The sequence below is a fragment of the Thalia democratica genome, chromosome 3, assembly GCF_965202585.1.
Source record: "Thalia democratica chromosome 3, ktThaDemo2.hap1.1, whole genome shotgun sequence".
In the NCBI taxonomy this organism is placed as follows: domain Eukaryota; kingdom Metazoa; phylum Chordata; class Thaliacea; order Salpida; family Salpidae; genus Thalia; species Thalia democratica.
The window spans coordinates 53,640,595-53,712,683 of record NC_139167.1 but is presented as its reverse complement, the minus strand read 5'-3'; the positions used below and the strand labels follow the sequence as shown (position 1 = coordinate 53,712,683).

Sequence of the window (72,089 nt, the reverse complement as noted above, 5' to 3'; positions counted from 1 at the left end):
AAGTATTCTACAACAGGTTTGAATAATAAATGTTAATTACGGTAGACTTCCTCTTGAGTTCGCACTTTTTACCCAAAAAAAAATTGCAAATTTATATTTTCTTAAATTTAATTTAAATAAAGTCTTTTACTAACTAAGTATTGATAAAACAAAAAATACATAATATTTGATATCTTATATAGATTTTTTTTTTTTAATGAATGTTCTTTTTAGGTTTTAGTTGATTTCATGTTTATTCATAAAGCTTTTGCATATAACATATTTAATTTTATCATTTTGTAAATAAAAATGTTAATAATTTTTGAGTTTGCACTTTTTTATTTTGTTCAAAGTTCGATTTCAAGCGGAAGTCTACTGTATTTATTAAACGGAATATGTTTTAAATTTGTTAATAGTTTTATTTTGACCTGGTTAATTTTGTAGTTTATATTTGTCGTTTTATATTACACTAAAAGGTTTTATAGCGTAGTGATAAAAGTATTTGTTTGAAAGAAATTTATTTGACATATTTTTGTTATCACTTGTTTAATCTGTACAAATAAAAAAATCTTCATAATCATTAAATTTTTATTTCAATTTTTTTTTTTTTAGTTTAAAAGAGTATAGATTTGAAGTATCTATTTGAAATGACTTCAAATTTTTCATTTAAAAGATTCTTAAACAAACTCAATTTTATTTTCTAACTTGATTTATTATTGTTAAAAAATCAATATATTAAGGAATTTTAAACTGTTAATAAAACTGTTTTTTGTTTTATCTTAATTTTTAATATATTAAAAATTAGAATGTGTTGTTTATTTTAATAGTTCAACACTAGCTTTTGGTTTTTCACTACTTCTGGTAAATTATTATAGGCTAATAACTAACGGCTTAATTAAGTTACTTATAATTAACTTTCAAATGTCCGAAATTCTTTATATGAAAATTTCAGGTTTCAGTTAAGATTTCAGATCGGTAACGTACGGTTAAGATCAAGTCAAATTTCGTACCGCTAAATAACTTGAAAACTACTTGTGCAAAAAAAAAAAATTTTTGATACTTAATATTTTGAAACTTTTCAACTTGGTTTTCAGATCATTATAGTATTTCCTAGATCACAATAGTACTAAATCATTTTATTACAATTTTGATCGAATTTTTTGATTTTCTTATATGTTATTTTATTAAATTATTCAGCCCGCAATAACATTTTCTTAACGAGTTGAAACTAGAAAAGATTTTTAAGTAAATATGAATTGCTGTTTACAAAAGTTGTCCACCACTACCCTAAAAGTTTAATTAGTTTCAAAACAATTCATATTTAATTAGGATTGATTACAGATAACACAAGGCTTTTTAATAATCAAGTATTTTAATACACTTTACTATGCGTATAAGAAAACAACTGTAACTTATTTTCTCAAGCCCTGTAAACTACTTTGAAAACAGCCACAAAAATTCTTGTATAAGAAATACTAGACTGAATTACATTTCAAACACAACTTTTTTGGCTCAAAAGTTTGTACTCAAGAGAAAAACTACTTTGTAAAATCGTGGGGTTGGGGGGCGATTATTTTTCAAATTTCTGAAAAGGGGGCGATTTAGTAAATGAGTTTGGGAAACCTTGCTTTAGAACTTTGTTTTGTCTATAATTTTCTTTAACAAAAACTGTTGACTGACTTTAAGATTATAACGGTTATTTCAATTTAATAACAGTTTTTTAAAGTGACAAACACAGATAAAAACAGAAAAAAAGCACGGCTTATTGAAATTAATTATAAGTGAGATAAAACAAAAAAAAGTATTTATTTGAAACGTCTTAATTTGTTTTTCTTTTTTGATTCTCAAAATTTTTTCTATGTGCTTTATATTGTTCTGATGAAACGTGTTAAACGTTGAAACTTAGTAAACAATACAAACATGAGTTTTTTTCGTATTATAAATACATTTATTTTTAGATAGTAAAGTTCAACATTGGTCAATTAAATTAAAAGTAGATTGAGTTAAAAATGAATTTTTAGGTACGAGGTTGAAATAAAGACAAAGTTCGTTTTTTCGAAACTAATGAAACTAACTTTTTGGGGCGTGCACGATTTTATTGTAGTAATGTCGGGGAACATATTCTTTCTACCCTATGGTTTTTTCATGTTTCCCCATTTCTCATCTTTACTGCTTTGGTTGTGGTGGGGTGTGTTCCTTCCTTCGCCTATACTACCGGATATGATCAGGTGATGATTTTTTTATTTAGTTGTAATTACTGCTACTACCTACTACTATTTTACTCTCAGTAAACAATTTTTTTTTTTTTGTTGTATATTCGTTGAAAAACTAAGATTATTTTAATAGCACTGCATGTTACTAATTTTTCAGACAAAAATGGAAGTCGGCCCATGTTGTTAAAATAAACTTTCTTGAACCAAGTGATGAAAGCACTGAAAAAGTGGAAAAAATATCTGTTTATAACGAAGTGCAGACTCGAACTTGTTACTAATATTTTTATTTGAAAAATATTAATAAATTTCATTTAAAACATTTACTTGTGATTTTTAACAGTTTTAAATAATTAAACTGCAGACTAAAGACCAGGGTTACCAGATTTTAATGAGTATCTGGTTAAAAAATTACTCGATCAAAACATTTTAGTTCAAACAAACAAAGGTTTTTTTTAATTATTCAGTATTAATTGGCGTAGCATTCTATCAACTCTGTTTAGAACTACAGCTAACAAATTGAACAAAATGTTGTATAGTAATTGTAATTTTTATGCTTATAGTTTCAAAACATCCGTCATTTTTATCATTATAATATTCCGTTATAAGTATTTACAATAACATACTAACATATCAACTATTAATGAAAGGAAATTTTTTTTTTAAACGCAAGTGTACACAACCTTTACTCGTCTATCAATTTTAAACAAACAATCTTTTTAAATCTTAGTTAGGGTGTTTACTAAAGTTTTATTCAATTTGATATTTTTTTTTGTTTTTTGAACATGTGTTAAACTAACTCAAATTCGTATAAACGTTTTTAATTTTGCTGTCCTATCACTAAATTGATTAAATTAACGGGCGTAGTTTTTTATATTCAAATTAAATGTTAATCTGTTTAGAAGAGTATTATAATTGTTAGTTGATTATGATGTTACAGTAGAAGGTTATACAAAAGCAAACTGTTTCAAACCAAAAACAGGAACTAACATAAATCAACAAGTTATTAATAAAGCTATCTTTCCACTTGATGTTACTTGTGTGTTTTTTCATAAACAGGCATCAATTCTAAGCTATAAAGCTCACCTCTGAAATACTTTGAAGTCATGTATTATGATTGAATTAGTTAATTTTATTTGGTGTATTTTATTTGTTAGTGTGGCTTATAAGTTAGCCATTATACGTTTTAGTGCAAAATGAAGTATACGTTCACGCATAACAGATATACACAATCTGAATTAGAACGTATCATAAAAGTCTAGCTTGATATAATTAATGGGAATTTGGTGACTTTTTGACTACTGCATCAGAGTTCTGTTTATAAAGTACACATACTTAAAATTTTAATTTAGAGACAGTCTGAGATTTTTTAGCTAGATTGTCAATCTTGGTATTTGTTTAAGACAAAAATTTAAAAAAAAAAACAAAGTTTAACATTAGTAAAATAGGATTACAAATATTATTTTTAAACTAATTAAATTAGTATTTTTAAACTAACTTAAAGACTAAAAAGTATAAGAGTTTTGCATAAATGTTTGGTTTTTTGAACTATTTTTATTTACATGTAAAGCTATCGCGGTAATTGTCATCTAATTTTTTCCTTCTCTTCTCTAAAGCTGACTATAAACTTAATCAACGCGCTCAAAACTGGCTTTTAGTTTTGGCTGCGTAGCAATTAGCTTTAAGCCATTGCGACTTTTCGCTGCATTTTAGTTGTGAATGGTTTCAATCTTGTTTAGGCAAACGATTAGTTCGCTTTTATTCTGTTTCATGAGTTGAGTTTAAACGAACACTTAGTTTTCAGCTTCTTCGATTCATGTATTTTAGACTTTGAAAAAATTGATAATTCGATTAATTGGTTTTTATGTTGTGCAGTGTTTTATCATCTTTTCTTTTCGAAATTTTATCGTAAATACATTTGTACACCACAGACTCGAATTACGTTTAACAGTAGAATAAGTTATTTATTTAACCTTTTGTAAATAATAAGATTTTACCCACAAACGGTCGCTTCAGTACTTCGTACTTAAGCCCGCTTGGTTAGATCACAACAGCGGTTTCTCGCGACTATTCCTGCCTGATGAGTCCTAATTAGGACGAAACCTGTCGTAGGTTTGTCTCAGATAATGTTGTTGTTGATCGTGCGGTGAAGTTCATTGTTTATTAGTAAATAATATGTGAATCATATTAGTTTATTAAACAAATAAAGTTTACTCGTTATCTTGAGGTTAAAGCGCACGTTGCGTTATAAACCAGGCCCCTAACATTGTATAAGTAGAACACACCCCGGTTAGCGATATACATTTCTAAAAAGCATTTGTTAGTTTTTTGATATGTATTTTACTTTTAGTTTATAGCAATACTTTTGAACAGTTTATGCTTACTATGAACATTGACTGCTGTATTTTTATGGTGTAGGTATTTCTACATTCATATGTGGTATAAAAATTACACAGTAGATTTAACCATTGATATAAAATTAAGTTGCATACTGTACACAGTTTATTGTAAACAAAATAGTGAGTGCAACTCAAACTAGTTTTTATTTTGGGTGCTAATCGTTTTTCTAGTGTACTAACTGAATTTGGTATTAATTGCTTTGGAAGTAAAAATTTATAAAATAGTATAAATAAATGCTTACAAGGATTTTATTATTATTTTTAATTCTCGCCAACAAGTTTTCTGAAGAAACGAACCATTATAGTTATAAGCAGTTACATTTAGAACTCACATTCACTACAGTACTACTAGCAGAATAGTATTACGAGCCCTTTTTTGGTCCAGATGATTCATTTGGATCTACCCTTAAAAGGATGATTTTGTACATCAGTCATTTTATGTTTTATTTTCTACTGTACATTTTATTTAATTTTGTTTTATTTATACTTTGTTTGTAGTTGAAAATAAATTGAGCAGTATTTTTTAAAGGTAATTTTACCTTTATTTTCTTTATTCTTTTAAGTCTACTTCAGTTTAAAGTTTTTGCGAATTTCTTAATAGAAATAAAATCAAACATACTAATGGCTACACCATGTAAAGTGTTTTTTTTTTAATCTTTCACCAAACCAAAATAAATTTTTGAAAGGTTAAATTAGACTTCAGACTGTTTTACACTTTTATTTTAATATCAAGTTTACACAATCGTAACGGGATTAGACTTGTAATTTAACTTATCCAATTAATAATAGAAGAAAACCAAAGTATGTTAATATTTTATTACTAAAACAAAGTTCTACACTTATCAACACAATATATATTTAACAAATAACATAGTTAAAAAAAACAACATGTGGTTTCTGCAAGCAATTAAACAAATTAAACGGAGTATGAAACATGCAAAACCAAAAAGGTAAATTGTAAATGCACACAATACAATGTTAGAAGTATTTGCGTGTTAAACAGATATAAAGTTTCTACAGACAGTAAATTAAAAATAAAACAAAAAATAAGAACTTCTTTAATTAAGCTTTGACGTCAAATAATTATAACTTGAAGAATTTTGGATTCTGCCAAAACACTTACATACGCTTCCTTGGTTATTTCTAAAATTCGGTATGGATGATTTATGCGTCAAATTTTGCTTAATGCTTTTTAAATTTTATGTTTTGATTAAAAAAAATTTAAATCTGTATTTATACTTAAAGTAATTTTATTTACAGTTATTAAACTAATGTTTAAAAACAAATAATTGTTAAAAATTTTTAAAATTGTTAAAAAAACGATATCAATAACAAATTTAATTAAATTTTCTTAACTTTTAATTAATAATCATTGACAAGTCATTTTAACTGATTATCTTCAAAAAAACTTACATGAACATAATACTGACAAAGCTTTTGTCAATTTTTCATCTAAGTAATCCGGGTCACTAATCAGTTTTAATATTTCACAACGATCCATTTCAAGAAACGTTCCAACAAGCTTTTCAGCATCATCAGGATATTTATTCTTGACCAAGGGATACAGTAATTCACCTGTTTATAATTTTAAGTTGAGTTTTAGCATTGAATCACACTATTTTTTGGGCTAATGAAATTACGTTTTATGTTTAACTTAATGTGATATTTTATTGTTTGGTTTTGAAGTTAAAGCTTTAATAATACTTAAAAAGAAACAAAAGTTATGGAGTAAGAAAATTTGAAAAATTTAGCCGTATTCTGTAGTAAATGTTTCATTTAATTTATTATAAAGATTAGATTGTTTTAGTTACGTGTTTAAAAGATAGAACAAGATAATTTCATTCTCACTAAGTATTTCTTTTTTTAGTGAAGTTGCTAGTTGGTCAAATTTTTCTAAATTCCGATTTCTGCTTGTAATAGTTTCTCTGAAATCCTGTTATTTATTGATAATTTTTTTTGTCGACAATGCTTTAAAAAATATTTTCTTATTTAATTTTTTAACTAAATTTTTACTGTTTTTGCAGTGATCAGGCTTAATAAATTTCTTTTATTTAATTTGTTTTTTAATTGTTTTATAGCATAAAACCACCAATGTTTTTTTTAACTAAAAAATCTAGTCTTTGTTCAATTGTTTAGATATTTTACTATAGGTGTTAATCATTATTGGAAAATTTAATAGACACAATTAATCGCCATTAGTTTTGCAAACAATTAAAGGAACGAAATTGAAAACAGTTATAATTTCACATTATGCTAAAAAGTAATAATATATCATTGAGCTGTCAATTTAACTTATTACCTACATTAAACAAACTAACATGATTTTTTAATATGTAAATGTATAGTACTTTCAGACCTTCTTCTAATTTTCTGTCTAATAATATCGGGTCATTAATCATGTTTAATAGTTCACTATTATCCAATTCAAGAAACATTCCAGTGAGTTTGCTAGCATCATCAGGATGTTTATCCATTACTAAGGGGAACAGCGATACACCTGTTTATAATAAAATATTTTATTTAAACAAACAATCGCACTATTTCATTGGCAAATTAAAATACTTTTTATATAAAACTTAATGTGGTGTTCTGTTGTTTGGTTTTGTACTTAAAGCTGTAGTCATAACTTAAAAAACAAAAAAATATTGTATATAAAATTTTAACAGTTCAGCTGTATTCTGTTTTTAGTAATTATCATTTAAATACTTAAAGACTTTTTTTTATAATTATAAGTTTAGTAATTTACTACTTTTATATTTACAAACAGAAACCGTAAGTTATTCATTATTCTCACCAAGTTCTTGTTTTTTTTCTTGAGCTGTAAGTTTTTCTAATCTTTTTTCTAGAGGTATTTTTCTGTTTTTACTAGTTTCACTGAGATCCTGTTGTTTTTTTGTTTATAAAACTCGAAGATAAGTATTTTTTTATTGTATTTTTACTCTTTACAAAACAAGTATTTTTGCAATTGATCGAAATAAATATATTGGTTTCTCTTGAATTGATGTTTACGTTAATATTTAAGTTTAAAATAATTGATGTTTATGTTTTGTTATTATAACAATCTAGTTTTCGTTCACTTTTTTAGATATTTTACTGTTAAGTTATTTAGTAATGTTTCTAAACTAATGTAATAAAATAGATACCCATCATATACTTCAAACTCACAAGCACTTAAAAGAACGACATTGAAAATAGTTTTAAATTAAAGTCAATCTAAAATTTATTTATCACTGAGCAGTCATTTTAAACTTTTATCTAAATAAAACCAACTAACATGAATTTTTATTCCACGAAGTTTTAATACATTTATAGCTTCTTCCATCTTTGCGTCTAAAAATTTCGGGTAATTAATCAGCTTTAATATTTCACTATTATCCAATTCGAGCAACATTCCAGTAACTTTGCTAGCATAACCAGGATGTTTATAATTAATCAAGGGGAACAGCAATTCACCTGGTAATAATAACATATTAGGTACTAATATTTAATCACACCAATTAATTTGCTAATTAAAGTATTTTATATTAAATTTACTACAACTTGTTGTTGTTTGGTTTTGTATTTGAAACTTAATCATGCCTAAAAAAAGAAAGGTGCATCGAAGTATAAACAATTCAGCTGCATTCTATAGCTAATATTTAACACAAATGGAGTATTTCATTAGCCTAATTTTTAATTGTGAATATCATAATGTATTAGTTTTGTTTTCAAAAAGAGAGGTAGTTTTTTTTTTTCTCACCAAGCTCTTGTTTTCTCATTCGAGTTTTCAAATAATGCATTTTTTCTGAAGTCAGGTTTCTACTTGTACTAGTTTCGCTGCAATCCTGTTATTTTTTGTTAATGTTTTTTTGTCCTTAAATCTTAGAGAAAAGTTTTTGATATTATTACACTACATGGTCAGTGTTATTGTATTTTATTAAACTAAGTAAATTGTTTTCTCTTAGATTGTTGTTTAAGATAATTCACTTTTATAACTGTAAATATAAATCTTTGGTGTCTATTATTATGTATACAACACATAGACTTTTTAATAATAGATTTTTTAACCAAGTTTTATATATATTAATACCAATTAGAGAGTTTTCTTAAAGTTAATACTACTAAAGTTAGAATACTTGAACATTTTTTGAAAGTTTTATTAGTTAAAGATAGTTTACTTTTAGCTCTCTCAGTCACAACTCCCAACACTTAATTATAAGCAGCCTTCTATCTTTTAAACTTTATATTTAATGGAATAAGTTAAGAATTTTTTTAATCAATATACGATCAGTAAAACTGACTTTTTAAAAACAATTTCTTTGATAGCTTATACAACAGCATTTCAAACAAGTTAAGTACAGGAACAGTACCCAATGAAAAAGTACTGGGCAATAAACTAAATCTCAACTAATCAGTACTGTTTAATCACAACAAACCTCTTTAGATTCTGCAGTTCCGAACTGATTGAAATCTCTTAATGCATCACCCTTGTCATGCATGTCGAAACATTTTGACATCGCTACGGTTCTATCGTCATTGCTGGTCCCATGCGGAGTTTTATTGCCGACATCTTGTTTACTTGGATATATAGAAACGGAGACAGTTCTATCTAGAATATGAAAAATATAATCAAAGATTGACTTTCATAATTCTATCAATTTGTGATAAATAAATTGTAATTGCTAGGACAATTTTTTTTTAAATCTTTTGTTAAAGTTTAGTCTAGTAGTTGAAATGTTTTTCTAATAGTTTTACATAGAATGTAATTTTTTTTCTATACTAATTAAAAATGCATTTATTTTAGAAAAACAGCTTTTTTTTTGTGAAACTGAATAATTTTTAACATTGTATACCATATACAATATACAAAGTTTGGGACCCTTACCAAATAAATTTTTTTCAGTGGGCTTTTTTTTGTATTAGTATATTCTTACTTATTAAACAGCTACAAACCCTTAATTTTAGTTCCATTGATGCTTTCAACTGCCTTTTTTGCTTCATTATAACTTTTCATAGAAACAAATCCGAAGCCTCTGCTGTCGCCATTTGTATGTCTCACGACTGTGGAGTTAAACACCTGGCCATAATCCTAAACAAATACAAATAATAACATATCAATAGTAAAAAAACTAAATAAAATAAGTTATTTAAATAACACTATTTTTTGTGTTTTAGTGTTTTTATATCTTTTGTCCAGATTATTATAACGTAAAGATTTAAAAATTTTACTTGAATGCAACAAACTTTTGATTTTTTTTATTGTATATGTTTTACCTTTTATTAGAAGCATGTTTTACTGAATTGTAACTAATTCAAGTTGTTTCAAAATAAAAAAGCTTCATAACTGTTTATATCAAAATATTATAAAAACTAACAGAAAACATTGTATACAGATCTTCATCATTGAGTGCACTCCCAAAGTTTTTGACCAAAATATTTATGATGCCACTGTCCTTACTAGAAAACATTTTATTACAAAACTCCTCATAAAAAACTAGATCATCTTGAGATGTTTCTACTTTTGAATTCATTATTACTGACTTTATATACAAAATCTAAGGAATTAATTTAATATTTGAACTCATAATAATTAAGTTTGTAAGAACTTTAGATAAGTTAGCTATACTGAATCAACATTAGTGTATTTTAATTACCATCATTTTTCTTCAAATAGAAACTAATAAACTTTATCTCTATTTTAAATATAAAACATATCCCTCTAACCTAAGGACTCTATAGCAATATAATTTCGAAACATTCAATATAGAATTTAGAAATAAACTTAGTGTTTAAAGTTAGTTAAGTTGAGTATAAAATTTTAACAATGTCTTCTTTACTTTCAACTTTTAAAAAAGTAATACTATTCTATAAGTTTATCAAAAAAGTGGTTAGTTAAAGATTTACTAAGCAAAATGGGTTATTTCAAAAGATGAATACGTTTTAAATGCAGATGAAGACTTATTTTAAGAAATATATTATATTTTTAATCAAAAGCCTTATTTAACGACTACATTAAAAATTAAAAAACTACATTAAAAATTATTTTTAAAAGGAGAACAAACATGCTATTTATTCTTTTAAAAGTTTTTTCTACAAACAATGTCTCGCTCAATGAGCTCGTCAGTGCTTTTAAATAAACTAAAAACTCCAAGAAATTTATTAAAAAGTCTGGAAAATAGGTTTTTACTTAAACAATTAGTTAAAATATCATATATAAAATAAACAAAAACAAAAGTATACAGTACAAATCAAACTATTATTTTAAGTAAATGTTAAGTAATTTGTTTAATAACAATTGGTAAAAATATAATTTTTAAAAGCACAAGTTAAAATTAGGCGCTATAAGACACTAGAATTAATTTTTTTCTTGTTAAGTTTGCGTATATATGGTTTAAAAATTTCAAAATAAACTGTTTGTTTTAAAATTAAGAACCATATATTTTAAAATAAGTTAAAATCATAAAAATTTGCTAAAAGTTTGATGTCATTGTCTTGTTTTGCAAAATGAGTTTCAAATTAAGTAACAGTGTATTTGTAAAAAGCTAAAAATATTAAAATAACAACATAGTTATTATTTTCTTTTGATTGTAGTTTTTTGAGCAAACACCATATTAGTACAATAGTATTTACTCATAAAATATGGTAAAATCAAACAAAAAAATAAAACACCAACTAGGTTTATATTTTACTAATTTTATTAAATTGGTAGAATTCACGTAATTTCTAGAATTAACAAAAACCTTTTAACAAGCCTTTCAAATTTAGAATTCAAAAAAAAAGTGAGACATAAGCTACTAAAACAAAAATTTAGTTAACTGAGCTAAACATAAAAATTAAATTAACAGCTAGGAGTTTTATTTTTAGTTTCATTTTAAACATCATTAAATGAATATAAGTAGAGTTTACATTTTTGTTACAATTCGTATTTATTTTGGAATTAAACGTTTAATAAAACAATATTATTATAAAAGAAATAGTTCTTGTAATACGTATTATCTAACAACAAACATAGTTAATAAATATGTAGTTCTATGGAGCAGTAAAGTTGCCATGTATATATATTTTTTTCAGATTTTGTAAAAGTAAAACATTTATCTATAGTAAATTTGAAAATTTTCTTTAAAGTAATTGAAACAAAATCTACCACATTTTTTCAATAAAAAAAAGTAGAGTTATAATTCACAAGTAAATCAATATACCTTTAATTTCGAGCTTGCAAGTAAGTAAATTTGAGTAGGGCACTTAATTTAAGATATTATGGTCTTAGAGAAAAAAGAGTTTTTAGACTGTAATTAAATATATTTAACTAAAATGTTTTTGTTATAGATATATTTTTGCAGTATAAATTTAATTTTTCATTTATTTAAAAAGTTTAAAAAAAAATAAAGCATACTATCCGTAATTAAACACATAATGCCTCAACAAATGTTCGAGATAAACAACACAAACAATAATATTTCTAACTAACTAGATGTGAGAAAACTTTAAAGTAAAATGTATTAAAGTTTTTATAAACTTATATATTATAACCAGCTTTCTGTTAAAAAGAATAAGTTGTATGTATAAGTAAGAGCAGTGACATTTAATTACAAATCACATTTACAAAAAGTTAATCGATTAGTACCCAACAGAAAACTCTATATGTAATTAAAGTTTAAGCTACTTTGTAGTTTTATTTGCATATACTAGTATAAATGTTACTATGTACTCAAAAAAAAAACAAATATTAAACTTAGTTAAAGAAACCGTACTTTTTATGATAACATAATTATTTTTCAAAAATTAACTTTTGTATATTAATTATACTTTATCATACTTAACTTCGTTACAGACTTTATACGAAAAAACTCTTGTACTTTAAGTAAATGTAATAGTCTTTTAAAATTTTTGGTTTAAAATCATCATTGAAAATATTTAACATAGGGTTGGGAAATGTACGACTCAGAAACAGTCCGAACAAAGAAATCTCTTATCCGGGAAATGCTTTTAGATTAAAAACAACTCGTTTAAACAAAAAAAAAAGAACTTTTTTGTAACAGATAGTTTTAAAAATGTTATTAATGTAACTTTTATTTACACGTTAGTGCATATTAAATGAAAAAATCATATCAGTTGTACTTTTAAAGTATAGTTTTTTTTAAGAAATTAGGCCTGCGAAAGACTTTTTCTAGTAAAACCAGCCCTCTGAATGCGGTTAATGGAAGATAAAACTACAGCCAACAAAATATTTTTTCACTTAGACTTGGTATTCTTTAATGAAAAGGAATAAAACTCTTATGATAAACAAAAGGAAAATAAGAAAAATGTTTGGGTCGGTAATTTGGGTTTGTTATAAATAGTAAAAAATAAAACTACAACTGCGGCCCACAAACAATTTTATCTTCGAAATTTGGCCCGCGACCACTAAATTTCTACTGAATCATGACATATAGTTTAACTGTTTCTTCATTATCTTACTATTACAGACAACAACTTTTACAGTGCTTTAAAAAAAGTTATAGATATCTTTCTAAATTGTTTATCAATGGAGTCATAAAAAATAATTTTGCTAAAAACAAACAATAACCAAAAGTATATGTGTAACAAACATTAATGGTAAGAATTCACAAAACAAATACTACTTTAAGTATAAACTTAAAGAGTACATTAGTTTTATAAGAAACTTAAAACAAACTTATTTTGGCTCATTTGATTTTTCATTTGATTAGAAACTAATCGTTGACAGTCTCAACCTTTTTATTCAAAAACCTTTTTATTCAAACTTGATCATATTTTTTGATAACAAAAAGTATGCCTATCAAAAAAGAGCAACATGTTTTCAGCATAAGTTTTATAAATCTAACAGGCTTTTACTTTGAAATTTTTTCTTCGCCATCATGATTGAGTCTCTCTTAGTAAGGCTTTTATCAGCGTTGCGCAATCGCAAAGCGTCCCTTCTTATGGTAAACTTGTTCTTTTTAGCGGTAATTTTTTTTATGTATTCTTGCTGCGTTAACTTTTTAGCTTCCTTTTGTTTTAATCTTTTCTTTGAAACCTTCTTGGTAATCGTTGTGCCATCACCTTTTGGTAATTTGTTATCATTTTCTTCACCATCGTCTGAGGATATTGCTATGACGTCACTATGTTTGTTGAAAGCGGCCGATATTTGATCTATTTGTAGTTTTACGTTCTGAACGCTTTGAATATTTGCTCGCAGCGATTGACTCGTGTTTTCTTCTTTGGTGGTTTTAGACTGTGTTGTTGGATTTAGATCTACTGAAAGCTTTTCAGCTTGAATATTGTTTACCTTGAAAAAAGTCTTTCCTAAGTTACTGATACTTGTGGTTTCTTCTGAGTTTTGTTTCTTAGAAGACTCCTGTTTCACTGTTTAATATATAAAAGGTTGTTACATTATGATCAGATAAAGTTCTGTTTTTATTTTAACTTCACTGATAAAACTTAAAAACCTTCAGTGATAAAGTTTTGTTTTGTACTCAAAAAATTTATCAATTTGCAAAGGTATAAACTTACAAAAATCTTAATTAATTATATTAATTGTCACTTTGTTATGACATTCAAAATTACAAACAATGTAAGAACTTCCTAATTCAATTCGCTGTTTTATTTTATCAGCATTCTTAATTTTTCTAAAACTTTTTTAAACACTTGTACGCTGTGTATAAACTTTATATAAACTAACATTTTATATGATTGCATTACAGATAAAATAAAGAATAATAAAGAAATTGACAATAAACTTAAGTTTAAACAATTTTCATAAACTACTTGTACATATTAAATTTTATAACAATTAGCTTTATAAAAAAAATTTTAAACTACCTGGTTTAAGCATCATTTTAAATGGTTGATTACTATCAACGAAAGAAGAAGTATACTCTTTTGTTTCGAACAAAGATCGATCGCTCAAAGTTTGTCTACACGAACTTTTAACAAATTCAAAGGTGCTGTCTTTTACTTTGTTATATTTTTTCTTGTCTATTTCGTTAACAAGTTTCTCATGAGCAATTTTTGTATCTTGTAATTCCTTTTTCATTTTAGCATTTTCTTTATGCAATTCTTCGCAACGTTCGTTAGTACTTTCTAGTGATTTTCTAATTTTGTTTTGTCCCTCCAAAATCGTTTCAATGACCGAGTTCCAATAAGAAAAGCTATCATTTTGGAATTTGTCAATTTCAGTTTTTAGCGTATCATAGTTTATTCTTTCTTCAGACATCTTAGCTCTTATACTTGACTTCAGCGTTTTTTTTTGAAAGCAGTTTATATAATTGATGTTGTTGTTTATACTTTACAAAAAGCTAAAAATTAAAACAAAGTTTTAATTAGATTTTATAAGCTATAATTACTCATAATATTTGGTATAAGTGGAACATAGTTAATTATGAAAATTAGCTACAGAAATCTATAGAGTTAAACAAAAAAATTTAAAAAAATAAATATGTTAAAACAGGTACTAAGCCAATCTTAATTGTATAAATTTAGACAAGATTTATATACTGAATACAATCCGTCCTCAATAAACTTTATAGTGCTTAACATTAGTCAACTTTTTATTTGTGAATTATATTACTGCATCAATAATGATAAAAAATCAAATGATATTTTTTTTAAATTTACAAACTTTTATTGCACAATACATAAGTTTTTGATGTAGGCACTACAAAGTTTGTTGATGACGGATTGTATTCAGTATATAAATTTTGTCTAGATGATCCGGACTATAAATCTCCAGAATAAACACATGTCAAAAAACTTGCACACTACATCAAAAAATTATGCATTGTGCAATAAAGATTTGTAAAATTTTCAAAACTATGATTCGATTTTTCTTATTAATATTAAAATGATAAAAATTCAAACTAAAGATGTTTCAAATAATGTTCTTTTAAATCTAACGATTAAAAACTTTGTTCTTTGACATTAAGATATTCATGCGTCTGTTATGACAAAGTAAGACAAGACCGAAAGGTTTAAGTATTTAAACCGCTAGATTAAAAAAAACTATCTTTACTATAACTCGTAATAAAAAACAAAGTCACAATGGGTAGTAAAATAAATGACAAATGGTAACTATTCTGCACACTGTTAGTTTTGTAAAATACAGATCTGTAAATTTCAAAAAATAAAACTATAAAGATACATATATTCCTTATTAAATTATATCTAATCAAGTTCATTTAACTGTATTTATAGTCGTACTATAAGCCTAAAAACAAAATGTTGAATTAGCACTTAAAAACAGTAAGATAAAACAGTTATTTGTTATAGTTTATTGAACAAAAAATAAACATTCAAAGTATTTGGTCCTAGGACCTGAAGCTGAAGAACGTTGCACACCACTGACAGCTTTTAAAGTCTTGTCCAGGACATTTTAAACTAAAGCTTAGGCTTAAAGTGAAGTATTTATAAATTGATTTTACAACTACAAGTATTTATTACGGCCATCATCAACAAAGTTGAGATTTTGTAAAAAACTGTTACCTAGTTTTAAATGTTTAAGAAAAAGAAATGTTTGATAACATATACTAAGTCTTTAAAAAATCAGACTGTCCTTATATAAAATACTACTATTACAGTATTTATGTGTAAAACATATACAAACTATTTTCAGAGTGCAACAATAAAGCTTTAATGCAAATATTACAAATATGTTACTTCTAATACTGCATATTGTTAAGTAAGTTTAAGTTGTTGGTATAATTAATTTTGATAAGAATTTTTCACGACAGTATAAACTATTCTGCCATGAAAATTTTGTGAAACCATATGGAAAGGAAGACATAAATTCACTTCAGCAAAGTGTAAGTGATAACCTTTAACTTCTTTTCGAATTTTTTTTTTCTAATCATTTTTTAAAGTCTGTTAAATACCTACAAATAGAAGATAGTTTTATATATAATTTTGGATGGATATGAAAAAACAGCCTTAATACAAGTCCTATGCAGTTTTTGCAGTCATAATAATTCATACAACATATCTTGCTTTACAAGAACTTTAACTTATGACATAAAAAACAAAAGAAACTAAAAAATGAAGTTAAAAAATAAGTTGGCCAATTAAAAAGCTGGTTCTTTCTCAGTTGAAAAAATAAAAGCTAAACAATTTCGAAGTAAAGGTAGTAGCAATGTTGTATAACCATCTTTAACCTACCACAGCATCTATTTTAAGTTATAAAAGTGCAATACTGGTTTACCGAGGAAGCACTTAAACGTTAATTTAAAGTTTGAAAAACTTAATTTTTAGCTCACTTTTTACACAACTTTTTTTTAATGATCTATTTTCTTTTTAATAAAACCTAGTCTAAACTAGTTTTATAAAATTATTATTACAAACTTGCTTTGTTAAAAAACAAACAGGGTATTTGTATTCATTCAAAGTCGTTTAAACACAGCAACAGTTCTAACTTGTAACACTAAGGTTTTTGATGGTAAAGTGGTAAAGCAAGAACAACATTCATAGAAACACTGAAAAAAGCAACCCAGACCACGGCACCGCGAGAAAAGACAAGGGGACTAGAAGCAAAAATCTCATCATTTTATTATAGAGTGTCTTTTCGTAATTGAACATATTGTTACACTCTTTGATTCTGCAACAGTTTTTGCTTACTCTATATTTGAACACCTTTTTTTTGTTGGAGAGTTTTTATCACTTTAATTTTTTGATTAGTATTTTAATGCCTGCTTCTAACTACTTATGAAAAACCCATAAATAATACCACTTATTACTAAATTATTTTTTTTAGATAAAAATCGTAAACAAAAACAATATGCATTGTTGGTAAAAATAAAATAATAAATATAAAACTTTTGCTAATATACTTTTATATAAAATTACTCGCAATTTATACAAAACAATTACGAGTAAAAAAACTGCTAAGCCTAAGTGTCAATTTCTATTGGGAAGGCTATACACAAAATTTAAGATAAAAAAGCTAAACTAGCGAATTCAACAAAGTTTAATTAGTTTAATATTATTTATACAATCAATATAATAAAAAAAAGACAATTAAAATTAAGTTTAAACAATTTGATACATAAATGTAACAAAAAAGCTAAAAACTTCACATCTGTTTACAGACAGATTTTTTATGAAGACGATGAAAGCTAAATAGTTCTTCTTGTAAAGATCTATTTAATTATTTTAAAAACTTTATTTTATTAACAGTTGTTTATAAAATTATTGTTTTATTAAAATTTAAACTTATTGTTATATTTTAAAGTAACAAACCAAACATATACCACATGAAGTAATAAAATTACAGTTTCGATATTATGTATTTTTATCGTCTATTTAATATACACATATTTTTTTAACTGAATGCAAACTACATACAGCATAAAAACTAACATAAGTATTTTAAACATGAATTCTTGCTTTAACTATTTAATACTATCTTTTATAACGTAAACTTTCTGATAGTGAAAAGTGTTTTAAAAGTAAAAAGTATATAATACTGTAAAATAAGCTGCATAGATAAGTGCACTCTGACTTTTATAAAAAACAGCTAACTGTTTTCTTGATTTTTTCATTAAATTGAAACTTAGTTTAACAGCTTTCAAAAAGTATTAAACCTAAACCAAGTTATCTATAAGTAAAGCTAAAAATTATAGATTTTATTTTTCTCGTTTGTTAGTTTAAAGTTTATAGCCTAAAAAAATCCTCTTAATACTTACAAGTTTTATTCTTTTAGATGGATAGTTATACGAATGTTCTATTATAAGCTTTATTGACTTTTCAGTTTTACTTGAAAGTTAAACTTTAAATTCTTAAATCTTTATACTTATGTAAGAACATTCGTATATCTGTAGTTAAACAACCTCTTTAGCTTTATATTAGCCAAATTATATAAACCGTTTAGCTAGTTCATATAAAATATATAATTAGAATCTTTTTTTTTTTGAAAAACTTAACTATGACAAAAATATCTTTAAGTAATTGTAAACATGCTGTATTTTTTTAGTCATCTTTGTAAACCTTTTCACTAACCTTTAGACCTTTTGGACATCTTCCTACTTTTGCAAATTCAAAATCTTCATTGTTTCAGTTACAAACTAATTTTCTTTTTAATTTATAATTTTACTGTCCCTAATCAACTTAAACCTAAAAACCTAAAGCACATTTTTAGAACGATAACTAAATTCCCTTGCGCATAGGAGTTTAAATATATTTTGTTTTAATACAACAAAGCACATTTATATTAGCAGGGCTTTTAATTGATTTTTGTACAAATTGATTTAGGATTCAAATGTACACTACTTTTTTACAATTATGACGTAACTAAAAACACTTTATTTTTAAACTACTTATTGGTACGAAATCTGTCCCCTAAAAGACCTAAATAACAGTCATATAATTAAAAAGATTTTGAACGTAAACAATGTTAAAATTAGTTAAAATTTAAACATTGGTGTACAAATAAACGTTCTTCCGTGTAAGGAAATCAAACAATTACTTTTTTTTTAATTGATAGATTTACAACTTTTTAAGTTTTTTTCTTGATTATCTAAAAATTTTTAATGCCTCTTATCTATCACAATATACTTAAAGCTGTATTTTAGAGCTTTTAACAACTAAATCAGTAGAACTGTAGTAATTATTACTTAACTAGATGTTTTTTAAACAACTTTCGAAAAGCATACTACCTTCTTTAGTATCATTCACATAACACAGGAATTAGCCATAGCTATTCAAACACATATACATAATACAACTATAATTTTGAATTCTTTTTTCATGATTTTTATAGCATTTAAAAATAAAACAGTTGGTTTTGCTTAAAGCTTGGATTTATACTCAATACTTTATTTTCAAGTAAAACAAAGTTAATCAAAAGCCGTTAAGGATAAAAAATTATTGGATCAAACTAATGTTTTTTGATTGAGCCCTGGAATTGTGGCTAAGTATTAAATTCTGAATAACAAACGTTTCAAAATTGCAGAAAAGGCTGTTTTACACATATAGTCATCTTAGAATTAGAAGTTTGAAACTTGGTTGTCGATAAAAGTTAGAGGATAGGGTTACCCGTGAGACTTTTAATCTTAAGCAATTGACATCATAAACTTATTTGTTGTTTGGTTTAAGATTATGTCAAAGCAGATGTTTCTAGTCATATAAATCAAAATTTATTTTTTACACAAGTCATTTTAGAGCCAACAATTAAAAAAATCACTTAAGAGTAGTATATTTGAAAACAAAAATTTTGTTCTTCTAAAATCTAAATAACATATATTTTAAAACGAATTGAAGTCATTTTGTTGTATTGTAGTTATTGCTTTTATTAAAGTATGTAAAAGCTTTATTGTGCAATTATGCAAAGAGAATTTCCAAAGTTAAGATAATGTATTTTGTTCTATTAAATTTAATATAACTAAGTTTATCTTAAATGAATAGATGTTATATTTTATTCAAGATGATTATTAAACTTTTGATTTTATTTCAACAACAATAATACATTATATTGTAAAAACGCATTTAAAATGGATTGAAAAAAAAAACATTACCAAGCTTATCTAAAGTTAAGAGTTTTTTATACAGAACTATCTTAAAGCATACTCGAATAAATGTAACAATATAACTTAATCTTATTTGTATTCATTTTTACTTAACTCATCAAGCATGAGTAAAATGTTTTGAAACTAGTTAGTTATAAAGTACAAATGTTTTTTAATTATAAACAGGTTGGTAAATAAATAATCAAACTAATTTGCTTGTCATTAATTAAAAACCTACAAAAATTAAAGACTTTATAAAAGTTATCTATCAAAGAGCTTAATAACTAGAGACAGAATAATGAGAACATGGTATGAACCCAAAGGTCAGTTCTCTAATAAGTTAGGTGCAACAACCCCTTACTATGTATAACATTTGAAAGCAGTTTGTTAAACGATGCTTTTCATTCTTAATCTTTATAAGATTTTAAAGTAGAGAAATTAAAATCTTTGTTTATAACATTTGGTAAAATAAATTATAGAAAAAGCTAGTTGGTTAAATCAATTAAAAGCTAGTATAGCAGTTTAAAGAAAACTAAAAAAAGCTAAATTAAACAAGCTTGGGTTTGCTTCTTTATAGTAAAAGACAATATGTTTTTAAATTCTTTTTTTACAACTAAACAAAGTTTTTTTTTTTATACAAATAGGACGCTAGTAGTAAAAAAAAAACAGTAAAAAACCTTCTAAAGTTTATATAAAGAGTTAATACGACTTGTTGTACGTATACAAATACTTCTGGATGTAATAACAATCTAAAGAAGAAAATTAAAAATTATTACTTATGGTTTTTAAACTTTAGTGCGGTCTTAACAAGCCTACAACTATCAAAAAAAACTTATACTTACTAAATACTAGATTTTGGTTAATACAAAGCTTTATATGTATTTCTTTTTATTTAAAGATATTACTACTGCCATAGTTGACTTCTTTTTTAAATGTATACAATAAATTATACGTTTATAACTTTAATGATGTGTAAAAATAGTTTAAAATTTATTTTGTGATGCTTTTTTTTTGGTAAATGATAAACAACAGTTTTCCAGTTTAACCGCTAGAGCGTAGTAGAGCATAAAACCATTATTTTTCACAATTCCGTTTGTTTCTAACATTTAAAAAAATAAATCCGTAAAACTAAATATAACTCAACGATATAGTGTAATCAGTATTATTTAATTCTGCATAATAAATTACTGTATCAAAGTTATTGAATTCTGTTTTCAAGATGATATGTTTAATTTCAGTAATTTAATACACCTTAAATGAATATTTTTATGATATTTTTATGAAAGTTTTATTTAAAGAAACATTTTTAAACGGAAATTCAAAAAGTTTTAAAAACGATTTATGTTCTTAGCCAGTGTTTCTAAAGTTTTAAGAAAACCCGCACAGCAACCCATATGATAAAAAGTACTATGCACATTGGTCAGGTCACTTATAATAAAAAGTAATTTTATTTAGACTTCAACTCTATGTTTGTTTAAATCTATTAAATTCAAAACTTTTCTTAAACATCATTCCTTTATTTTAGCACTAAGTCAACTAAATTGAAAACTATAAGCTTTTATACATAAAATCAGCTTACTGTCTAAGCTACATAAAAGGTATTGTATTGCAACAAGAAATTTAAATACTTGCATTGCTTTTAGACAAACTTTCTTGTCAATGCATCATGTAAACAACAAAAGAAAGTTTTGTCTGTTTTACTGAAAATAACTTTTAAGGACCTTAGTCAATTCGAATAATTTTCTCAGAATGTAAGATTTCACATTACTGCTGTAATTTAAAAATTTAAATCAAGAAAGTATGGATTTTTGTATCGTATTTTTATGCAACATTCTGTTTTTATTAATACATTCAATTTTCCCATGCACATTACAAATGTCAAATTTAATTATTTCGTGTTGTCCTGTCACACTTAATGGGATTGACGAATATAAATTGTTGTTTTGTTGACGTTTTACACCAAAACAATTTTTATTTCAAATTCATGGCTAATATAATTATAGTGCATTTAACTTAATTACATTGAAAATTCTGTAGATTTTTGTTTCAAGTATACTCATGCAAATACAACAATGTAAATTTTTGGTGATGCATATCACTAAAAAATTATCTTTTTTAATCAAAACCAATAATTGTTTTTTAGTTTTGTGGGTTATCATAATTTTTTTTAAACAGCTTTAGCAAAGTTTTAGTTAGAAAAAAAACATAGAAAATATAGCTTAAGCGCTGTAGAAGACTTAAAAAAAAATCAAATGTTTCAAAAAAAAAACACTATAGACTTTAAGAAGGGTTTTTGACCAAATCACTTTCAGATTAGTTAAAATACTTTTTAAAAACATAAAAATCTAACCTTATACTTTTTGTAACTTTTAAAAAATTGCTAGACCTTAAAATCTATTATAATTGGTTTAGCTTGACAAAGTATAACGCAAAACAAACTGAAAAGGTGTAAGGATAACAGAGCGGGATTATGTTTATTGTCCTTCGAAAAGTGTTGTAGTTTCAACGTAGTTACCTTACAAAGCTGCCCGGGATTACCAAGTAATTAAGTTCACCTCTCAAAAAAAGTTTGTGACAAACATAAGGTTGCGCAACTTTTTGTATTGATAAAAGTTTAAGTTTAGTTGAAAGCAATTTTAAACTTTAGTTTGTTCGTTTAGAAGAAGTCTCGTAACTTCGTTTTGTTTCTTTAAAGAAATATTTGAGAAACACTTGTACTGTTTTCTTATTGATTATCTAAAACTTTTATATGATTTCTTTAATGTTCCACTTGATAGACTTTTTAATATATACTTCTTTAAAATAAAGATAAATATTTTCATTTTAGTAATTGCAACTACCATTGGAAATAAGTGTGTCTATTTTAAAATACTCATTGTGTTTTGATAAAAATACTGTTTTAGAATATATCATAATACTTTACTAGCTTGTGTACATTTACAATTTTAAAATTTAACAACAAAAAGTTTAAACTTTAAAAATTATACAAAAAATTAATAGTTTTTATAGTTTTTGTTTTCGCTTCCCACTGTGGAGTTATCTACAGCCCATACCATTTTTCAACTACAAACTTATTTCTTACTGTTACAAAAAATTTAATGCTTTTTCTGCAAAATTACGCCGCATTTTAATACAATTTAATATTTTATCATTTTAATTTTTGTATAAGATTTCAGAACGCTTGTTAGAGAATCTTAGTCACTTTAAGATAGAATTCTATACCTAATCACCATCTTCATATAAAAATGAATATAAAAGACCGTTTATTCTCGTTTTTAAAACGATTACTCGATATAATTTTTGCAATTGTTTGCTTTATTGCTGTCTGATGGAAGCCTTACGCACAATAAAAGTGGCTAATTTATTGTAATAGGAAACCAGTTAAAGTTTAATAAACGGCTTTGTACAAACTTGTACCTTAGTAAAAAAACACTTTTTTCAAGTTGTTTTCAGTTTGCAATCTCATGTTTCAAAGAGACTTAACAGTTGCTGCCCGACAAAATGTGTGTCGTTTCGGTTTTGTTTTACAAATTGACCGTTTATGTACCGAATTAAGTTTATTAGCGATTCTGATCAAGTTAAACTTTGTAAATTGCTAGATGGTGCTGATAATGAAGTATCAAGACTCGGATAACTAAAAAGACTTATGTTGAAAATTCTTAAATTGTATGAAGTTTTTTAAAGAATTTAGTTTTACTTTCAAGCTTGAAGTGAAGTCAAAAATTTAGGGTTATGTTTGAAAAAATGTCCGTAAAGAACTACAAATAAAAATATAAAAATTAAAGAAAAGTTAAATCGATTAAACAAATAAGCTTAATTAATTATTTTATAAGCTACATTCTAAATACGAGTGATGAGAAATAATGCTTAAAAATTCATTCAGAGTACAAATTTAATAAAAACAATTAAAATTCTGTGAGAAACTAGTTTTTGTCATATACTTAAAAAAAGGTCACACCTTTTTCTAAACAAATACTAGATATTAAGACTTGATTTAATAATAAATATTATGGGAACAAAAATTATTATTGACAATTTTTGTTGTGTATAACATAGTTTTAATTGTATAAAGTATTAGTTTAGTGCTGTTGTGCCATATATTGAAAAGAAGATAGTTTCTATATGTTTTTAAACCCAAACAAAGCAAATACAACTTTTTACTCTGTAAACTCTTTAACAAAAAAAAATATGCATAATAAACAATTGTAAAAACTTGTTTGAATAATAAACATTGCGTTGGTAATATTTTGATATTATGACTATAAAAACTGAATCGTTAAATGTATTTTAGTAAAAACACTGAACGCGTGTAAAATATTATAGGTTTGAACTGTTTACTTGTGTTAAATAGTGCTAAAATATTAATTATTTTAAAGTAAATTTTTTTATCTTTTAAACTGTCATTAAAATAAGGTAAATTTGTTTTAGTACAAAATTTAATGTTCGATTTAGTTTATGTTTAAACCGTAAAAGTGTGATCAAAATAGTAGTAAAAACTTTTTGTGGTTTATTGCAAATGTTTACAGAGTTTACAAAGTTTTCTAATTTTTTGTTACAGTTACAGAAAATCTATATGTTAAGCTATGCTATCAATAACATGTTTAGCTATATTAGCAAAAATATATTTTAGAAAAAAACAATCAATTTCATCTTAGCTAATTTTAGTACAAAACAAAACGGTAATTTTGTGTAAGAATAGTTTATTTGATACAATTATGCATACACAAAATAATGTTGAAACTTTTAATATTGCTCGTTTAAATTAATAATCAAGCGTTTATGATCTCACAGCCGATGTCGAATCGCTGAAATTGCTTAAGGCTATGCAAACTAATGATGGAAAGTGGAAATATTTTGAACGCTTTGAGTCGCTAAAATCTTTTTTGTTAGTAACACATTTAAATGTGTAACGTACAAGACTTATAAAATATTTTATCAAAACTTTTAATAAGTTATAAACTTGTTATTTTTAGTTTTTTATTATCTAATCAAAAATATGTTTGAATATGCACCTGGAGATAAACTGTTTGACAAATTAAGTTGAGCAAAACTGCTTTCTTAGATACTTACCCGTTTTATAGATATTTATGTAAAAAGACGACGTTTTACGAATGATACAAAAGTATTTTAAGTTGTTACAGTTAAAAAACATTTTACACTTTTTTTATAGTCTTTAAGATTAAAATATAACAATTAAGTCATTAATATTAAACAGGCTCATTCTTCTTGAATTTTTTAAACACGAGATAATATAATCAAAGGTGGTAATACAAAATTAAAAATAAACTTCTATGAATCATAACTGATTACGTTTCTAATCAAAAAAAACGGTAAATATTTACTTACGATTAAAATAATACTAAACATTTGTTATAATATATGTGCTGCTGGTAAAACTTTTTTTAAATGCTTTTAACTATATCTCTGAATTTGAAAATTTTAGTTTTTGATTTTTTACTCATTAAGCATTAAATGACAAAACCTAGTATTTTATGTATTTTAAACTTACATCTTTGTAAAACTAAATGCAGTATAAAAGCCCATAAACAACTATATTTTTAAAAGCTTTGCTTAAATTATGTTTTACAAAATATACTACACTTTAATTAAACATTGACTGAGTTAAGTTTTAAACGTAGTCCAAAAAGAGCCTACGGAAAAGAAAATAAACTTGCTGGTGAACTAAGACTAGACTGAAAAATGAAAAGCAAATTTTAAAAGATTTTTGATTTAATTATTTTAATATGCTGTCATTTTACAGTAAATAATATCGTTTTTTGAATGTTGAAAACTAAAAAAAAATAGTGTTTGACAATTTAAGATTTTCCTATCTATTGGAGCGAAAAAAAATTTCGTGAGGTTTATTTGGATTTAAAAACACAAAAACTAAAACTTGCTTTACTTTAATCAATTGTTCTTTTGTAAAAATAAACTTCAGTAAAGGTCTCAAACAATTTTTAAAATGCTTATCTTAGTTACGAAACTTACTAGAGATTCTGATTAAGACTATAGCAAAATATTCTTTGTTAGTAGCTTTTTCTCACGAGTAAAACTTATAGTTTTAACTATATAACTAATTGATAAACTTTTTACATTTTTATTTAATAAATTCATAAAACAAATAAGTCTATATATCGATATTCAATACTTTAATCTAGAGTAGTATACGACTTAAGAATATATAAAGTTTCTATACGTCGTAAGTAAAGTTTTTTTTTACTATTTAACTAAAAAATTGCTAAAAGTTTTACTAATACTTCCTTAAACGCTCTATGTACTGTTTTAAAAGAGATACTCATAGAAAGTTTTTGCCAAATATCTGTTAGAAAGTAATGGTCTACTCAAAAGTTCAGGTTTTTTAAAGTCTAAATTGATGAAAAACCAACAACAAACAAAAGTTTAAAACTTCTACTAATTGAAGCATTATTTACATTTTGGATAAAGTTCATAACTTTAGACTTAGATCAATGTTTAGTATAGTTTCCACTTGATCAGGTTTCGCATAAGTCTAAATTACAGAAGCGTAGCCCAAACAGAATTATTTCATTTCTACTGAAATAAGTTCATAGTTTGCTTAGTCATTTATATGATAAATTTGTGTACGCACTACTTTTAATTACCTTTAATAAATTTACAGCTTTTAAAGTTTTACTTGCGTAAATCTCGCCATATATATCTTATTTTTCTTACAAAAGTATATATATAAAGTTATACTGTTAGGTTTTTTCAGTAAAAGGGTTTCATTCAGTTAAAGTTTTTTATGATTGAAAAAAAAAAACAAAAAGGAGCATGTTTTGTTAAACTGAATTCATGGAAGCTATAAATACATCCTCCGACAATTGTTATAAGGCTTATTAGATTTCTTAAGACTCAAGCTGTGAAGTATTATTACGTCACATAAGACTTAAGCTCGGTACACAAGAATACAGCCTGCTTTTTAACGGATTTGCTCCGACTTTCAACTCATCTGTGCCGTTTGTGTATATTAAGAGTTTTTACAAACTTTTTTACCATTTTTGTACCGATTTATCGACAGAGAAAGTCGTGGTTTCAATCAGCTGCAGAGCGTGGGCTGCTTGGATATTGACATCATGATTAATCGAGGTGTTGCTAGCGGGACGCAGTGTTTTACAAGTATTATTAAGTAAAGTACAAGATGCTTTGGTTATTTTTCAAAGTAAATTAAATATTTAACAATCATAATTAAAGTTGCACAATTAATTTTTAAGTGTCTAGTTTGGTTTTTGAAAACTATTGACTAATTAAATTAAAATGTGTGATTTGAAAATGTATCAGTTAAGGTTTATATGCTAGCAATCAAAAAAATAATGTAATATTTTTCCGTTAACACTAGTGCATTTTAAAAATCTTTTGATGTCAACAAGTTGTACTTAAATATAAAATTGACATAAGTTCCAAATCTTATAACATTATTTTTTAAATGTAAGCTTATATTATTTCCTAAGTATAAACTTAATAAAATATTTTTATTCTTAATTTGTAAGGCATACTGCATCGAGAACATGATTTTTTGAAACAAAACAGTTTTGAAAAACACTAAAAAAGTATAGGTACCTTAAGTCTTAAAAATATGTTTCAAATTTTTTTACAAACTATAAAGGTGTTTTATTGAATAAATTTATTTAACGTCTTAGAAACAGAAGTAAGAAATATTTAGTTCATAGTAAACAATAGAAAATGAGCATAATGCACGAGTTTTTTATAATGCGGTAACTTTGGTACCTGTTCGAAGTTTGTTTACATTAAATTGATATATTCTATATACATATACATCAATTGTATAGAGCAATGGATATGTTTAAAGCAATAATTGTAAAAACCAAATTGCAGAATGTTTAGGATAAGGTGATAATTTTTTTAATATTCATGTAAATATTTGAACACTACTTTGATTAAATTTTGTTAGCAACACACAAATTCATCTTACTTCTGGTTTCAAAATTGATCTAAACCTCTCTTTAGGCAACATTTAAGCAACCATTTTGTGGCTAGCTTCAAAACAATCAGTGTTTGGAAAACACACTTAAAATTTTATCACACGCTTGACTTTTCTTTGCTGTGAAAATCGTCAGTTAAAAGCATCGTGATGTCATAAACACCACAAAAAGTGACCTTTCGCTGTCAACTCGAAATTACCGAAACATTAAACAACGCCAGCACTCGATTCGCTTGCGATATTTCAGCGAGGTTTTGATGTATTGCTCGGCTATAAATTACCGAAAAGTTTTGGCCTAAGTTGTGTGAGTCGCGCATGGGAATAATTAAGAGGTAACTTTGATTTAACTCGAATTTCCAGTTGAACAGTCACTGGACAGGTGCGAACTCTCGCTGAGTTGTTTTGCTGCTTTTAACAACGGAAAAGTCATCGTAACCTTAAAAATTTCTAAAAGGCAAAGTTTTATGATACGGGCGGATCCAGCTGAAAGTGAGATGGATTTGATGTTTATTAAGAAATTGCTTAATGACTACCTCTTTATGTATGAAATCCGTAAAAGTAAATTCAAAACATTTCAACTTAAAAAGGTTATGGAAAGAATTTTCATGAAAAAAATTTAATTTCAACTTTTTTTATTTTGTAAACTTATTGTATGTCTCTAAGTTGTACCACTTTAAAAGTTTCACGTTATTTTTTTATAAAGTTTTAACTGTCAAGCTACAGTTATACAAAAATAAATACTTTCTAACTTGGTCTTACGTGAAATTAACACAACCTTAAGCGATTATAACTGGCAGAAAGTCTTACTGAGCTTAAAGTAGTGAATTAACGAGTTTTCATCATAATCCTTCGCTTGAGCCTACTGTCCACCTTTCATATTTATTTTTTGATCAAATTTAAAACTCTTTCTTTTTTTAGTTTTTCTGAATTTTAATCAAGTTATTGTACTTGCTGATAAAAATTTCCGAAAAATAAAAAGCTTTAAGTTATTTTGTATGTTGAATTGTTGGTTTTATTTTCAGTTCTTATGTTTATAACTAAATTTTAATGTTGTTATTAAGTACTAACTTTTAGAATTTTAAAAAGTAAATAGATTTAAAACTGCCAATCGAAGTAAGGTAAAACTTAAAAGCAAATTACTTTTGACCTTTCATTATGTTTTATTTAAGTCTGCAATTATATATCGTTTATTACATTCTTGAAATGATGAATGGAAAATAAATTGTTGTTTTTTTTTGGAATAAATGGTAATAAAGTGATATAAGATTAAAACCAAAAATAAACTTATAAAAAGATTAAATTAATTAAGATTTTCTTATAAAAATAAGTTTTTCGAAATTAAAATCTGCTTCATTTATAAATTACAACAAAAATTAGATATGAAAAATGTAATATTTCTTTTTTTTACCTCATATTTAAATATCAGCTAACATTGTAACAAAGCGTCATTACTGTTTTAATAACTCGTTTTTATAATAAACTTTTGTGATAACAATTAAACTACCCTAACTGCACCACATGTTCGAATCACCAAAACATCTGACAAACTCTCACTGACCCCTGCGCTTGCAACCACGCCTCACCCTGACGTGCTGGTCGGCCGGAAGGGCACGGAGGCATCAGCCGAAAGTGCAGGCGATAACGGTGACAAGCCGCAAGCAGCTATTGTCACGTCATAAAGCACATGAAAGCAGCTGTGACGTCACTTGCAGCGGATCTTGCCTCATCAAGACATCCAAAGGCGAGGAATGATGCTTTGCAGAGGATTTGGTGGGCCATTGTGACGTGATAAGAAACGATTAAGCTTTGTTTTCGCTTGTCATGAGATTCGATTTCTTTTAATAGCTTTTTCGCTATTTGGCATGTGACGGAGTGACGGTATTTGTGATAATTTGAAACAATAAATGATGTTTTTCTCTTTTTGTGAAAAACAATAGAAAGTTGTGATATTAATAGTGTTAATGTGTGATTTTAAGTGTCCGATATAAACTTGTTGTTAAAGCTTTTGGTGGGAAAAACTTTGCAAAAACAAAGACTACAAATAGCGATCAACAATGAGTTGTAAAATAATAGACTTTGTTTTGTAAGAAATACTTTTAGTACCTTAGAACAATAGTTTTATATGGTATATAGTAGAAACTAAGTAATTGAATAAAGAAACAACTTTTAGTATGCTTAAAACAAATTATTGACAATTTAATATCATTACAAACATAATTTATTGTTGTTCTATAAAGCTAGTTATATAAACTTTTATATGTTCTAAAATGTATAAATGTTAAACAAAAAACATAAGTAAATAAAATGTTAACTTTTAGCAACTCTGCTAGTAAACTTTAATAACATCATTTTAAAAGTTTATTACTCAAATATTTTGTAATAATAGAAGTGTATTTTTCTATTAAAAACAAAACTTAAAGGTATAAAATATAATCATACGCACATTAATTACTATATTACACAACTAGGTAACAAACAAAATTGCATCTTCAAATTTAACTATTCTTTTACTGCGCTCACCGACTAGCTCGCTACAAAACCGTTGATTATCATTACCTGCCGAATACGCAACACATGCAAACAAACAGCGCAAATAATTTCATGATTAATCTCGCAGGAAGGTAACGCGGGCTTGATTTATTTCAGCGTATTACCAAGGGTCACTACGGTGGGAGCTTTCGCGGTGATTGATTGCAGGCTGGTTTGAGTGCGCTTGCGACCAGCAGTCCGTGATGTTTACCAAACAAAAAGTCTGGCGAGAGCCAAAACAATAACAAAAATGTTTTTCTCGGCAAAAACGCTTTACTTCTCAAACATTGGGGTGCGGCGCGCTCCGACGGTTTTACAGATCGAAGACTTTTCCATGGTAATCTCCTCAATCTGTTGCCGGTAATAAAACAGATAGCATCGGCGGATATTCGTCTTCTGAGGGGGCTGAAGGGGCGCGTGACCCCGAAGAGCAAATCTGTTGTTTTCGTTTCGATCTGGTCGCCTGCGTCGCGCTGCTTTTAGCATTAATCTCCTGCCAACACTTTGTTTTTGCTATGCGCGCTTTACCGAAAACAAATAGTTATTATTTGCGCTTTATATCAAGGGTGTTTGTTTTTCGGTGCTAAGTTATTGTGAATAAAAACATATTAGAGCTGAAAACGATTAGCTACTGAGAGGTATTTGGCAAGCGCTTGTGATTTTTCTTAAAAGTGTAGTAAACAGTTTAAAGTTTTCTTAAGTGTTTTTGAAATTATATTAAATCAGTTAAAGTAAGTGTAATGTAGCTAGTAATATGTTTTTAATATAGCTTTGATTGAAGTTTGTGCCAAAAATATATTTATAAGAAAACAGTTTAGAAAAAGTAAATCGACCTTAGCGCTTTTTTTATGTAAAAATAACTAAAATTTTTATAGTTTGACATTTAAGTTTGAACTTTAACTACAACCAAGATAAAATAAACAAAATCTACACGTGATTAATTGCATTATGTGTCTAATTAATTTTGTTAAAAGATTATAAAGCTAGTTCATTACTTTACAAGAGCTAAACAGTAGTTTCAAGTTTATATTCACAATTTTTAAATTGATTTTTTGTTCTCTTAAATGAAAAATAAAAACTAATTATTTTGTATTCGCGTTATTACTGTTACTTTTGCATTACGAGTTTTAATTTGTACTTTAGCTGGTTAATATCGTTTTAGTTTATTTTGTAACTAAATTAATTGTTTGTAAAAGTAGCTCTCTACCTAAACTATTTCGAAAGTTAACTTTTACGTGTTTGCATAAACATTAAATACCGACTAGTTAATCAGACGGAGAAAATAAAAATTGTTTTTACTTCTACAAAAGCCTAATAAAGACATATCAGCAACTAAAATAAACTTAAACTTAAGTAGTATTTTAGGTAAACAACGAGATCATGTAGAACTTAAAATTTTACATGCCTCACCATAATAATTACTTACTGTAGCTCTGAGGTTTACAATTTCATAAATTCATTACTATGAGTTCTACAACAAACAACTTATATGTGTATATAATTTTATGTTTAAACAGTAGAAAAACTTTAGGCTAAACTTGTTTAACAATTTTGGGTTTTTAAACTAAATTTTGCAACTTGATTCAATATAATGTATGATTTTCTTTGTGGAAAAAGTAAAGTTGTTGTTATAAAGTAATTTTAAAGTTAACCCTGAAATTAATCTTAATATCACCTCATAAAGTTAATTATGCAATTATAGTGCAATAAAAAAAGAATTAAAACTAATAAAGAAAATGTTTACAAACTTATAAAAAAGTAATAAATCTTACTATGCAAAAATTTTCTTTAAAATTTTAAGATTTTAGCATTTAATATAGCTAGAACTATTTATATTAAAAGATCATTAGTTGCTTGTTTTACTTAACTAAAACTTTATGAACTTATACTACCTCTAATCAAAACATGACGCATTTAAAGTTAAAAAGAATGATTAGTTTACAAAACTGGTTCATTTTTCGACTTATCAGAAGGTTAAAAATCAATACAGAGCGCTTTAAAAAGCTTAAAATAAAATGTCAATTGGCTTCAAACATTCATGGTTGATAAATGTAATTTATGAAACTATATTTTTTTAATAAAGTACTCTTAGACTTTTCATAAGTGTTTTGTTTAAATTTCTGACAATGTGGAAATATATATGAATTACTAAGTTATTTTAAGAGAGAGCTTAATTCACAAAAGTTTTTGTACTTAATTTTTCTTTTAAATTAAAAAAACGCAGTTAGTAGCACTGACTTTTTGTAAATGCATAAGCAATTTTTAACAAAATCAATAGATTTTCTCAGCTTTTTTTGCTCACACAAAATAAATGAATCTTGTCTTGTCAAGTAAAAACTACATAACATAAGATTAACCACTCAAGTTTTTTGTCAATTTTTTTTCAATTGTTTTTAAAACAAAACGAAAGTATAAAAGTGTAAATTATATAAAAAATTTCGCTAAGGAGAAACAAAATTTGAAAAATAATAACTTACACCATAAAAATAAAAATCATGATTACTAGACGGGTAAACTTAAAGTTTGTCAAAAACTTGAAATTAAAACTAAAAAGCACAAAAAGTAGCCAATAAAAGATGATTTGTTTTGTGCCTTGAGTTGCTACCTGAGCACAGTTTTTAACACAACTTAGAAAAAATTGTTTTAATTTGTAAAAAGGCTAACAAACAAGCAGAAAGTACTAGAAAATTGTTTTAAATCAAGTAAAAACGTTAAGTTTTTAATTCTAAGTAAATACGCGACTGAAGTATAGTAAAAGTGTAGAAAAGTCATGTATATACATAAACTGTAGAATATGTTGAAAATTTTCATATTAAGTAGTAAATATTTTTGTTCAAATTCAAAAGTCAAGGAAAAAATTGGCCTTTTAATGAAATCAAAAAAGGAGAAATTTGGAATGCGATGTGCAAGTTTTTAAAATTCATTATGACGTCACAATCACAGGTTAGTGATCATGTTCACTCCGCCCGCCCTCAGGTCGATCTTCGCCTTGGTGGCCGACTCGGACGTCTCGGGGAGGGTGTAGGAGCTCGGAAGCTGGGAACTTCCCCCCTGTGAGAAGTGCTGCGAGTGCCTCTGGTGCGCCTGGTGGTGGTTTCCCTCAAAGTGGTGGTGCGAGCTGGACTTGGGCGGCTTCACGGCGGCCCACGACGTCACTGTGTCCGTGCCGCTCAGCCTGCCGCCCCTCGATGTCTCGATCATTGACTCGGAGTCGGCGGGCGACAGCAGCGCTTCGTTGTGGCGGTTTATCTTCTCCACTTCTAGGTCGTTCTCCGACGACTCGTCGTCTTCGGTGGTGCGCGACGAGTTGGCCGATGACGTCGTAATGACGTTCTCCTTGCGCCGCTGCTGATTGGAAGACGACGTCGCCGCGTGTCGACCGAACTGAAGCTGCTGGCAAGAGTCGGTGTCGTAGCCCTGGTCGGTCGAAAGCGGGTCCGAGCTGCGACCTGATCCCTGCTGCTGGTGGTGGACGTGGTTTCCATGGTGATGCTGGCCGTACTTGTTTCCGTGGCGCACCCCGCCGCCCAGATGGTGCCCGTGGAAGGATGGGCCGGCGGCCAGCAGAACGTCGCGGGACGCGTGCTGCGACATGAGGTTGTCATGGCCGAAGCTGGTCGTCATGACGCGAGAGGGGTGGTGCCTGTGGGGGTCGCCCCGCATCAGCAGCTGGTCTTCTTCCAGTATGGGGTGGCGCGAGTCCTCGGGCAGAGTGCGGTGTTGGGAGTAGTGGAAGCGGGACGAGGGGTGCCTGGTTATGACGTCACAGTCGATGTTCTGGCGTTCCGGCCGGTAATTGGCACTCTGGTATTGCAGCGACTGTAAACAACGAGGTTGAGTTTAAAACTCCTGTGTAAAAAGAAACAAGAAAAAAATTTAAAAAACGTTAAAAGAATTGAGCAACACTTTATTTGTTTAATTTTATTGCTTTTATGAAATATATTTGTTTAAAACAAAATTATCATACAAAACTAATGTACGCAAAAACACACAAAATTAGAACCTAAAGCACCTGTCGTCTGACTTGCTGGTGAAAGTCCAGACCGACCGAGTCGTCCACGGGCTGATGCTGAACGGGCGAAGTCTCGTCATTGGACCTGAAGGGTCCGAGGGTCTCGTACAAGTGCCCCGGCTTCGACGACGTCATGGTGGAACAGGTCGAGTGCGGCGGGCTGGCACTTTGCATATGCAACGGCCCGCACCTGCACCTCTGCTGCCTCGGCTGGGGCGCGAACCTGTCCTGCTGGTGCAGGTGGTCGTACGGGTGGACGCTGGTCACGGTGCTGGTCGGGGAGGCGATCTTCGGCTGGTACGAGCACATGGGGACCGTGGAAGTGGGGTTGCGCGGCTGCTCGTAGTAGTGAGGGGAACCACCCTGCATGTCGTTCGCGCGGCAGTGGCTGCAGCTCGGCGAGGGCAGGGTGACTTGGACCTGCTTCCCGCCGCTGCTGGTGGCGATGGTGGTGCGGTGCCCGATCGGTCCGCTCTGCACGTAGTTGTTCCAGCTGTTCGCGTTGTTGGTCGAGTACCTCTGCTGCTGGTGAAACTTGCCCTCGAGGCCGCGCTGGCAGTTGCCGTGGCAGCAGGGGGCCGCGGTGGAGCCGTGGATGCCGTGGCAACTGGCGATGAGGTCGCAGTGCTGGAGGGACGAGCAGCTAGAAGGGGCAAGCTGCATGAGCGGCCGCGTGATCTCGTCGCCGTAGTGCGTCCTCGGAGCCACGTGGGTGGAAGTAGACGACAAGGGCTGTCGGTAATCTAAAAAAAATATTTGGTCAGTTTTCAAGTAAATCTAATAATTTTTTTAAGTTAGAAAAAAACAATCGAAACAGACAAAAAGAGACTAATATCAAAGTTTTTCCAACAATACTCACCGGTAGGCGATTCGCTGCTAGCGTTTACCGGATACCCGTTCGACGTGTTTGATTGCATTGTCGTTCTCACGGCGTGGAGCGGGTAGCCGCTGTTCGGGTTGATCTGACTGTCGGTAGCTCCGAACGGTCTCCGCCTTCCGTCCGGTCCCACAGGGTGGTGGTGGTGCCTGCGGTTAAAGTCCTGGTCTTTTTTGATGTTGTGCAGCCATTTGCAGCATTTGCTTCTGACCTGAAGAAAAAATAAAGTTAAATTTTGTTACAATAAGCAACTGAGTTTAACTTTCTTTTTTTTTTTTTTATCAAATTCAATATGAAGCTGTGTGAACAATTAAAAAAATTTAGAATTTCAAACAAACTTTTTCATCGAGTATGCAGAAGCAGACCAGGCAGGCGAGCGAGTAGATGATGGTGAATATGCAGAAGAGCCAGGCGGTCACAATCTGGCTGCTGTTGGTCGACATCCAAGGTATCAATGAGCTCCACTTCGCTGCCATCAATGCGTATATGAAGCAGGTTTGCTGGGTCATTTTTCTAAAGACAAAGTTTTTTCGTTTATCATGACAGAATATATCAGGTAATTTTCACATTTGTTAGTTTTTTATATGTCTACCTTAAACACACATTTTGTAAAAAAAAAACATTTTATCAAAAGACCTATTAATTGCAACAACAAACTTAATGTTCTAACCTGATTGATTTACGCTTGTGCGTGAGAGCAGTCCTCGCAGAAGACATGGGAGACTTCAAGTTTTTCAAAACGACCACAACGCAACAAACAGAAATGACCACGGCCACCAGCAACGGTACAACAACTCCGTAAATTGAGCTTGTACCAGGGTCGACCCAACACCTGTAGCGTTAATGTTAGTTAATGTAAATGAGTATAATGCAATTATTGTATCACGTTTACCGTAAGAGAAGTTTAAAAGTATTTGTCACGTTTAATTTTTATGCATTAAATTATAATACTTTAAGAATAGGAAACAAAACACTTACATCTTCTTTCCATCATAAACGCTCTTGTCGATGGCTGCTGTTATGACCACGCACAAAACGGGGGCACCGTAGCCGACAAAGTAGTACGTTTTGTACCGCTTGTTCTCGCCCTGGTCCGACATGAGGTGGTAGCAGGACAGAGTGGACCAGCAGGCCGAAGACAAAATGCCAATGTGGAGCAGGACACTGACCATGGAGCACCACTGGTTGTTTGAAGTCTGGTTGACGAAAAACGCGAACAAAATGCCGGTGACGAGCGAACAGACGACGATGTTTTTGTGGATCGTGTTGGAATCCAGTTTGTGGCTGTTAGTTTTCAAAGAGTTAATTAACCTAAGTGTTTTTGGTCGAAAAAATTGGATTAAAGGTTTTAATACTAGCAAGTTATCACACTTTTTATTTTTTTTTTGCAAAAATACTATTGTATAAACCTGTAAAATAGTAGGGTGACGAGAACAACCATTTGGATCAGTATTGAAAACACCAAACCCACTCTGATAATCGACAAACCCTCAAACTGAACTTCTTCTACTTCAACCTCATCTGTTTCTGTTTGGCCGTCCGAGGTCGGGGGAAATCCCGGAGTTGGGTCTACGGTGCTCATTTTCTGTTGCCACGACAGCGGGAACTCCCCGTCGTTGGACGTGAGAACAGCGAAGGCGGTGGCGTGGTCGCAAGTACACGTCACGCTGCCGTCTTGATGCTTCTCCGTGGCGCACCCTTTTGGTGACCATATTCCGTTTAGGGTTCTGTTAAAAAAATGAATTATTGAATTTATTAAATAAACACAATTTTAATCACAGTAAGATTTTTTTTCTGGTTTTTTTTTTTAAATAACCAAGACAAACCTTGTGTTTTCAACTGAAGTGACGTTCCAGAAAGCGCAAGATTGCTCAAGGTTCACCTTGCTGAACAGTTCTCCGCCGAATTTAATCGTAACCTTCTCGTTTGACTTTGATTTATCATCCGTAGATGAAGAGATGCTGGAGACGCTGATCAGCTCCGAATCGACTGGGAACTTTGACTGGGACCCCATGGAACGCTCGTCTGCCATGTACTTGCCCAATCGCTTGTGAAAGGCCACCATCAGCAAGCCCGTCAGCTGACCCCTGTGGTCCGAAGACTGGAAATTAACGTGGGTGTGAACGTTGGGACGGAACTCCGCCTCGTTTAATTCGAGCTGCTTTTGAGTTTTCATCTCGAGCTTGACATGGGTGGACAGGAAGGTGGACCTGTAGGGCAGGGTGTTCACTCCCGGGCTGATGTCGGAGAAGAGGAGGCGGCCGATGCGATCCATGACTTCGATTATTCGGCTGGCTTGCTCTCTCTAGAACATAAGGAAAATTATTTTAAAAAGTTTATTATTTTTTCAAATAAAAATGTTAATCTTAAACTTTAAGTTCAAATAAGTTTCAAAGCTCTAATAAGAGTTACATAAATTAAAATAAAAACAATCGACAACAGCAAACACTTGAAAACTTAACAGTGACACATGTGCCACTTCGAGGCCACTGAAATGGCCGCCTGCCAATATGTCACCGTGGCATGAGTAACATGCGCGATCATTATCAATCACGACAGCATAAAGAAAGTAGCTGCGCACAAATGTGTGATTGAAACATTTACAACGAAACCTCACCTTTGCGCGCACATTCAACTGATCCCACTTGTCTTCCAAGTTCTCGTCTAGGAGCACGTCTGCGATCTTGACGAAGTTGTCAGCTATCGCGTTCGCAGTCAGAAGCTTCTTGTCTTCGGTGGCATCGAGAATTTCTGTACAAAAAAATAACAGTTTTTTAAACTTAATTCTAAAGTAATATAAATTTGTTTAAGTTTTTACAGTATTTATTGTATGCTTTAGACTGAGATGCAAATTTATTCTGTGCTTCGTCTTATCTCCCGGCAGCATCTCGCAAACCCACTCGAGCGTGCAAAATATCGATCTTCTCAACTTTTTCCGACTCGCGTGCGCATCAAGAAGCACATGAAACAGTGTTTCCGTGATAATTTTGTTACATTTTTATTGATTTTTGTCATGAATACCGCGCGTACGCGAAGGTCAGCTAAAAAGCCAGTGGTCAGCTGAAAAGCTTTCTTCAGCATTAATGCTGTCTGCTCTCTTGGGAACGTTGTTACTTCACTGATAGTTTATACTTTTAATTTATATTTTTCGATTTAAATCGCACTATTTTTGGTCAAATGTCAAACTGTTGTTGCATATCGCAGAATTATTTTATTGCTCTAGAGTCAAATGTCAAAGCACCGGCATTTAGAATTTTATCTATTATAATACGTTTTTTTTTAACAAATAAATTTGAGACATTTTCAGCGACATTTACTTTGAACAAAACACAATTAAGTGTTGCACAATCTTGAGCAACAGCATTTTTTCTTTTTAATTTCTTGTAAAACGAAAAACGATTAGCTAAACATAAAAAAAGAAACAATGTAGGTTTACTTAACAGTAAAAAGCCAGAAACTTACCATTTAACAAGTCGATTGTAGCTACTACGTCCCAAGGTCTCAAGATCAGTTTCTTAGTTTGCAGTTGCCTTTCTAAATCTCTACTTTTATCAACTACTGATTCTTGAGTCACCTAAAAACAAAACTTGAATTGCATATGCTAAATATAAAACCCAAAGAAAAACGCAAAGCAGTAACAAATAAGATAAAAACGCTGTTCATAAAACAAACAAAATCCCTGAGAAATTCACTTTGCCATAAAAGCTAAAGATGCATTCGCGGGCCGAAATTAATGCAATTACGCGAGACATGATCACATTGCACGCCTCTCCGTGTTCAAAAACTTCTACATAGAAAAGTTTGAATTGAGAAAATTGAGCGCAGCTTGATTCAATTAGACGTTGTGACATGTTATACGCGCTTTGTTGCATACATGCTACACAGTGATATTTCTCAAAGCAACTTTATTTGTCTCAGTTATCATTGTGAAATTTCACTTACTTCGCTTGAAAGTCGTACGAGCCAGTCGCTGGTGCAATGCTCGAAGTTGGCACCTTCTGGTGAGAACGCGGCTGTTTCAGTGTCAACTGCCACGCATTTCCATGTGGCGTGACCTGTTACTCCGTTGTCAGACCCTGTAAATTACATTGAATTCAATTAATTAATGTTAATCAAATCCATTTACATACAGCTTACAGAAAGAGAGAGTTATGGAACAAACTATTAATGTTTTTTAGTATGCAAAACCGTTACTCTGTGCAAAACGAGTATAAAGCTGCTTTTAAAAGGTCAGAAACATTTTTACATCAAGCCATCACTTATGCAGCTAAAATTTTGGCACGGCCACTCGCAAAATGAAACAAAGCCACAGCATTTAAATACTAGATTATGGCGCGTGCCACCAGTCTTTAATTGATGCGTTGAGTGCTAAATGTTTCATCGAAGAGCTATTATTTTTCAGCCACCCTCGGTGGAAGTAGTGCAAATGACGGATTTGCGACATGTGCACAGCACGAATCACTCACCACTTTTGCTTGATTTTGACGCCGCCCGTATTAATTATTCAATGCCGGTTATCGGCTCGCTAGTTTGCTCCTTTTGTTTTTGTTTCTAACAACAATCGTTTTTTAAAGCGGTTTGGGTTCGAAAGCGTTTGATTAGCTTTGTGCTACAAAACGTTATGATTTTGGTAATTAGTACAAAGTACTGATTTATACAAAAATGATGTTTTATTACATTAGAGCTATATTTTTGGTAAACATTACTTTTTTTATTTCAATTACAGTTCAAGTGCATAAAAGCTGTACTGTTGTTTTTTTTTTTAATAAATTTACAATTCTTCAATTTTTTACCTGGACAAGCAACCGTCGCAGACTGGCCGGTCTCAACTCTCTCCCATTCAAATCCTTGTGAGCTCACAGGTTTGCAATACAAAGGATGTTCAATATCTATAAGTAAATAAATTATATTAAGTTGTTAAGCCAATTTCAAAAATAAAAAAATGTAATGTAAGTTATTAAGTAAAGAGTGTTTTTATGTTTTATATATATAACTATTTTTAACAATTTTCAATTTTTTTTTATTTCAAGCCTAGCCAAAACGCGGCAATTAACTTTAATAACTTACTGTAATAAAATAGACAGGTATTAAATTCAAATTAAGACAGCGTTTTAAGCACATCCTGCAATATTAGTTTAAAGTCCTTTTTTATCACAAAAAAACAAAGAACAAAGTATATTTTAAAAATGTTTAAACTCGTATGTTTTTTTGTTCAGGGGGGATTAAGCTTAAACTATAAACAAAAACTTTATTTAACATTTTATAAAAATCTATACATTTCCGTAGCATCAATCTCATGGGACTAAGTTCACCTAAAGTTTTCGCTTAACATGTATAAAAAGTCAAACTTTTCGCACAACGTTTTTTTATTTCATGTCAAAAAGCACACAAAAGCGCTTTTAAACTTGAAAAATTACCGCTCGTTTCTCAAGTACCGCCAATACGCATTTTGGCGAAAAGTCGACAAAACTGCCAAGTTTTCAAGGATTTTTCCGAAAACTGGGGTGGCTGGCCCGTGTGCGGGTCGGCAACACAGCTGAGAGAGCGAGCATTAGGAAAACATAAAAAAGAACGGCGCGACAAGAATACACTCGAGTGCGATGGCTAATCAGCGGCTAATTGTGACGTCATAATACCCTGCTTTGTTTGCCGTGAATTAGGGAGGAAGGGTCGCGGGCACTTGAGGAACAAACGGTTTGTAGAATGATGGAGAGCGAATTGGTCGACCTGCCGTGTTTGCTCTGGCGATTGTTGTGAAACAACACATTTGAGAAGGCTTTTACTCGAATTTGAACTTTTAAAGCAAACTTTGTTTAAATTAGCGCTTGTGCTCAAAAATATAAGGTTATTCCATGGATTACGCATTATGTTTTTACTTTGAAAGTTTTTAGTATAACTAACCAAGTTTAGTGGATGTTTTTATTGGGTTTCGGGTCGGATCGGGTTTCGCTTGAGTGCTGGTTGTTATGGTTGGTGTGTCGTCTTCGTTGTGGTTGTAGTTGACTTGGTAGAGGGTGGCGTAGCCGTTGCTTTCAAACACGTACAACTGGTGGTTGTAGTAGCTGTACTTGATGGACGTTGTCGTGTTTAAAACACCAGGAACGTCGATGTTCACCTGTTTGTAGCATGTGATAGTAAATAATTTATTTACTTAACACCTTGAGACAAACATTTTATTGAAAATAAATAAAACACTAAACACAAAAAAATATCTAAAAATGTGTATGTATATCTAAAACTCACCCTTTTTCCTTGCGAAGTGGTGGTGTTGTACATGTAGTCGATTTTCAGGGAAGTCCCATTCACCACATACATGACCCCGCAGGCCATGAACGCGTTCAGAGCTGCCATCTTGTCGTAAGGAGTGTTGTGCGACTCCTCGATGCTCAGGTCGTTCCTGTCAATCCTGAAAAAAACGGGAAAGTTTAGAAACGGGAAAAGCCAAAGTCTCAAGCACTTTTAAGTGTCGCCCAAAAAGTCTGCAGCACTCAGTTGTGAACAGCTGTCTGTTTGAATGAAGTTTTTCAAATTTAAACTCGTTTCACTTTCCAGACGAAAACAAACTCAAGGAGCCGTGCTAAATTAAAACCTCAAAATCCTTGCAGTTTTGTTCGATTCGCGCGCAAACACACACAAATAATCAATAGAAAGGATCGCTGATAGATAAGCGCTGCGATAATTCGATTGGACAAGCCCGGTATAGAATCATTTTCAGCGGATGTGCCAAGCAAACGTCAGTGGCATGTTCTGTGACGTGGTGCGGTAGCCAAATCAATTTAGAGCGTTTTTCTGATAAGACATTACAAGAGTGATTGCAATTAAAACTCGATTAAACTCGATTATTGATCATAGTGTGTACAAGGCTGCCAATTTTTTTTTTCTAGAAAGTCTTGAAACTATTCAAACCGTTTCAGCTTGTGCGAAACTTTATCGCAAGCGTCCTGAAACTGAATCCTCGATGTTTATTGACGTAATTGCTTCAGCGGCATGGTGCTCTCTTCAGAAAAATATTTTCGCTTTTGGAAAACATACAAGCGACTTCAGAGTTTGGTGCCAAACATTAAGCGTATAAAATTCAGTATCCTACATATTTTATAATCAAACAAACAAATCAAAATATCACATTATCTTTGATCGGAGCTCCTAACAACCATGAATTTAATTTTTTAGTATGCCCCTGTTTTACTTTTCTCTACAAACGCTCTTTGTTTATTTTGATGTTGTTGTTTAAAATATCCACTTTTGCAGTAGAAAACAATTCATACAGAGTTTAACGGGTTTGTATCGAAAACTTTTACTATTACTCAATAAAAGTTTTGCTGCTAAGAAAACTGAAGTTAAACTTTGTCTTGGGTTTTAATGTTAAAAACAACAAATAATAGTGTTTGTTTAACACCCGAACAGAGACATATGTACTTGTAACGTCTCGAAACAGATAAAAGCTTTTAAACAGTGTATTTTTTGTTTGTTTTTACGGTTTGTTTTTCTTCGCAGATTATTTTTTTACAAAGTATTTTTTTGAAATTGCTTTTTTGTAAAAAGCAAAAGACAAGGTAGGAAAATAACAGAAAAAGTATACATTGCGTAATAATTGAAGTCGTGTTTTCGCACAAACAAGTTAGTTTACGGTAGCAGTGTATCTCATAAAATTAAGTCGCATTTTCATACCAAACATCTTTATCAGCAAAGCACTTCAACTTTTTCACGTTGCTCGATAAGATAAAAGCCGAAAATGTTTTGTCAACACGAGATTACGACTGCTATCAAAACTGTTTAACATTTTAAAAAGGCTGGGGCAGCTCTCAACTGAAAACGCTTGTACACACAACTAAATACACAAAAGCTGCTGCTCAATTAATTTAATTCAAGTTTGGTGTCGAGCGAGCTGCTTTGCGAACGCTCTGTGCATTCGACAAAAGACAAAAGCGATGAATTTTCGAATTTAATTTGCAGTTGCTTGTGGGAAAGCGACTCTTCTACCTGTCAAAGTTGCAACAAACAAAGCCTTGAAGTGGAAAGTTTATAAGTTTTATTAGCCGAAATGTGTGCGTTAAAAGTTTTTCAGGCAAAACAATCCTCTTGCATTAGTCATATATAGCAGTGAAATGTCAAGCGAAAAAACTAAATAAAAGAAATTGGAAATTTGTTACCTACGCTTCTTACTACATAAAGCGTGAACTTTTCTTTGATTTTGACAATTTTTTTGTTTGAAAAGCCGCGGCTAAATACTTTCAGTCTTAACTATATTTTCAAAATTTTCAAGCTTTTTTTGTAGTTTTTCACACACTAATTATAAACTTTTTATCAAATATCAAATTTTAGTTTTTTAAACATTTATATTGTACGACAAACTCATTAACAATTATTTACTTTCTCTATATAACTAAAAAAAAAAGCCTTTTAATTCAGTCAAACATTTTCTGCAATATTTTTTTTCAGTTCACGGTATTAACTCACTTGCTCAAAACAATATTCCCGTTGTTTTCCTCGGTGGCGTAAATGACCCACAGACCGGTCTCGTCCACGTTGAAGTCGATGTCGGTGCTGACCATGGGGTAGTAGGGGCTCGTGTTCCCGTAGTTCGCCTTGAAAAGATCCCTAGACACTCCGTTGTTAGGGTCGCCCCCTAACCTGAACCTGGAGATTGTTCTCGTGCGTTTCTGTTGAATTAAAAATTTAGTCATTTAACGCTTATATGCAATAAAAATATTCATATGTTAAAAAAATTATAATAATAAACTTATTACCAAAAATTGTGTGCCAGTTTATACAGATGCTATCATAATAACACTAACTACTGTGAAATCGTTTATAAATTTCATATTGTCAACTTTGTAGATAAACAATTTTACCCAAATAATTAGCTTTTAAAAACTTGTCGCGTCGGCGAATTATGCGAAAATTAGCCCTGTTAAAATTAGAAAAAATCTTCAAGTACATGCTGCAAATTAAAGCTTGATTATCTGGCACATTAAGCACTAGATGTTTTCATAAAGATACAAACTGTGCACGGCCGCTCTGTGAGCTAATAATTACTTTTTGCACATAGTTTGCGTGCGCGATAAATTAGCCAGGTAAAGACGAGTTAGCTCAAAAAGTGCTTAAAGTTGCAGTGATTAATAAACGCAGTGTCATAATCCACATGAAGGATGCCCAACCCTGATTTCACGCGAAATACGTGACCCGCTGTGATGAGATCCCCCTCAGAAAGTCATCCGTAAACTTTTATTTCAATTTTATAATGCAACAAGCCGAATGCTCTGCGCATTTTGGTCAACGAGAAGTTGTTTTAGTTAAATTTTAAATTAGTACTGTGATGTACCGAATTGTAACTCAAACAAATCAATTTTTTGAAGCAGGTATTTTGCACACTAGTTGAAATCACACATTTTAAAAAACCAACAAACGAACCTTGTTGTAGTAGAGATCATTCCCGATGACGACCATTCCGGTTCCGTCGGGGCCGGGACTTGTGGGGATGTTTTGAAATGTCGTCACTTCGCCCGTCGTCAAATCGTGAATGTTGTCGTAAACCCACAAGTTCTCCAGGCCGTTGTTGTATTGCAGAAAGTAAATGTAGCTGTGAAATTTTTAATATTGAAACTTACTTTTCGACGAACTATTGATTAAATTAAAAGCTGGTAAATTTTATCTAAATTTAACCAAAAGCTTTATAAGCGTGCAGTTATTAATGTCAATTAATGATGCCAGTCTATAAGAGGTTATTTGGCCAAAGTTACTAAAAGAGTCGCATTTTTTCAAATTTAATGCAATATTCTTGCCGCTTAAGGGTATTGAAATTATTATTTCATAAAGCCTTACATCAATTAGTCGCTTATAGTGAATTCATAACTGGCGAATAATCAATTTTCAGAACAGCATAGAACAAGCATACGGAAATGACTACTTTCTTCACAGGTAGGCAATTTTTAGATTAAATATTAATGAATTATTTAAAATGCTTAACTAAATACGCTACTTGTCAATCATTCTAGCTTATTTTAAGTTCCGAAATTCAATAAGACAATGCTAAAGAGTCATATGTTGTTTCAACCGCCAACAACTTTAAATAAAGATGTCATTCACGTTTCAAAGTTCAATATACCCTTGATCTTCAGTAGCTTATACTTTGAAAAAGTTTAACTTGAAAAATACATATATATGTTTTAAGACTGTCGCGACAGTTTTGAAAGCATAAAACAAAGCATTACACGCTAGCATGTGTCAAAACTTCTACTTTCACAGTTTCACTTGTTTCAACTTTAAACTAGCAAAGCGCTAGAAACTCCCCTTATTTTAATAAAAGTATTAACGTCAGGTTACAAGAGTTTTCAATGTTCATCCAGACACCGAAACACAAGTTTCTTCCAGTTTGACACACCACCACACTGCGAGCAAGGTGCTAAGTGGATAATCTCTGCGCGAAAGAGAGACAACAAAAAAATCTAATTAAAACTCGTCCAGGCGCTATTGCAAAAGACGTGACCTGCCATTAACTTATTCGGGATTAGCAGTGCAAAACACATGCGGTGGGGATGCAAGTTGTTTGGGTGCAAAGCAGCCGGGAAGCCGTTTCATAACACAACAACACGTTGCGCTTCAGCAAAACAAAAACGAAAAGATAAAATCTCACTGCAACGAAATGCGGTTTCAGGGTCTTTAAGGACTTGCTAGTTTTTCGAATTTAATGCTATTTTAATGAAATAGGCGAGCAAAATCGGTTGTTTCGCTTAACTTTTAAAGTGTATTGGCAGCAGTTAACAGAGATGTAAGCAAAATAATCAACAACAAACATAAAGAAAAAAGTTTTTTTGTTTTTTCAAAAATATTTTTTTTGCTTGATTCAAGTTAAACAAAACTAGTGATTATTTGAAAATTTATTTAACTTTAGTCTTTATTTTTAATTAGTTTATTTTTTGCTTACTTGGTGTCTTTCATTTCGTTATTATCGACTTCGGGGTCTTTCATCCACATGCCTGGGTTGTGTATTCTGTTATTGTCTCGGTCAACAACAAGAAAAGTGTCTAGTTTATCAATGGAACGGATTCCTTCGTTACATGGCTCTGTTGAAACATAAAAGTTTAAATAAAAATATTTTTAAACAGATAAAACTTATCAGTAGCAATTTCAGAAAAATAATTTTTTGGTCTAAAAAAAAGTCAATATGTAGTTATAAGTTTTTAATACAGATAATATACATGCATGCTATTTTTTCAAAAAACAGTTTGTTACAAATTTTAACTTAACTTGGTCGCATTTTACAAACACTAAACATAAACATTTGTTTTACAATCTATGTAAACCCAGCTAGTAAATCTGCTCAAAACTTTACAAAAGTACAAACTAATCTCCTTTGAAAGCAGGTGCGCTTAGAGTAAAATTAATTTCCAAAAAAATCGTTTAAAAATGGTAGCTCGTTCGTGTTTTTCAAAACAAAAACTAATTCAAAACACAAATTTAAGCTTTTCAAGATTTAGCCGTTAAACGAGGGCTGTATTAAACGCTGCCGTTAAGCACCACTCCACGGACCTCGATGTCCTTCTTATTCTGCCTTCTTATTACTCATAATGTACTTGAGCATTATTTTGTGTATGCGTTGTTGAGCCTGTGATCTTTCTTCTCATTGTGCGCTCACAAAGCCAACAAAATCACACTGTGTTTTGCCTCCAGTAATAATAAAGCAAAAACTTTAATTTTTTTAATCAAAACCAGCAGTAACCGAAACAGCAACTGGTCTAATTGTAAATAGTTTGTTTTTGTATTTTAAGAATGAGAGGAAATTTTATGATACACGTATAAAAACACAGACTTGTAAATACGTTGCCGTTTTCCCCTGAAGCGACTAACATGAAGTTTCAAGTAGTAAAAAACAGTTTAGAAACAATTATGCTTTCAAAAGTTTTAAAACTAAAAGCTTCTTCAAAAGGCAGTTAAAGCGACAGTAAAAATTAATAACAATGCATGATGAAACTTTAAAGGAATTGAGCAAAATTTCAAATTGTATAATGTGCTTCGAGAGTCATAAAGCTTAAAAGCAGGAAAAGCTCGAGTGTGTGTTTTTACAACTTTGCGACTGAAAACTTTCTCATGCTTTGAAAACAGAAAACAAAATAAAACTAAAACCAAAAAAGAGGCGTCTACACTTATTACCAGCAAATATTAGACTAAACTTATTTAATTGCCAATTTGCGCGTTACAAGCTTTTAATCGCCGGCCGGTGTTGATTGCGACGTCGCTGTAAACTTTTAAGTGGACAAACAGCAAGATTTCGATCAAAATCAAAATAAATTGGCTGTATTAGCGCAGGTTGCGCCGCTTCTGACAACTTGAAAGGGAAAGCGAAGGTCATCTCGGCCCACGTGAGACGTGCCACGCCAGATGTAGGACAGGTGAGTCGAGTTCACGTCCGGACAGATCGGCTCGCGACTGGCGAAGCACGCGGGCGCAGGTAAGCTCGTCCGGGACGCATATGGCGCGCACGGAGGTCACTTCAACAAACAAACGCGACAAAACTGCACCATATTGTGTCAGCGCCAATAACAGACAGCCTGCCGCGCATATTAACGAGGAAAGAAGCATGTTTGCAACCGTACAGCAGCGGTATCAGCTTTAAAATCTCTTGTTTTACGCGTTTCAGTGACACCAAGTAGAATGCTTTGACACGGAAAGGTACTACAGTGATGACGGACGATTTTGATTGACGCGATTGAATTGGAAACAAATCAATAAGTTAAGTTGTGCATGCGTTGTTGCCGTTCAACCGGTGTCAACAGCGATACATCGTTTTTTGTCGGCTACCTGAGAGATCTGTTACGTTCGTAAATACAGCTGCCTTTTTATTTCTGTGCTAATAACTACACGTTGATGGTGGTTTTGAAGTTTTGGTAACAAAGTATTATTTTTTTACAAATAGGTGAATTGACGCTGGCTTTATTTGTGGTAACAAATCAAAATAAAAACGTATAAAAACAACAGCATTTCAAAAACTTTAATGGTATAAACCTATCTCAACTATTAGGAAAACTGAAGGTCAGTCAAGTCTTTGCAAACACAAAAAATATAAATAAAAACCTCTTAATTTTGTACGTATTTAATTGAAAGAAGCTAAAACTTACTAAGTCTATATTAACAGAATAATAAAAAATTTGTTAAACTGATTAGATCGCTATCTTTCGCGCATAAGCATTGAAACAACGGTGACAATTATCCGCTTAGCTTTATCATGCCAGCAGATAGCATCGTGGCAGGCAACAGGGCAAACACGTGTAAGTGTTTGTGACAATGCTACACAAACTATTTTCTTCAGGTGCGCAAACGGCATTTGTAAAAACAAAACAACGATGAAAAAGTGCACCCGGCAACAATGTCATTTAGACGGACCGACACACAGCACCGCGGCCCATCGTTCTTTGATGTCGCAATGTCGAAATTCAACGTCAGCGCTTCAATGCTTCGAATTATGACGTCACAATGGAAAGATTAAACTTTTCGTTTCGAGCTCGTTGCTTTAAGCAAACGATCGGGTTAAGTCGCGCAGACAATTTAACTTTGTGTATGGGTCTCTACAGTGAGTCTCTTCTTTGCTTTGAATTAGGCTTTCAGTAATCCGAGATTTAGTTGGACAATAGACTGCGAAAAAGAATCTATAATTAGCAACGAACGTTCTTTATACCAAATTACCGTTAAAACAAAATCTTTAATTAAAATGTTCAAACAGGTTTTAGGTAATGCTGCTTTTATTAGTGCATTGTTTTGACTATTGTTGTTGTATAAACTTTAAGCACAGTAATTCAACTTATAACTAGAAGCTGTGCTACAGTTATACACGTCATTTATGAGTAAGCCACTCATGATCTTAAGTAGACAACCTAAAAACTTTAACTGTGCTAGAAAAGCCTAAAAAATAATGAAAAGGTATTTTAACCACATAAAAAGTAGACATCAAAGAAAGTAGTAAAAAACAGATACGTCTTATACGAGAGTCGCGATTTGAAAAAAACATTTACAAATAGATATTTACTTTAAAAGTATACTGAAATATAATTTATCTTTTGAAAAAGACACTGCCACTCAAAAAGGCAATTGTAACATGAGAAAGGAAACAAATTTATGTTATTATGACGTAACAAAGAAGGAAATGACCTGGACAGCTGTGAAGTAGACCAGTGAAAATAATTTGTGAATTTGGCGAATCTCATAACTCAATTAGCATTATTCAATTGAACATATTTCTGAGAGGAAAAAGTATCTTTTTAATGTGCACTGAATTAACCTAAGGTTAAACAAGCTTGACATTTTATACATTAAAGAGATAAAACTTTATTATAAACAAATAATGATAAAGTTGTATGACTTTGATGCTTTAAAAACGTAAGGAGTATAAAACTATTTTTGCAGTAAAAAAGTTCAGTTTACTTATATAACTTAAAGAAACAACTCAATTTTGTTATAAATGTTATAAAACTTATACCTTTAAACGGTATTTTATTACTCTTAAAATATTTTTTTTTGTATATCTATAAGCTTAATTAAATACTATTTTTTTTAGAAATGAACTTTTTTTGTATTTTTTTTCTAATGAAAAATTTTTAAAAATACTTTACTAGAATCATTAAAAACAAGTTACTTTTAACCCCAAAAATTACAACCAAATTACAACTAAACAGAAAATTTACAAAAGGTGAGTCTCAGAGCTTGTACAAAAATAACTTTTAAGAAGCACAAAACTATGCGCATGTTTTTATACTCGTTCAGTGTTATTGTAGCAAAAGCACACAATCCCACAGCCCGCTCAGCCTTGAAAGGAAAAGTCTGCGTTTGAAAGCGCACTCAAAACGAATTTTTGTATAAAAAGAAAAACTTGACTAAACTTCTACCAAAGTCTCCATATCAAAGCGTCGCATAAGTTGCCGCCGGTCGCAGCCATTATGACGTGGTAATCAGCGAAATTTGCCGTCGACTTCAACCTGCTCTACGGTGGCAAATGGGCGTCTGATGCACCTTTGCGCGGTGTCGTGTTTCTAATTTGACCAATTCTCGCTCACACACTCAGATAGAGGTGAAAAATATAATAAACTTGGCACATGCGCCATAACAAGCCGTAATCTCGCGTAACCCAACACCTAAATGGACTTCTACCGCGCATGTGACGTCATAATCACCAGAATGTAAGCAGTCGTCAGAAGTTGGCTGTTTTATCAAATTGCCGCTCAAGGGTTAAAGCTTTATAATTGGCTATCACACGCAAGCTTTAGCTCTTTGTTGTAGCATTGTGAAAAATAAATATCAAAAAGTTTAAAACAACTCACCCAGGGGCTTGCACTCGTACACGAGGTTGAGGAACTTTCCTTCCGTGTTGAAGCAAGCGTTTCCGTCTTCGAACAGGGAGCCCGACACCTCGAACTTGCAGTAAGCGTTGCCGTCGCACCTGCAGCAAGTTGTACAAATAAATACGAGCCATGTGTGGCCGTGTTATCAAAACACCAAGTTACAACTCTCGCGTAAACACAGATAACATCTAAACACGGATAACCTCGGCGCTTAAACGGCAATTTGTGTGTTCAATAAAGTTAATAAGTCGTTAAACAGAGGTGCTAGTAAATTTTGAGAAAAATTCAGCAGAAAAGCTACTGCTCAAAAAAAAGTAGGATGCCGAATAAGTAAAATCGCTCGCAGCCAAGCCGCGCGCTGATGGCATGCGAAAATTTAATAACATTAATGTCTCGCCTCTGCTCTTATCTGCAGATCAGTCGTCGCTAGTTTGATAGCGAGATTATTAAGAAATATTTTTCAGCAGTAACAGCGCGATTTTGATATACTACGCGAAAAGGCTAAAAAACGCAAAAAGCGACTGCTGAAAACGGAGATTATTAAACAAGAGAGCGAGGTTCTAAGAGGCATGTTCTCATGCAAATCCGCTCTGAATCGTCACGAACTCCGCTGCCTGTTGTTTGCAGTCGAAACACGATAAACCTGTTTGGGACACGCACTCTCGATCACAACACATATACACATATTTATTTATATTTAGGTTCCTCGCAAATACCCTCTATCTTTATCCCCCCGCTGCTTTCGATCTATCACAACACCGATTTGCGCCGTGGACAAACAAACACAACAGCGGGTAAATGAGACGGAGTACTAGCGCGAGTATCGAAAACAAAGAGTATAAAACTGTAATCTACTAAAGCGCCGTTCTAGAAAACTTTTCTTTAAAATCCGTGTGCTGTGAAACACAAAAACTACATACTGCTGTGTACACAATCTCCCCTTTGCTATGTGACTTTGAGCGTTGAAGTTTGGATAATACAAGCAATCTGCGCAGATCGGCTTAATTGAGAGTGGTTTGCTGGTTTTACTTTAGCGGCATGTAAACGACTTGTGTTTTTTCTGAAAAAACTGCCATCGAAAGTTTGAGCGAAACAAGAGATATAAATTTTGGGCGTTTGTGCAAGAGTAATTTCTCAACTAACGCAATTGAATGGGCAGTTTACTTTGCATTTACGCACTTTTTTTTGACATGTCAAACTAAGCGCTTTCATGTTTCTACTGCCGAGGTATTTTTACTTAAATTAAAAAGGATCTTTTCCGCTAAAAACGATAAAAGTAGTTATAAAGTTCATTGTGTCTAAAAATACATTTTTTCAAGTATTTAAAATAACTTCACAAACTCACATTGCTTTCACTTTATGAAGGACCTTGTCAGACGGCAGCGAACAGCTCATGTCTCTCAGTCCACTAATTCCTTGGTTGTGTGACAATTTGTTACAACTGAGTTGGGATCCTCCGTATTCTGCCCTTGAAATTGACAAGCGGTGGTTGGGTCTGTACGTCTGGCAGTCTATCAGAACTTCGGACTGGTCACAGTAGTACTTTTGCTGGCTGTAGGCTGATGCTGTTTGGGCTGTTTATAGTTATAAAACAATTATTATTTTTAAATTTTAATTTTGTTTGTATTAAACCTTAAAAATTAACGACAAATACCAATTAAAGTTACGCAACACTCTTTTTTTCGACTTAACGTTGCATATACTTGTTTTAAAGTTCAACAGAACGTTTCATGCCCAAAACAATGTTGTAACGTTAAAACTTGTTGTAAGCTACACTCTCAATGGCGAAGGAGAGGGATTTTGATGACCTTTTAAATCAATGTGAAAACAAGTTGAGAACGCTGACCCAAACAACTACTTTGTTGGAACAAAAATCTAAAAGCTGGTGCTTGCCAGTTTTGTTGAGTGCGGTGAATTATTAAGTGGGTATCAGCAGCTTGCATGAATTATTCATTTATTAAAAACATTTACGGGCTGTAAATTACTCTGCTTCGTAAATAGCCTATAATACTAATTCAAAAACTGTGAATTTAATTGTGAGATCTTAAAAAATATTTATATGGTTTGTGAAATTTTACAAAAATATATATGATGTCAACTTTAACTTTTAATGAAGAAATTACATTTAAATTGAAGTTCCAAAGTAGATTACAAGCATTTGTTAAACCCCAGCAGGAGATGCAAAGATAAGAAACACAAAATAATCTGAATAATTGCGTAAATAATCAACTCCTTCAAGTTTCATTGCTCAATCCATCATACACTGTTGGCATGTTAAAATGTTTGCCTTAAGAGTAATAAATTGAAAGCCTCTATTATTTTCTCTGCACTCATATGGTCTAAACATTAGGTGCTACGCTAATATAATTAAGCATGGTAGTTGTATGAAAAAATATGAAAATAAAGAAATGCGCGCTTTAATCATTTTTTGAAAAACATTCTATTTATCTGCAAGGCAAAACCGCAAGCTTTTGCTATTAATTAAAAGTCAGCACAGATTGATAGTCTTTCGCAAAGGCATTATGTAGCTCATAAAAAGTTCAGCTATTTACTTTGCTGTTTCCCTGAATAATTTTCGCTGTTAATTTATCTTAATTTGAGAATTTGCTGTTTTTCGTCCTTTAAAAAATATTTAAATTAATTGAATTATATCATGTAGCGAAAAAAGCACAAAAACATTTTTATGTCTCATTGATTAAAAAAGTTCGTTTTGTGTTACTGCTAAGCAAAACAAACACGGCTTAATAAATTTGTAATGTCGTAGCAGTATTTACAAGGTTATTTTGTTTGAAAAAGATGCGTCATGTACCTTTATTTTTATTTTTAGTAGCTTATAAGATAAATAATGTAGTAATGTATATCATTATATTTAAGTATTCAGTTATCATTTATTTACACACAATCACAAATAGTGCAAAAACAAAAACACAATTGTTCTAATGTGTCAAAGTATCAGCAAAATGGGAAACGATAAAAATGAACGGTTAATTGAAGCAACTGGCCCACACACTGCAGATGAAATTGACCGTGCTACGAGCTACTACTGCTGACTTCCAACTAAATCATAATTGCAGCGCTCATAATCGCCTTAATCGGATTACCAATCTCGCAACTGTGAAGTTAACAAATCCCCGTTTATCTCTTGATGCCACCTCCAACTTTGAAATATCGCCTTTTCACGCAGTTGGCAATAGAAGTCAGATTACCAGATCGTCGGCTAGCACGAGCAATCATTAAGCAGTTCAAACTAAATTTTATTTTGCGTATGAAACATTTTTAAGTGCTTTCCAATTGTTTTTATTAAGTTTTATCAGCTAATATGTGCGGAATTGGCCTCTTGACAATCAGTCTGGCACATTAGGTAATGCTAACCAAAAGAGAAAATCATCAAATTCCATAAAAGGTGTTTCTCACTCTCAGTTGTTGGTCATTTACAAGGAAAGAGTCGCACTCGAACCACTACAAGTTTCGAGCACTCTTGCACAGTGAAAACACCGAACACCGAGCTTGTCATCATTCGTGTAAACTTCGACGGTTGTGACGTAATAATGGCTACGGGCGATAGCCTTTGCGTTGCCTTGCAACTTGCTCTTTCGGTGCGCGACGGACCGTGACGATTGAAACGATTACAAATCGAGTCGACAAAATTTTCACTGCCGCATAATTCGAGGCGCAACGCAAAGTCACGATGAAAAGAATTTCAAAACTTTTGAATATTTTTTGCCAGGGAAAGTTTTGTCGCGTCTTGTCATCTTTTCACGTCCAATTAGACGTCGGGGCAAAGCTACAAGTCGTTAGAAACATGTTGCTAGAATTTCAATGTTCCCTTTTGTACTTGAAGCGCAGCATCTTTGATGAGCGGGCGAGCAAAGTAAACAAAACGGCTCGTACAAACACAATGGATAAATCACTTTTATGTGCAAGTTACTAACCGCACTGTGCTAAACAAACAGTGGGTCAGATGAAAGCTTGTGACGTGTTTACAACTTTTTAATTACTTCTGCAAAACATATGCCACCTTTTACGGTGTAACAACCAGTCATGAAAAGTCGTGCGGCTGAAAGAGAGATCAAATCATTTTTGTCTAACGATATAACAGTGACTGTGAAATTTTGTGCGAAGATAAGAAAGAACATTATAACCAATTTGGTTTGCTTTATTGAACTCGCAAAAATTGATTAAATCTGTTTTGCTTTCGTCGTACATACACCAGCTATTGATTCGTATAGCTTTATGCGATTTCTGATAACGAGTTTTAAGAAACTAATAGATGTTTTAAAGCGTGAACTAATGTTAATGTTCGTTTCCAACATCCACAAATGCATTAAAAAAAATTTTTTTACAAAAATATTAAAAGTTCTCCAATTCTAAACTTACTCGAATTCCATTGAATATAATTTTTATTTGATATCAAACTGTTTAACATCAGACAGGCAGTGAACTTCTGTCAGAGTGGAAATACCCCAGCAGCAACGCTGCCGTACATTAAATTTTAATGCCGCTTTACTTCTTAGTCTCGCAGATAAGCTCCAACTAGACAAAAAGTCGCTTTTGCGCCGCAGCGTTTTGTTAACATTGTCTAAAAAAAATTAATTCCGTCGCTCTCACAGCATATGGTTTGAAAAGGTACACAGCTACATGCTTATGAAATGTTTCGCGTAAGCACCTTACATGCTCAAGCTTCTTGCTGCAGTGTGCTTGAAAGTAAAATGCTGAGTTTGAGGGCGCAAGTTGTGCAGGCGTGTAATTAAAAGTTACTAAAACAACAATCTCGCACTAGCGTGTAAATTATGCCATTGAAAGTTTTTACGGTGCAAACAGGGTTGCTTGAAATGATGAGTTTAAACTAAATGGTGTAGCGAAACAAGCAAATCATAAATAAATAATTAGCAAGAGCTGCTACTTATATCAGGTAGATCTTTGAACATTTTTATTGATTTTGAACTAAAAGGCGAAGCTCGTACACCGAGCTTTAGCGCTTGTTCATTCCTAAAGAAAAGTTCTGACTTGTCTTAACGCTTGTATGGTGGAAAGTCTGGCACGTGACTTCGCGCTTGAGCGGTCAGACAAAATTTGTGCTGCTTGTTCAAAAGCCTCTGAGTTTTTCTCACAAAACAAACAGCAACAGCAATTCCCCTGAAAACTGTCGTTGGTGCACCTAACACAGCAGTAGCAGAAGATAAAAGCGCACCAATTGATCACACCACAATAGCTGCGAGCGGGCGATACTGCCAGATTAGATTTTATCGCTGAAAATGGTGCTATGTGCGCCGGTTAGAAAGCGAAGCGTGAGCTGCTCGGTATTTTGATTGCAACAACGTTTAAGCGACGCGAAAGAGCTTGTTGAAACAAACGCTCGCCTTTCGACACCACGTCGTCTGTCGCTGGAAAACATCATCCAATTAGTGTAACGTCTTAAAACAGACCGAGTTGCAAGCGGCTCGAACAGCTGACGGGATAAAACAATTTGTAAGCGGTTAATTGACCTTTTGCACGGACATGGGACCAAAACGGTAAAGGTTAGAGCTTGTTAGTGGAAAGCTCGCTGCGTATTCGTTAGCTGGAGATTGTTTCGTGTCACCTCATCCGTGACATTTGAACACAAAGTACACAGAAGCAAGAGACAAAACACAACAGAGTGTTGTCTTTGGCCAAATTCTTTTGTTACTCACTTCTTGTTTAATTGAAAGTTTTCAAGCCGTCTCTCGTCTCGTTAGCGTTTTGAAACATAAAAAAACGAACATTAACTTGAAATATAAATAACTAATTTTAAGATACAGTTAATTTTTTTTTTTATTATTCATCGGAAATTTTAGTCATTAAACAAGCCGTCGATAAATTCAGAGAGGCTAACGCTATAATCCTGAAAAGCTGTTATCTGCCGATTTAATCCGCCGGCATTTCTATGGATTAGGTTAACCGCTTATTCCTTTTTAAACAACACATGTGTGCAATAAAAGTCATGTTAAAAATTTCAGGTATTTAAACTTTTCATTTTTGTGTTACACTTACATTTTAACTGCAAATGTAAACAGCCAGTTTAATTGATTAAAATCTGTTTTAAAACGCTTGCAAAAGGCGTAATCCAATTATGCAGAACAGACTATTAACAGCTAGCTAACTGAAATGCAATACTTTTACTGCCATTAAAGCAATTAGCCACAATATCTTCAAAAGAGCAACACACAATATGTGGATTGACAGCTACCCCTGCAAATCCGCACTGAACTTTTAACGACACTGTTTTTAGCATTAAGCATTAATTCACATGTCAATTAGCGCATTAACCTAAGTACAACAGTTTAGGTGAAAATATTAGCAAGATCGCACTCTCATAAACATACAGTTTACCGCTATCAGTGAGCTTTGAACGAAAAGCAAACTTTTTTGTTTGAAACTCACAAAAGAACTTTCAAATAAACTTTAAACACTTTCGGCGGAAAGGGTAAACATACAAACGCTTTTTAATTTTATTCGACTGGCTTGTTTATGAAAATTTGACAGCGTAAACAAACTAGCAGCGCAACCCTCTCAGCTGCAGAAGTAAATGCTAAACTGTTTTCACAGGTTGGAAAGCCAGTGACTAACAGTTGTTTTGAGAAATAAACTGTGGCAAAAAAAAAGTGTAGCTCATAATGTAACAGTTTTTGTTTGCAGTTTTCTTTGTTTGAAACAAAAAAATAAATAATTTTAAAGAGCTATAATTCTCTATTGGCAATTTCATAAATAAAATAACTTCATACTACTTACAGTATTAAAAACATCAAGCAACAAAATTTTTATTTGACAAATTAGTTTCAGTCCTTACAAGTTGAGAGCTTTTTTAATTATATTAATGTAATAGTTACTTAAGTTTTGACAGAAAGCAGATGAAAGTTCAAATTAAAAATATGAGCATTAAATATTTACAAAATAACTTTTGCCAGCACTTGCTGCCTAAAGTATGTTTTATTGACTTTTTGTAAATTTTACAATGAGTTTTTTGGCATAAACTTTACTTTACTTTAAAGCTAGCATGTCTACAACTTAGCTTCTTTTTTGATAACATAATCAAAAAATATTTATCATAACTTTAATTACTATTAAAGTTTATTAAGCAACTTTTAAAAATGAAATTTTGCATAAGTTTGTAAAAACAGATTATTTCAAAGTACCATATATATAAACTTCATTGTTATTGTTATGAAACCACTTAACTTAAAGTATTTCTAAACAATTTAAATAAAATATGCTTATTTTATTCAGATAATAACAGAAACTTACAGTTTACAAGTAGTAGAAGTAATATTATGACGTTGCTTGGTAACCAACTGCTGGATTTTGACCATTTGTGTGTTAACATTTTGTAATTCATAGTTTCCACATTAATAAAGCACAAACTTTTCAATTTGTCTCTTGCTCTTTGCTTTTCAAAACTGATATAACTGTTCTGTGTTTTCCTCATTAAACTTCATACAAAGAAAGTTATTTTTTGTTAGTTGTTTGAACAGTTAGAATACTTTAAAACATTATTTAACACTCTGTAAAATGTAGAAATGTTACTGTTACAAGCTGAAGTAAAGTTTGTTACATAAAACACTTTATTAAAAAATAAATGACCACCAAGTAAGCTCACACCAATTATGAGAGGTCAATCTAACTTAAATTAAATTTAGGCTGTGCTCATTACAGTGGTGACAAGGCATCCAGGTATAATAAGAACAAATTGTAGTTTGCTTTACAGTAAACAAACGAATTGGTGTCAACAAAAGCAACATAAGTGCAAGACTAAAGCATGTTGCAGTAAGGAGCTAAGTGTACGTTTCACATCTGTCAGCAATAATAATTTATGTTGCTTGTCATACTAAAACAAGAAGGAAAATTGCTGAGCAACTTGTGTGTGTTTGTAAACATCAAAACTGCTTAACCTTTTGAAAAGCAACTCATACACAAAAAGTTTGTCACTTTAAGATTTTTTTTGGTTTTTTATAAAACTTGTTGAAGAACTTTTTATTGTAATTTTTTTTAATAAAACATAGTTCAATTTAAAACAAAACTTTTTCAGTAAACAAATATGAATACTTTAGTAAACCATAACTAATTATTAAATTTCACCACACATAGCTTTTGAATGGACAACACAGTTCATAATCTAATTAATAATGAATTATTAAGTATTTCCAAAAACTTTTAAATTTCAATGTCAAGTTAGCTTGTAATTGTTGCTAAATGAATGCGATTCTCATTCAAGCCTAGGCAAAACAAATTAGCACAAAATTCAACACAAGTTGTTATGTATACAAACTGGACTTTTAACTTTTTTCTTCAAAATATTTTTGAATCTCTGAAATTAAAGCTTAACCGAAAGCACATCGAAGTATGAACATTAAGACTAAGTTATTCAAATTGTTTACGGTTGCGTAGAACTCAATCGCAACGCTAATCCCGAATACGTTTGAAATACACTGCAACGTGCTAGATACCGGTTTCAATTGCTTCTAATAGGTACCCAGAAGTCTTGCAACAATTGAGGTGTTAATCCTAGTATAAACACATGTGTCTACGAGTGCGGGGTTATCCTAAAAGCAAAGCAAACCAAACACTAACTTGACTAACTTTTAAGCTAAACTGTGGTAAACTAAAAGCTGGAACGAATTGGTTTTTATATTTTCAAATCAACTTCAATGCACAAAAACAAAGATAAACTACAACTAAAAAAAAGCAATTGTTTACAAGATGAACACTGCTATCTCGCTTTCACTTAAGTTGCGCTGTAAAAATAATGAGTCGAGTGCACGACTGAAGCCGGCAGTTTTCTTTTTTTTTCCTGCCGCATTTCTTCCTCCACTGAACTGGTTCTCTTGCATTCAGAACGTCACGCTTGGGTAGAAAGTTGCCACTGCGCGGCGCTGTCGAGACTCTGCCCAGAAAAGTTGTTTGATTAAGCGAAAGTCGTCTGTTTTCTTGTAATATGAAAATGCCGCTTTTGCTCCTATCAAAAACACTTTAAGAATGATAAAATCACAACTTGTTTTATTGTTTGCTATCATTTGATCCATATTGTTTGACTGCCTTGTAAAGTTATTTTACACACAGACATAAACGTTTATTTAAAAAACTAAAAAATTACAGTTTTGTTTTTTAAGGATCTTTTCGAATATATTAACTTAAAGCCTTAAATGATTTTATTTCTTTTCACAATACAAACCTTAAGATAAAATGCTATGTTCATACTACTTACCTTTTTTTGAAATTTTATACATACCATTTTAATTTGCTGTAGCTGGATCATAAAAACAAAATACTAACTTAATTTATTAATCTAGCTTGCGTTTACTTGTGAAGTTAAAAGTATTGCTTTTTAAGCATTTTATAACCTAATATATTATATTTCAGTACTCTCAAACAGCATTTGTATCTAAAATTCAGTGTTAGTTATCAACACTTTGTTTTAAAAGAATGTAAATTCAATACAACAAATAGTTAGTATTAACAGTTTAACTTTTGCTTTAAAAAATATTATATAAAAAAACTAATTTTTAAAAGTTTGTCATACAAAGTTTGATAAAAATATAACACTATATACCTCATTTAATATCTAACAAGCAATATTACAATCTATTGTAACACAGTTCTAACTGAATACTTCAATCAAATAGACACTTGTAAAGTTCAATGTTTTTAGCTATTGAAATATGTTTGTTTAATTTTAAAAACAAGAGTTAGATAAATGTTAACTATACTTATCAAATAATGCAGAATATTTTTTCCAAGATTTTGTTCTTTGCAAGCCAATGTGCTATTTATAAAAAATATTTTTTTTATTTGTCACTTGAACATTTTTTGTTTTCGTTATTTGCACACAACTGGTTTGTTTATAAACCAATCATAAATTAATAAAACTATACGTATAATAATTAGAATTTTACATTGGCTTGCAAGTAAATTTAAAAGCATCATGTATATATTTATTTACATATAAATTGAATTTTTTTATACAAAGAGCTTATATAGATAATGGCCACAGTTTCAAATAAAAATGTTAAACTAAACTTTATTCAAAACCAAAACTAATATTTATGGATTGTTATAGAATTTTGTACTATAAACATTTACAAACAGAATCAAGGGGAAAAAATTTTTTAACTAACACAAATTATAAAAACATAAACAAGAAGAACACAAAAAAGCAATGTACGCATATATATAGAGTTTATTTTAGATGAATAAGCAATAAAAACTTTGCTGTATAAACTGATATTTTAAAAATTTGCTCTTTTTTAAAGTTTTAATAAAAATAATTTTAAAAACTACTTTTTCTTTAAAACTGTGACAACTAAAGAAGTTGGAAATACTTTTAAAACTCGTTACGAGCTTCAAACTTTTGTAACCAAGCTAACACAGGTGTTCTCAGCTACAATTTTTTAATAAACATCAAATCCATCTCTATTTTATCAGCAGGAATCAGCTGCATCGTAAGAGCCTTATATTAGTTAAGCTTCAGTGGTTGCTTAGTGGGGTTGCTATAACGCCTTTTATATAGCAACAGAGTCAAGCAAGAGTTCACAAATGTCCAATGACTGGCCAAGTGGAAACTAAAACAGTTTCAAATGTAACGATGCTTCATAAAATTTCTTTTGCTTTGAATCATTTTTTAGAAAGATTAAAGTTTTATTTAGTTTAGATGTGAGATGAAATTTGTATTGTAATAATACAAAACTCAACCGCTTTTTTAGCAACCACATAAACTTAAAAACAAAGTTACTAAATTCAAACTAAAAAATTTACTTTAAGTCTCGTATTGTCAAAAAAATCTATATAAAAAAAGCTTTGCCAAAAAATATTAGTTAGACTTAAGAAATTAAGTTATATTAAACAAGTTTTGCCAACAAAAGGTTAAGCAAGTTTTTGCTATTATTTCTTATTTATGTATAGTAAAAAAAGCAAAGAATATTTTTTTATTAAGGCTTTGCAAAAGACTTTATATTAATCAACAGAATGTAAACTATTTAAATTTTTTACTTAACAAAACAGTTAAACACTACTCTAGGTATAATTAATCTTAAAAGTTTGTCTTAGTTTTAAGCAAGACAATTGCAAACAAGTCACCGTTCATTACTTTTTCTTTTCTCATACAGGTCTGACATAAGTGTAATAAAATTTGGAATGATATCTTTTGATATTGTAAAAATTAAACATAACCATTGAACTGTGTCAACTTCAGCCGCATAATTGCTGTGATTATCCAAACTACTGCCTTTCCACACTTCAATTTGTCTGGATTTTATATTTTCAGTATAACAAGAAAAGTAATAAGTTTATAAAAACAACTATTATAGTTTAAAATAACTTTGTTTTGCTATGTCAATAAAAAACTAAAGCTTAAGCTAATTCTATACTATATAAGTATGTTGAACTTTATTTAAGTTACATTATAAACTTCGACAACTACTAAAAAAAATTCGTATTAAACTGTTTAAAGAAATATAATAAAGCTATTAATGTGTTACATTTTTATTTGAATTTGGTGTGCTTTAAAAAAAATTTGATACTTTTAAATGTTGCATTTAGCTCAAAACTCTGTGAGAATGTTTTTTCAATTACGTTTAAGTAATTTATAAAATAAACTGCTCATTACAGCATAATTTAATTAATTACATGTAATTAGCGAGGCACTTGTGCTAAACATTTTTCTAAATAAATTGACAACGCAAAATAAAGCACAAAAATTTTATAAAAAACTATGAAACACAAGTATTTACATATAAAAATAAAAAACTGTTCAACATAAAAACCAATATCCTTAAACGTGCTCTGAAATATGAAACAGAATCATGTTTCATTGCTGCTGTAACAATGCAAAAAAAAAAAACTGTAATTTGAAAGCAAAACGAAAGCCCCGCAATAAGAAAAGGGAGTTAGAAGTTTCGTATGCATTCAGTGAAAAGAAAAAGATTTTGAGACCGAAAGTTGTTCAAATATTTGCTTTCGTGTGGCTGCCTGGCTGTAGCTTAGTTGGATGGTGGATATTTGCCCACCAAAAACTCTCAAATCTCAACAAAGTCTTATCACTAGAATTTTGTGTGTCTTTGTGGCCAAACGCTGCTCTGTGTATAGTTTGTCCACTTGAAACTTTGTTATCACGTTTCTACTTTCTAAATTAAATTCCGTTGGTTTTTGGATTACGGTTATTGCTAATTACGCCTCCCACCTTTTTGTTTGGCTAAGCTACTGGTTTATGCGCTATTGTGCTTATTTGTACGAATTTTTTTGAGTCATTGTAGTTTTTATCTTCTAATAAGATAATGTAAATTAAATACAAACATTTAAAATGCATACCATGATAAAACTTTTCTATTTGCGTAAAGATGTTTTTGTACCTTAATCTAATAGATTGTTGATCTTACGAAGTACTGTATCAAACTTTTTTTTAACTTAGCTGATGTCGAATATACTAAACAAAGATTAGTTTTTTTAGTTTTGTTACAACTTCTGAATCATTGGACGACAATTTTTCATAAGTGGCATACCAAACGAATTTTATAACAAAAAATGGTCACATGGTCTGCATATACTACTTTTCCTTTTATAACTATATTGGAGCTAAAATATTTTTCTAACGGAATCAGTTCTACTTAAACTTCTTTTAAAAAAATTATCCTAAAAAAGTTAACGCTGAAGTTATTTTTAGTTTTTCATAATCAATTTTTAGTAAAGTATCTTTTTATAGTTTATGTAAAATGCAAACTAAGACTATTATTTGAATACTTTGATTCTAAAACTTAACAAATCTTAAAAATTTTACAAACAGATAATAAAAAGACGTATAACACAACAAAACAATAAACAACAAAACAAAGATTATTATAACAGCAAATTTATAAGCTAAGTTATAATGGGTGTTAAAATATTAGTTAATACATTAATTGTATCCGAAGTATTTTTAAATGCTTAATTTGTTGATGCAGTGATAATTAAATTAGTTTTTCTACTTATGCTTAAGTGTTATTCTGATATTTCTATATAATTTTAAAGGTAGTAAGAGACATAACTTATTAACTTTTGAGTCTAAAAGTATTCAATAACAAATTTGTATGAAACGTTCCTAATTAATTTTCACACGTAAATTTTAACGCTAAACTTAATTACATTAGTAGTTACACCCTTAACTTGATAACTGTTATTTTGTTATTTTTAATTTTTTTGTAATAACCTTGTAAATTAAGGAAAAATAAATGTATTAAGTCGTTTCTCATACAAAACTAATACAGATAACTAAAAATATTTTTCTAGTTTAACAAAATATTATAAAATTAATTGCTAAAAGTAAGTTTTATGATAAAAATACAGATTTTTATTAAAATACAGCAAATTTTAAACTGTTCCAAATTATAGAAAATGTTTTATAAATCCGTTTTCTTTTTTGTTTTAACTCTTAATAGTCCACAAAAATTCAATAAGAGTTTAATTTAAAATACATTTGTTGCATCGAGTATCTAATTAAACAACCAAAAAATAACAAAGTTTTAACCAACAGACTGTTTAATAACTTAGTAAAATAAAAGTAAATCTGTTTTATTTGAAAAGAACTCTTGTACTTATTGTAGAAAACGTTTAAAGTTTTAAGATTTTAAAACAACAAAAAACAAAATACATTTATAAAAATGTTACCTATTAGCAAAATGATAAGTCAAACTGCTTGCGGTTGCAATTTTTGAATTGAGCGATCGCACCACTTGAAATTAACTATATATTTCTGCATGATAAATGCTTGCATGCCTAAACATTTTAAACTTCACTTCGTTACAGGTGCAACAATATTGTGATGGCATAACACTGTCGAAATGAGCTCACTACTTCGCTTGAAGCTTTATAAAATAAATTTATTTGCAACTGTTCGGATTTATATGAACTTTAGAAAAGACGTCGTAATTATGATGCATCGCAGTGATTAATTTTTTATTTAATTGTTCGAATTTTAGCAAGCTTCACGTTGTTATCTAAAACAACTATCAAATATTGAGACCACACACACTTTACATTATAACAAGAAAATAGTAAGTTTCTGTAACTGCAAATAGTTTTTTTTTTAACAAAAAAATTATCTTAAAAAACATAGTTTTTCGTGTGGTTTTAAATATTTGCTAAGTATAACGAAAAAAAAACGATTTTCAAGCTAACAAACTCAAATATTTCAACAAAAACTATTTCAAAACTTTAAGCCTCGATCTTTTATACAAGAGCCCATATAAAAACATTATCTAGTGAAAAGTGAAATGTTGGGAAGCAAATATACACGGCGCTTTTGAAGTTTTCCATCATTAAATTTTCATTCAGCTCCTTTCAGTAATCCTCACGTAATCCAGCTTAGTAAGAGCTTTGGACTCGGCTGAGCATTCAAATTTGTTGTGAGCTCGTAGCTTGGAATTAATATTTAACACAACACACGGCAGCTCTGGGTGGCTTTGCCGACCGAAAAGCAGGATTTCGTAAAGCTTTCGGATACAAATTTGCAAAGAGCTGTCGCCGAGAAAAAGAAGATTATTTTCCGTCAGTGTGTGGTTTGATACGTACATTGCAGGCCTAAAGGAAACGAAATATTTTTCTCTATTTTCATTTTAAACGCTCGTTAAGTCGTGTCTTTGTTTTATTGCTTCCGTAATACATGAAAGTAAGAAAGAGAAAAACAAAGCGGTTTCGAAACAGAAATTTAAACTTAAAAATCACAAACAAGTTCTTTTGAAATAGCTCGCCTTCGCCGTCAAAAGTGACGTAATAATGATTTAAATAATTTATACTCGAGATGACGAGTCGTTGAAAACACTAGAAAATAATTGGCTTAAGCACCACGACAATGAGCGCGGCCAATCGAATTCAACTGTAAATTATGAGCAGGCCCCACTTGAAGGTCGTTGAAATTAATTTGAACATCTGTTCTTTTTTCAACCGATTATTGAAAATTTAACAAAATAATGATGAAAAAACAATTTTACCAAAAAGTTCGTATAAAAAGTGTTTTTTCTGATTTTAAAATAAATAAAAATACTTGTAATCTTTTTTAATTTTCTATTGTTTTCAATTTAAAGCCACAGTGCATGGAAATTGTCACAATTTACAGCGAATTTTTGTTTGTGTTTTTCATCTGATTTCGCTGCTTTATAATGCAGACAGTTTATATTTAGTTCAAAATGACAGCCGAAGTTTACGCAAGTTCATTTGTGCGTTTATTCCTTTGTAAATTAAGGCAAAACTTTCGACGATAACTGTTTGCAGCTCGCGCTTGCGGTTTCTATTGCTTTGAAGTGGGAAAACCTCGCAATTAAGCTTTCCTGGAGTAACGGTGCAAATTATGATTGTTATTGTCTCAGCTCACCTTTGGAAATTGCTGGCACATCACTGTGAATGTTGAATGACGAACGAAATCTCCGAGGCGCAATGTCAAAGCGAACCGGTCAATTATTAATGCCGAGGCTCAGCACCCGAACTGTTTGTTTTGAACTAAAACAATTTGCACAAACCGCCCGGATAAGCGGCTTTCTGAGGCTTTTCGAATAAACTGCAAAGTTAACTGAGGTAGCCATGAATTAATCGCCACTTACAAAATAATGCTTAAGCGCTGTATTTACTTTTAAATAGTGCTGTCAACTTTGTAACTTGTGTAAAACAGTAAGTTGATTGTGTTAGATTTTTAACAACACATGTGTTAATCTTGAAATACCACCGCTTAGTCTTTCTTAAAAGCTGTTACAGATTAATTGTTCTAAAACCAACAGCCTGATACTTTCGTGTTTATTTTGGGTACACAACCTAATATAACAACAAAATGTTTAATCGGGTGCGTTCTGACTACAGCAGCTGACACAGCTTAAGCGGCTTATTCGAAATCGATTTGAAGGCATTTGCTGGTGGTGAAATGAAGCCGACTTCATAATTTATAAAACTAAATAAAGAATTGATCACGGCAACACAAGAATGCTTTCAACGGCTCGATTATTTTAAACTGTCTTTAATGCGTTTACTTAAAATCGCGAAAGGTGGCCTACTTTTTAATCAAACTCTCAGAGGAGCTGTCATGAAAAATTAAGTTTCATTAAACAAAGTTGCAGATAACGGTGATGAGAGTTTGCCAACTTTAAATTACTTGTTTTAATTTTTTGTTTAAAAATTAGTTAACTTTATAAAAAACAAAGGTAATGTAATGTTAAAATATTTAAACAGTGTTAAATTGTAGAAACTGTTTTATTACGGTCTTTTTTTATTTGTGGAGCTCTTAAATACTTGTTAACATAGAACATACATTGATTTAAATAAATAAAAAAATTACTACAAAGCAAAACGTATAAAACATGTTTTCATTTTTTTTTTAACAAATAACATTGAGTAGCAAATAAATTTTTATTTTTTACAACTAAACACCACAGTCGGCCGAAAGTCCCACCCACAATGTGGACAGATACCCTCATTGGCCTTTAGATCCGCTGTACGAGCTTAAAAAGGACGACTCACAGCAATGAGAAAGCTTGCGTCAAGCTGCGCGGGATTATGATGTCATAGTGCGAACTCGCGCACACATAAAAATATAGTATTTTAACACGGCAGACCGCTTTTTGTGGATTAACCGCTTTTTGTGCGCCGGCCGGACCGGCTTTTTGTTTGTCGCAGGACACAGCTAGCTCGTCCCGAAATAGGATTAAAGACCGTGCGGGGCATATGGTTCTTCTGAAGTATTTGTGCTAAACAGCTGAACAGGCTTCTATATATCTGACTAGACTTTTTTATGCTCAGTTGTGTTTTTATAACTGCTGTTTTCGGTGGTTTTTGCTTTATGTATAAAAGTTTACTGCAAACACAAACTGCAAGGAGTGTTTTTGAAAATTATTACTTCTCTCTTTTTGGTCGACAAGCACAATTTTGTCGCAAACTAATAAGATTGACTCGTTCATCACTAGAAAACCTTAAGTTAATTATCTACAGATTTATTTTAGATATTGTTCATAGAGTTGTTATAATATTGTTAACCTGTTTAAGTATCTGCTTACACTTACTTTTGAAGTTTTGCTAAAATCTGGCCTACTACTAATAAAGTATAAAAAAGTTTCTGAAATTGTTTTGATAACTGGCTAATTTTTTTAAATTTCAATAACTATAAAAGTTTCAACACTACTCTTACAAAGACTTTTTAATACAAAATAGTTAAAACTAGGATTTTTGTTTTATATTTGTTTTCTAACTTAAAACAAATTATTTTAAGGTTAAACTTGTTATTAAAAGCAAATTTCTTAAAAAAAAATCAAAATAAATAAATATATATATACCTAAGGAACTTTCTCTAAAAATATTAAATTAAAAATGTTTAGTAGAAGTTTGTTTTAAAACTTTAATGAAAAATAAAAAAAAATTAGTAAACATAATGTTTTTACAGAAAATTCCTTAGATATATATATTTATTTATTTTGACTTTCTTTTTAAGAAATTTTGTTTATAGTAACAAATTTAACCTTAAAATAATTTGCTTTAAATTAAAAAACAAATATAAAAATATAAAAATCAAAACTGTTACGGCTTATAACCTTTTTAATCTTTTTATTATGCAATCCACATGACATAATAAAAACAGCTACTGGTTTCCTTTTTTTTTGTAAACAAAACAATAGTAAACTTTTTGACAAAAATGTTTGTTTAGCTTGGAATGTACAAACAAATACACATTTTCATTCAAAAATTTGATCAGCTCTGAGCAAGCAGGCATTTCTAGCTTTCCCTTCAAAATCAATAAGAATTTAATTAATTTACATCAACTTATTCAGGTGGTAGTGACCCTTGTGCAGATTTTAATGAATTTAACCTAAAAATGGCAAAAGATTATAGAGTGGCTAGTTTTTGCGACCAAAGGTGCATCCAACAGGATACTGCCGACACAAGAAAATAAGAAAAGAATCTTTCTCGGTGAAAATTTTGATTTTTAGTGCTTGACAGGCGAGTCGCATTATAAAACCGGAATTATTCATAATCGATGTGAAGGTTAAAGCCGTTGTTCGAAAGTTGATTTTTAAACTTTTTTAAATCACAAGCAACCAATCAAGTCAAAGTATGTGATTGCGCAGTATAAATGTAAAAGTATTTAATTTTTCTTGAAATTAAAAACTATAAGTATTTGCTTTAATGATATCTACTTTAATACAGCAAAGCACAACTCTACTTCAGAATTTTATCTAAGGCTTCAGTAGACTTTAAAAAAAACAAGTTTTTTCCCTGTAAAAGGTAGAGTAGCAGGTTGTAGATTCAAGCTTATCATTTTACGACAACAAAATAAATATAAAGGGCAAACATGAAAAGGTAGTGGTTAAGCATAAAAAGCAGTCGTAAAATCAAAACTGAAGCTCAATTCTCAGCTCATGATTTGAATTGACCACTGTGTCGTAAAACTGACTTGAAATGCCACCCAAAAAGCTGACTGTCACTTTATTGCATTCTATCTTATATTAACCTAACATCACAGCAGTTTTATTTTATAACTGCTAAATTTTACAGCTTATCAAAATTTCAACCCCTCAATTTGAAATGCAGGTCTGTCAGTTTTTGACTCATGTGCAGTATCTATTTTGTTTGTTTTTCTTTTTATAAGGAAGTTTAGCAACTTTTTTTTAATTTTCATACTGTATTTTTAGCTTTTAAATTTAAAGTACAACTTAATTTATAATATTTTAAAAAATAAGTCTTAGTTTTTTTATTTATTATCAACTGAACAAAAAAAATCATTAAACATTAATTGACTTTTCTCATTGTTTTTCTTTTTTTTTGATATACTAAAAAAATACATAAATTTTTACAAAGTTGTGTTTATATTATTTTTTTTGTGTATACAAAGAATAAAATGCTTACTTTTTTTTTTTTAATTACCAATTCTTAACTAAATTTGTTTTATTTAAAACTTAATCAGTTGCTAAAAACAAAAAATTAAACGATTTACACTTTAATAAACACTAACGCTCAAGTGTATCAAAGTGTGTGACAAAATTAAGCTCCTTAATTAAGTTTTAAACAATCGTTTGTACTTGAGTGATTTTTACACTTGAAAAGTACAAAGTTTAAACTAAAATTTTACAAAGGTTTTTAACTAAAACTATTTTGATCGGTGCTGTAAGTAATAATCTTTATTGATCCAATGTAACTTTAAGACTAGTATATATTTCTCGTATTATTTATAGTTACTGTTGCTTAATTCAATATATGATAAAAAGTATGACTTGAATTTTTTTTTAGTTTTTGGAAATATAACACGACATAAAAAAGTTCATACCTTAAACACAAATAATACCTAATCTGTTATAAACTAAATCTCTAAGCTTTTTAAATTTAAAAATACCGATATTTCTGCTTAAATAAGTACTAAAAATATAACGTTTATCATTATTCTCCATTAAACTGTATTAAATAAAACAAATTTAGGTGAGAAATTTTGTTTTGTAAAAAAAAAATTCTAAATCAAGAATAAAAAAAATTTAAGTTTAAACCACTTTTTTAGTAAAAATCATGATGCTTAAAGTATGTACTTTCAACTTCTACTCCTAACAATAAAAACTTCTAGCTCAATAAAAGTTGAAACCATTTTATAGACGTAAGTTAAATCATTGTCTAAGATGGATAGTCTGAAAAAAAAGGCCTCTGACCCAAACAATAATCAAAAAGAGCAAACAAAAAATTTAGAGCCGGCCAACCAATGTTTACAGTCAAACAAGAAAATCAAATTACGCTTAAGTGTGTTTTAGTTTGCAAATTGCGCTCAATAAAGCTAGTAAAATCGCTGAGATCGATTCAAAATCTTTCTGGGGTCAGAAAATTTTCTGCTGAACCCAAAACACGTTCTACTCGGGTTACAGCTTTCAGGCTCCGGCGAAGACCATTTCTTGCTTTGGTTGGCCGCTCAATTGGAAAAGAGTCACAACAAGACCCCCTATGTTTTATTATGACGTAAGAAAGGGTGGGAACCACGCGGAAGGACTGGCAACAGTGTCTTTTTATGAACAACAGTAAACATTAGATTGTTTAAAACGAATTAGCTATAATGAAAATTGCAAATAGACCATTGATTGACTAAAAACTAGTATTTTAAATTTTACAGATTCAGATTTTTAGCCATCATCATCTTTTACGAAAGTAAATGCTTTTGAGATAAATACTAATCTTTTTTATAAGAAAGTAAGTCTTTGAAGTTTTCAATTTTCTAATATTTTTTATACTTCTTTTTATAGATACAATATTTAGTTATAATTTTAAAAAATGTTTATTTTTCTTCTTTATACTTTTCTGTGCTAATTTATCAAAATTTATGCTACAAGTTAAATTATATCTGCCTAATTACAAACGTATGCTTAAAACTAAGTGTGCTAATTTAACAAAAAATAATAAGATATGCTTATATACACATAGAATAGATAGCTAGCCTAGTAGGTTGTAAAAGTCTCCTGGACAGCATACTGCTTATTTCATAGACAGGCGAATTAAAATATCAACCTTAAGAGAAAGTAATTTAACTTAAATGGTAAACAAGCAGTCGAAGTTCGTATGATTACTGCGTTGCATTAAGTTTAAAAGCGTTTTTTTCATCCATCCTAATCCCAGCTGACCACTTTTTTTCGCTCCAATAGACGATAAAATCCAAACTTGTCAAACACCATGTTTTTACGACGTAGTTTAAAAACTTAAAATAGAAAATGATAGTTTACATGTAATATTTATGTGATTTTTTATTTTCGTTAAAAACAAATAACTTAAACAAAAAAAGTTTACATAAATATTAGAACCAAAATATTTGTTAAAATGACTGTTAATGTTTAGTTATTTTTGTTATTTGATTTTCTTTAAGTTAATTACAAATCTTTTATCTCAAAAGGTATTGCTTTTCAAAATTAATATTTAAACTTTTTTTTAATTGTTGCAAACGTTTAGTTAATTTTAAGCTACAATTTTCTGAAAATTAGTTAAAAAGTTTTATCACAAAAGATATAATTAAAAAGTCGTTTAGTTATAAGCAAATTTTTAATGTAAACTACTAGTTTACTTTGAAAAACAAAACCAAACTACATCATTAGTACAAATTAAAAAAAATAAACATGCAAAATGCTAAATTTTCTGAAATATGTTAGCCGATACTATTCTAAATAAAATATTTGTTGTAGCTATGTTTAATAACAAAAAATATATGTATAAAACAGTTAATTTATTAATGTTTTTGATGGGAAATTTTCTTTTTTGAATTATGTGAAAGCAATTTGAATGTCTTAAAAAGACTAAGTATAGTGGTCAGCTTGTTCACAAATTATAATTATATGGTTCTTACAAGCCACAGGT

The 72,089-nt window shown here is 30.4% G+C and overlaps 1 protein-coding gene across 2 annotated transcripts; it reads right to left on the bottom strand.

The window, feature by feature from the left end:
- Positions 1-33,023: 33,023 nt before the first annotated feature.
- Positions 33,024-58,275, bottom strand: LOC145831258 (adhesion G protein-coupled receptor L3-like). 2 transcript variants are annotated; one of them, XM_082938432.1, is made up of 20 exons: positions 58,023-58,275; positions 52,105-52,333; positions 50,739-50,857; positions 46,355-46,493; positions 44,842-45,010; positions 43,888-44,090; positions 41,674-41,836; positions 41,332-41,545; positions 40,224-40,319; positions 39,373-39,506; positions 38,893-39,004; positions 38,048-38,181; positions 37,257-37,735; positions 36,840-37,157; positions 36,409-36,714; positions 36,101-36,262; positions 35,769-35,943; positions 35,413-35,641; positions 34,554-35,296; positions 33,024-34,360 (listed from the first exon to the last, which is right to left on the bottom strand). In XM_082938432.1, exons 1-20 carry the CDS (start codon positions 58,201-58,203, stop codon positions 33,479-33,481), a joined length of 5,187 nt encoding a protein of 1,728 aa, XP_082794558.1. In that variant the 5' UTR covers positions 58,204-58,275; the 3' UTR covers positions 33,024-33,478. The 2 variants fall into 2 exon arrangements, with proteins under 2 accessions (XP_082794558.1, XP_082794559.1); XM_082938433.1 differs by having other exon boundaries at positions 34,246-34,360; positions 34,545-35,296.
- Between the last annotated feature and the right edge of the window lie 13,814 nt (positions 58,276-72,089).

Coding starts and splice junctions, on each gene's coding strand:
- LOC145831258 (XM_082938432.1), bottom strand. CDS start 58,203: ATGAGGAAAACACAGAACAGTTATATCAGTTTTGAAAAGCAAAGAGCA. Junction 44,091..44,841: donor ATGATCTCTACTACAACAAG/GTTCGTTTGTTG, acceptor TTAATTCAACAG/AAACGCACGAGAACAATCTC. Junction 40,320..41,331: donor AAAAACATCCACTAAACTTG/GTTAGTTATACT, acceptor ATTTACTTATAG/ATATTGAACATCCTTTGTAT.